General features: G+C 38.3%; 3 protein-coding genes and 4 long non-coding RNA genes across 8 annotated transcripts; 3 read left to right on the top strand and 4 right to left on the bottom strand.

The window, feature by feature from the left end:
* The first annotated feature begins 23,086 nt into the window (after positions 1-23,086).
* Positions 23,087-24,076, top strand: LOC139432304 (uncharacterized). Its single transcript, XM_071200796.1, has one exon. The coding sequence runs from the start codon at positions 23,087-23,089 to the stop codon at positions 24,074-24,076; it is 990 nt and encodes a 329-aa protein (XP_071056897.1).
* Positions 24,077-28,260: 4,184 nt separating this feature from the next.
* On the bottom strand, positions 28,261-31,813 carry LOC139432303 (uncharacterized). The gene is made up of 3 exons (XM_071200795.1): positions 30,560-31,813; positions 28,399-30,479; positions 28,261-28,321 (listed from the first exon to the last, which is right to left on the bottom strand). Exons 1-3 carry the CDS (start codon positions 31,811-31,813, stop codon positions 28,261-28,263), a joined length of 3,396 nt encoding a protein of 1,131 aa, XP_071056896.1.
* Positions 31,814-47,283: 15,470 nt separating this feature from the next.
* On the bottom strand, positions 47,284-47,813 carry LOC139432326 (uncharacterized). The gene is made up of 3 exons (XR_011642166.1): positions 47,655-47,813; positions 47,429-47,601; positions 47,284-47,347 (listed from the first exon to the last, which is right to left on the bottom strand). It is a non-coding gene; the product is annotated as an uncharacterized lncRNA (long non-coding RNA).
* Positions 47,814-47,823: 10 nt separating this feature from the next.
* LOC111416707 (uncharacterized) lies at positions 47,824-48,230 on the bottom strand. Its single transcript, XR_011642164.1, has 3 exons — positions 48,125-48,230; positions 47,939-48,071; positions 47,824-47,879 (listed from the first exon to the last, which is right to left on the bottom strand). It is a non-coding gene; the product is annotated as an uncharacterized lncRNA (long non-coding RNA).
* Positions 48,231-50,065: 1,835 nt separating this feature from the next.
* On the top strand, positions 50,066-50,778 carry LOC139432291 (uncharacterized). 2 transcript variants are annotated; one of them, XR_011642140.1, is made up of 4 exons: positions 50,066-50,124; positions 50,184-50,299; positions 50,360-50,408; positions 50,462-50,778. It is a non-coding gene; the product is annotated as an uncharacterized lncRNA (long non-coding RNA). The 2 variants fall into 2 exon arrangements; XR_011642139.1 differs by having other exon boundaries at positions 50,074-50,299.
* Positions 50,779-52,525: 1,747 nt separating this feature from the next.
* On the bottom strand, positions 52,526-59,223 carry LOC139432280 (uncharacterized). The gene is made up of 3 exons (XR_011642131.1): positions 56,683-59,223; positions 53,281-56,602; positions 52,526-53,200 (listed from the first exon to the last, which is right to left on the bottom strand). It is a non-coding gene; the product is annotated as an uncharacterized lncRNA (long non-coding RNA).
* Positions 59,224-66,774: 7,551 nt separating this feature from the next.
* LOC139432302 (uncharacterized) lies at positions 66,775-67,335 on the top strand. Its single transcript, XM_071200794.1, has one exon. It carries the CDS (start codon positions 66,775-66,777, stop codon positions 67,333-67,335), a length of 561 nt encoding a protein of 186 aa, XP_071056895.1.
* The last annotated feature ends 4,754 nt before the right edge of the window (positions 67,336-72,089 follow it).

The raw sequence follows: 72,089 nt of genomic DNA, 5'->3' as shown, positions 1-72,089 counted from the left end.
TTATCTCCAACATGCTCCAACATGTCATTTGGCGCCTGAATATCACAAATATGGTCAACAGAATTATCGGAACCAAAAGTGATAGAAAGTTCAAACATGTCTCAGAACGGCGTATAACGTCATAATATCACGTTTTGGGCACATTTTGTTTTTTATCTCCAACAGGCTCCAACATATCATTTGGCGCCTGAATATCACATATATGGTCAACAGAATTATCGGAACCAAAAGTGATAGAAAGTTCAAACATGGCTCAGAACGGCGTATAACGTCATAATATCACGTTTTGGGCGCATGTTGTTTTTTATCTCCAATATGCTCCAATATGACATTTGGCCTCTGAATATCACATATATGGTCGACAGAATTACCGGAACCGAAAGTGATAGAAAGTTCAAACATATCTCAAAACGGTGTATAACGTCATAATATCACGTTTTGGGCACATTTTTTTTTCTATCTCCAACATGTCATTTGGCGCCTGAATATCACAAATATGGTCAACAAAATTATCGGAACCAAAAGTGATAGAAAGTTCAAACATGGCTCAGAACGGCGTATAACGTCATAATATCACGTTTTGGGCACATTTTGTTTTTTATCTCCAACATGCTCCAACATGTCACTTGGCGCCTGAATATCACAAATATGGTCAACAGAATTATCGGAACCAAAAGTGATAGAAAGTTCAAACATGGCTCAGAACGGCGTATAACGTCATAATATGACGTTTTGGGCACATTTTGTTTTTTATCTCCAACATGCTCCAACATGTCATTTGGCGACTGAATATCACAAATATGGTCAACAGAATTATCGGAACCAAAAGTGATAGAAAGTTCAAACATGGCTCAGAACGGCGTATAACGTCATAATATCACGTTTTGGGCACATTTTGTTTTTTATCTCCAACAGGCTCCAACATATCATTTGGCGCCTGAATATCACATATATGGTCAACAGAATTATCGGAACCAAAAGTGATAGAAAGTTCAAACATGGCTCAGAACGGCGTATAACGTCATAATATCACGTTTTGGGCGCATGTTGTTTTTTATCTCCAATATGCTCCAATATGACATTTGGCCTCTGAATATCACATATATGGTCGACAGAATTACCGGAACCGAAAGTGATAGAAAGTTCAAACATATCTCAGAACGGTGTATAACGTCATAATATCACGTTTTGGGCACATTTTGTTTTTTATCTCCAACATGTCATTTGGCGCCTGAATATCACAAATATGGTCAACAGAATTATCGGAACCAAAAGTGATAGAAAGTTCAAACATGGCTCAGAACGGCGTGTAACGTCATAATATCACGTTTTGGGCACATTTTGTTTTTTATCTCCAACATGCTCCAACATGTCATTTGGCGCCTGAATATCACAAATATGGTCAACAGAATTATCGGAACCAAAAGTGATAGAAAGTTCAAACATGGCTCAGAACGGCGTATAACGTCATAATATGACGTTTTGGGCACATTTTGTTTTTTATCTCCAACATGCTCCAACATGTCATTTGGCGCCTGAATATCACAAATATGGTCAACAGAATTATCGGAACCAAAAGTGATTGAAAGTTCAAACATGGCTCAGAACGACGTATAACGTCATAATATCACGTTTTGGGCACATTTTGTTTTTTATCTCCAACATGCTCCAATGTGTCATTTGGCCCCTGCATATCACAAATATAGTCAACAGAATTATCGGAACCAAAAGTGATAGAAAGTTCAAACATGGCTCAGAACGGCGTATAACATCATAATATCACGTTTTGTTCACATTTTGTTTTTTATCTCCAACATGCTCCAACATATCATTTGGCGCCTGAATATCACATATATGGTCAACAGAATTATCGGAACCAAAAGTGATAGAAAGTTCAAACATGGCTCAGAACGGCGTATAACGTCATAATATCACGTTTTGGGCGCATGTTGTTTTTTATCTCCAATATGCTCCAATATGACATTTGGCCTCTGAATATCACATATATGGTCGACAGAATTACCGGAACCGAAAGTGATAGAAAGTTCAAACATATCTCAGAACGGTGTATAACGTCATAATATCACGTTTTGGGCACATTTTTTTTTTATCTCCAACATGTCATTTGGCGCCTGAATATCACAAATATGGTCAACAGAATTATCGGAACCAAAAGTGATTGAAAGTTCAAACATGGCTCAGAACGGCGTATAACGTCATAATATCACGTTTTGGGCACATTTTGTTTTTTATCTCCAACATGCTCCAATGTGTCATTTGGCCCCTGAATATCACAAATATAGTCAACAGAATTATCGGAACCAAAAGTGATAGAAAGTTCAAACATGGCTCAGAACGGCGTATAACATCATAATATCACGTTTTGGGCACATTTTGTTTTTTATCTCCAACATGCTCCAAGATGTCATTTGGCGCCTGAATATCACAAATATGGTCAACAGAATTATCGGAACCAAAAGTGATAGAAAGTTCAAACATGTCTCAGAACGGCGTATAACGTCATAATATCACGTTTTGGGCACATTTTGTTTTTTATCTCCAACAGGCTCCAACATATCATTTGGCGCCTGAATATCACATATATGGTCAACAGAATTATCGGAACCAAAAGTGATAGAAAGTTCAAACATGGCTCAGAACGGCGTATAACGTCATAATATCACGTTTTGGGCGCATGTTGTTTTTTATCTCCAATATGCTCCAATATGACATTTGGCCTCTGAATATCACATATATGGTCGACAGAATTACCGGAACCGAAAGTGATAGAAAGTTCAAACATATCTCAGAACGGTGTATAACGTCATAATATCACGTTTTGGGCACATTTTGTTTTTTATCTCCAACATGTCATTTGGCGCCTGAATATCACAAATATGGTCAACAGAATTATCGGAACCAAAAGTGATAGAAAGTTCAAACATGGCTCAGAACGGCGTGTAACGTCATAATATCACGTTTTGGGCACATTTTGTTTTTTATCTCTAACATGCTCCAACATGTCATTTGGCGCCTGAATATCACAAATATGGTCAACAGAATTATCGGAACCAAAAGTGATAGAAAGTTCAAACATGGCTCAGAACGGCGTATAACGTCATAATATGACGTTTTGGGCACATTTTGTTTTTTATCTCCAACATGCTCCAACATGTCATTTGGCGCCTGAATATCACAAATATGGTCAACAGAATTATCGGAACCAAAAGTGATTGAAAGTTCAAACATGGCTCAGAACGGCGTATAAAGTCATAATATCACGTTTTGGGCACATTTTGTTTTTTATCTCCAACATGCTCCAATGTGTCATTTGGCCCCTGAATATCACAAATATAGTCAACAGAATTATCGGAACCAAAAGTGATAGAAAGTTCAAACATGGCTCAGAACGGCGTATAACATCATAATATCACGTTTTGGGCACATTTTGTTTTTTATCTCCAACATGCTCCAAGATGTCATTTGGCGCCTGAATATCACAAATATGGTCAACAGAATTATCGGAACCAAAAGTGATAGAAAGTTCAAACATGTCTCAGAACGGCGTATAACGTCATAATATCACGTTTTGGGCACATTTTGTTTTTTATCTCCAACAGGCTCCAACATATCATTTGGCGCCTGAATATCACATATATGGTCAACAGAATTATCGGAACCAAAAGTGATAGAAAGTTCAAACATGGCTCAGAACGGCGTATAACGTCATAATATCACGTTTTGGGCGCATGTTGTTTTTTATCTCCAATATACTCCAATATGACATTTGGCCTCTGAATATCACATATATGGTCGACAGAATTACCGGAACCGAAAGTGATAGAAAGTTCAAACATATCTCAGAACGGTGTATAACGTCATAATATCACGTTTTGGGCACATTTTGTTTTTTATCTCCAACATGTCATTTGGCGCCTGAATATCACAAATATGGTCAACAGAATTATCGGAACCAAAAGTGATAGAAAGTTCAAACATGGCTCAGAACGGCGTATAACGTCATAATATCACGTTTTGGGCGCATGTTGTTTTTTATCTCCAATATGCTCCAATATGACATTTGGCCTCTGAATATCACATATATGGTCGACAGAATTACCGGAACCGAAAGTGATAGAAAGTTCAAACATATCTCAGAACGGTGTATAACGTCATAATATCACGTTTTGGGCACATTTTTTTTTTATCTCCAACATGTCATTTGGCGCCTGAATATCACAAATATGGTCAACAGAATTATCGGAACCAAAAGTGATTGAAAGTTCAAACATGGCTCAGAACGGCGTATAACGTCATAATATCACGTTTTGGGCACATTTTGTTTTTTATCTCCAACATGCTCCAATGTGTCATTTGGCCCCTGAATATCACAAATATAGTCAACAGAATTATCGGAACCAAAAGTGATAGAAAGTTCAAACATGGCTCAGAACGGCGTATAACATCATAATATCACGTTTTGGGCACATTTTGTTTTTTATCTCCAACATGCTCCAAGATGTCATTTGGCGCCTGAATATCACAAATATGGTCAACAGAATTATCGGAACCAAAAGTGATAGAAAGTTCAAACATGTCTCAGAACGGCGTATAACGTCATAATATCACGTTTTGGGCACATTTTGTTTTTTATCTCCAACAGGCTCCAACATATCATTTGGCGCCTGAATATCACATATATGGTCAACAGAATTATCGGAACCAAAAGTGATAGAAAGTTCAAACATGGCTCAGAACGGCGTATAACGTCATAATATCACGTTTTGGGCGCATGTTGTTTTTTATCTCCAATATGCTCCAATATGACATTTGGCCTCTGAATATCACATATATGGTCGACAGAATTACCGGAACCGAAAGTGATAGAAAGTTCAAACATATCTCAGAACGGTGTATAACGTCATAATATCACGTTTTGGGCACATTTTGTTTTTTATCTCCAACATGCTCCAACATGTCATTTGGCGCCTGAATATCACAAATATGGTCAACAGAATTATCGGAACCAAAAGTGATTGAAAGTTCAAACATGGCTCAGAACGGCGTATAAAGTCATAATATCACGTTTTGGGCACATTTTGTTTTTTATCTCCAACATGCTCCAATGTGTCATTTGGCCCCTGAATATCACAAATATAGTCAACAGAATTATCGGAACCAAAAGTGATAGAAAGTTCAAACATGGCTCAGAACGGCGTATAACATCATAATATCACGTTTTGGGCACATTTTGTTTTTTATCTCCAACATGCTCCAAGATGTCATTTGGCGCCTGAATATCACAAATATGGTCAACAGAATTATCGGAACCAAAAGTGATAGAAAGTTCAAACATGTCTCAGAACGGCGTATAACGTCATAATATCACGTTTTGGGCACATTTTGTTTTTTATCTCCAACAGGCTCCAACATATCATTTGGCGCCTGAATATCACATATATGGTCAACAGAATTATCGGAACCAAAAGTGATAGAAAGTTCAAACATGGCTCAGAACGGCGTATAACGTCATAATATCACGTTTTGGGCGCATGTTGTTTTTTATCTCCAATATACTCCAATATGTCATTTGGCGCCTGAATATCACAAATATGGTCAACAGAATTATCGGAACCAAAAGTGATAGAAAGTTCAAACATGGCTCAGAACGGCGTATAACGTCATAATATCACGTTTTGGGCACATTTTGTTTTTTATCTCCAACATGCTCCAACATGTCATTTGGCGCCTGAATATCACAAATATGGTCAACAGAATTATCGGAACCAAAAGTGATAGAAAGTTCAAACATGGCTCAGAACGGCGTATAACATCATAATATGACGTTTTGGGCACATTTTCTTTTTTATCTCCAACATGCCCCAACATGTCATTTGGCGCCTGAATATCACAAATATGGTCAACAGAATTATCGGAACCAAAAGTGATAGAAAGTTCAAACATGGCTCAGAACGGCGTATAACGTCATAATATCACGTTTTGGGCACATTTTGTTTTTTATCTCCAACATGCTCCAACATGTCATTTGGCGCCTGAATATCACAAATATGGTCAACAGAATTATCGGAACCAAAAGTGATAGAAAGTTCAAACATGGCTCAGAACGGCGTATAACGTCATAATATGACGTTTTGGGCACATTTTGTTTTTTATCTCCAACATGCTCCAATGTGACATTTGGCCCCGGAATATCACAAATATGGTCAACAGAATTATCGGAACCAAAAGTGATAGAAAGTTCAAACATGGCTGAGAACGGCGTATAACGTCATAATATCACGTTTTGGGCACATTTTGTTTTTTATCTCCAACATGCTCCAATGTGACATTTGGCCCCGGAATATCACAAATATGGTCAACAGAATTATCGGAACCAAAAGTGATAGAAAGTTCAAACATGGCTCAGAACGGCGTATAACATCATAATATCACGTTTTGGGCACATTTTGTTTTTTATCTCCAACATGCTCCAATGTGACATTTGGCATCTGAATATCACATATATGGTCGACAGAATTATCGGAACCAAAAGTGATAGAAAGTTCAAACATGGCTCAGAACGGCGTATAACATCATAATATCACGTTTTGGGCACATTTTGTTTTTTATCTCCAACATGCTCCAAGATGTCATTTGGCGCCTGAATATCACAAATATGGTCAACAGAATTATCGGAACCAAAAGTGATAGAAAGTTCAAACATGTCTCAGAACGGCGTATAACGTCATAATATCACGTTTTGGGCACATTTTGTTTTTTATCTCCAACAGGCTCCAACATATCATTTGGCGCCTGAATATCACAAATATGGTCAACAGAATTATCGGAACCAAAAGTGATAGAAAGTTCAAACATGGCTCAGAACGGCGTATAACGTCATAATATCACGTTTTGGGCGCATGTTGTTTTTTATCTCCAATATGCTCCAATATGACATTTGGCCTCTGAATATCACATATATGGTCGACAGAATTACCGGAACCGAAAGTGATAGAAAGTTCAAACATATCTCAGAACGGCGTATAACGTCATAATATCACGTTTTGGGCACATTTTGTTTCTTATCTCCAACATGCTCCAAGATGTCATTTGGCGCCTGAATATCACAAATATGGTCAACAGAATTATCGGAACCAAAAGTGATACAAAGTTCAAACATGTCTCAGAACGGCGTATAACGTCATAATATAACGTTTTGGGCACATTTTGTTTTTTATCTCCAACATGCTCCAATGTGACATTCGGAATCTGAATATCACATATATGGTCGACAGAATTACCGGAACCAAAAGTGATAGAAAGTTCAAACATGTCTCAGAACGACGTATAACGTCATAATATCACGTTTTGGGCACATTTTGTTTTTTATCTCCAACATGCTCCAAGATGTCATTTGGCGCCTGAATATCACAAATATGGTCAACAGAATTATCGGAACCAAAAGTGATACAAAGTTCAAACATGTCTCAGAACGGCGTATAACGTCATAATATCACGTTTTGGGCACATTTTGCTGTTTATCTCCAACATGCTCAAAGATGTCATTTGGCGTCTGAATATCACAAATATGGTCAACAGAATTATCGGAACCAAAAGTGATAGAAAGTTCAAACATGTCTCAGAACGGCGTATAACGTCATAATATAACGTTTTGGGCACATTTTGTTTTTTATCTCCAACATGCTCCAATATGTCATTCCCTGAATATCACAAATATGATCAGCAGAATTACCGGAACCAAAAGTGATAGAAAGTTCAAACATGTCTCAGAACGGCGTATAACGTCATAATATCACGTTTTGGGCACATTTTGTTTTTTATCTCCAACATGCTCCAAGATGTCATTTGGCGCCTGAATATCACAAATATGGTCTACAGAATTACCGGAACCAAAAGTGATAGAAATTTCAAACATGGCTCAGAACGGCGTATAACGTCATAATATCACGTTTTGGGCGCATTTTGTTTTTTATATCCAACATGCTCCATCATATCATTTGGCGCCTGAATATCACAAATATGGTCAACAGAATTATCGGAACTAAAACTGATAGAAAGTTCAAACATGGCTCAGAACGGCGTATAACGTCATAATATGACGTTTTGGGCACATTTTGTTTTTTATCTCCAACATGCTCCAACATGTCATTTGGCGCCTGAATATCACAAATATGGTCAACAGAATTATCGGAACCAAAAGTGATAGAGAGTTCAAACATGGCTGAGAACGGCGTATAACGTCATAATATCACGTTTTGGGCACATTTTGTTTTTTATCTCCAACATGCTCCAATGTGTCATTTGGCCCCTGAATATCACAAATATAGTCAACAGAATTATCGGAACCAAAAGTGATAGAAAGTTCAAACATGGCTCAGAACGGCGTATAACATCATAATATCACGTTTTGGGCACATTTTGTTTTTTATCTCCAACATGCTCCAAGATGTCATTTGGCGCCTGAATATCACAAATATAGTCAACAGAATTATCGGAACCAAAAGTGATAGAAAGTTCAAACATGTCTCAGAACGGCGTATAACGTCATAATATCACGTTTTGGGCACATTTTGTTTTTTATCTCCAACAGGCTCCAACATATCATTTGGCGCCTGAATATCACATATATGGTCAACAGAATTATCGGAACCAAAAGTGATAGAAAGTTCAAACATGGCTCAGAACGGCGTATAACGTCATAATATCACGTTTTGGGCGCATGTTGTTTTTTATCTCCAACATGCTCCAACATGTCATTTGGCGCCTGAATATCGCAAATATGGTCAACAGAATTATCGGAACCAAAAGTGATAGAAAGTTCAAACATGGCTCAGAACGGCGTATAACGTCATAATATCACGTTTTGGGCACATTTTGTTTTTTATCTCCAACAGGCTCCAACATATCATTTGGCGCCTGAATATCACATATATGGTCAACAGAATTATCGGAACCAAAAGTGATAGAAAGTTCAAACATGGCTCAGAACGGCGTATAACGTCATAATATCACGTTTTGGGCGCATGTTGTTTTTTATCTCCAATATGCTCCAATATGACATTTGGCCTCTGAATATCACATATATGGTCGACAGAATTACCGGAACCGAAAGTGATAGAAAGTTCAAACATATCTCAGAACGGTGTATAACGTCATAATATCACGTTTTGGGCACATTTTTTTTTTTATCTCCAACATGTCATTTGGCGCCTGAATATCACAAATATGGTCAACAGAATTATCGGAACCAAAAGTGATTGAAAGTTCAAACATTGCTCAGAACGGCGTATAACGTCATAATATCACGTTTTGGGCACATTTTGTTTTTTATCTCCAACATGTCATTTGGCGCCTAAATATCACAAATATGGTCAACAGAATTATCGGAACCAAAAGTGATAGAAAGTTCAAACATGGCTCAGAACGGCGTATAACGTCATAATATGACGTTTTGGGCACATTTTGTTTTTTATCTCCAACATGCTCCAACATGTCATTTGGCGCCTGAATATCACAAATATGGTCAACAGAATTATCGGAACCAAAAGTGATAGAAAGTTCAAACATGGCTCAGAACGGCGTATAACGTCATAATATGACGTTTTGGGCACATTTTGTTTTTTATCTCCAACATGCTCCAACATGTCATTTGGCGCCTGAATATCACAAATATGGTCAACAGAATTATCGGAACCAAAAGTGATAGAAAGTTCAAACATGGCTCAGAACGGCGTATAACGTCATAATATGACGTTTTGGGCACATTTTGTTTTTTATCTCCAACATGCTCCAACATGTCATTTGGCGCCTCAATATCACAAATATGGTCAACAGAATTATCGGAACCAAAAGTGATAGAAAGTTCAAACATGGCTGATAACGGCGTATAACGTCATAATATCACGTTTTGGGCACATTTTGTTTTTTATCTCCAACATGCTCCAATGTGACATTTGGCCCCGGAATATCACAAATATGGTCAACAGAATTATCGGAACCAAAAGTGATAGAAAGTTCAAACATGGCTCAGAACGGCGTATAACATCATAATATCACGTTTTGGGCACATTTTGTTTTTTATCTCCAACATGCTCCAATGTGACATTTGGCATCTGAATATCACATATATGGTCGACAGAATTATCGGAACCAAAAGTGATAGAAAGTTCAAACATGGCTCAGAACGGCGTGTAACGTCATAATATCACGTTTTGCGCGCATTTTCTTTTTTTTCTCCAACATGCTCCAATATGTCATTTGGCGCCTGAATATCAAAAATATGGTCCACAGAATTACCGGAACCAAAAGTGATAGAAAGTTCAAACATGGCTCAGAACGGAGTATAACGTCATAATATCACGTTTTGGGCGCATTTTGTTTTTTATATCCAACATGCTCCATCATATCATTTGGCGCCTGAATATCACAAATATGGTCAACAGAATTATCGGAACCAAAAGTGATAGAAAGTTCAAACATGGCTGAGAACGGCGTATAACGTCATAATATCACGTTTTGGGCACATTTTGTTTTTTATCTCCAACATGCTCCAATGTGACATTTGGCCCCTGAATATCACAAATATGGTCAACAGAATTATCGGAACCAAAAGTGATAGAAAGTTCAAACATGTCTCAGAACGGCGTATAACGTCATAATATCAGGTTTTGGGCACATTTTGTTTTTTATCTCCAACAGGCTCCAACATATCATTTGGCGCCTGAATATCACATATATGGTCAACAGAATTATCGGAACCGAAAGTGATAGAAAGTTCAAACATATCTCAGAACGGCGTATAACGTCATAATATCACGTTTTGGGCACATTTTGTTTCTTATCTCCAACATGCTCCAACATATCATTTGGCGCCTGAATATCACATATATGGTCAACAGAATTATCGGAACCAAAAGTGATAGAAAGTTCAAACATGGCTCAGAACGGCGTATAACGTCATAATATCACGTTTTGGGCGCATTTTGTTTTTTATCTCCAATATGCTCCAATATGACATTTGGCCTCTGAATATCACATATATGGTCGACAGAATTACCGGAACCGAAAGTGATAGAAAGTTCAAACATATCTCAGAACGGTGTATAACGTCATAATATCACGTTTTGGGCACATTTTGTTTTTTATCTCCAACATGTCATTTGGCGCCTGAATATCACAAATATGATCAACAGAATTATCGGAACCAAAAGTGATAGAAAGTTCAAACATGGCTCAGAACGGCGTATAACGTCATAATATGACGTTTTGGGCACATTTTGTTTTTTATCTCCAACATGCTCCAACATGTCATTTGGCGCCTCAATATCACAAATATGGTCAACAGAATTATCGGAACCAAAAGTGATAGAAAGTTCAAACATGGCTGAGAACGGCGTATAACGTCATAATATCACGTTTTGGGCACATTTTGTTTTTTATCTCCAACATGCTCCAATGTGACATTTGGCCCCGGAATATCACAAATATGGTCAACAGAATTATCGGAACCAAAAGTGATAGAAAGTTCAAACATGGCTCAGAACGGCGTATAACATCATAATATCACGTTTTGGGTACATTTTGTTTTTTATCTCCAACATGCTCCAATGTGACATTTGGAATCTGAATATCACATATATGGTCGACAGAATTACCGGAACCAAAAGTGATAGAAAGTTCAAACATGTCTCAGAACGACGTATAACGTCATAATATCACGTTTTGGGCACATTTTGTTTTTTATCTTCAACATGCTCCAAGATGTCATTTGGCGCCTGAATATCACAAATATGGTCAACAGAATTATCGGAACCAAAAGTGATACAAAGTTCAAACATGTCTCAGAACGGCGTATAACGTCATAATATCACGTTTTGGGCACATTTTGCTGTTTATCTCCAACATGCTCAAAGATGTCATTTGGCGTCTGAATATCACAAATATGGTCAACAGAATTATCGGAACCAAAAGTGATAGAAAGTTCAAACATGTCTCAGAACGGCGTATAACGTCATAATATCACGTTTTGGGCACATTTTGTTTTTTATCTCCAACAGGCTCCAACATATCATTTGGCGCCTGAATATCACATATATGGTCAACAGAATTATCGGAACCAAAAGTGATAGAAAGTTCAAACATGGCTCAGAACGGCGTATAACGTCATAATATCACGTTTTGGGCGCATGTTGTTTTTTATCTCCAATATGCTCCAATATGACATTTGGCCTCTGAATATCACATATATGGTCGACAGAATTACCGGAACCGAAAGTGATAGAAAGTTCAAACATATCTCAGAACGGCGTATAACGTCATAATATCACGTTTTGGGCACATTTTGTTTTTTATCTCCAACATGTCATTTGGCGCCTGAATATCACAAATATGGTCAACAGAATTATCGGAACCAAAAGTGATAGAAAGTTCAAACATGGCTCAGAACGGCGTATAACATCATAATATGACGTTTTGGGCACATTTTGTTTTTTATCTCCAACATGCTCCAATGTGACATTTGGCCCCGGAATATCACAAATATGGTCAACAGAATTATCGGAACCAAAAGTGATAGAAAGTTCAAACATGGCTCAGAACGGCGTATAACATCATAATATCACGTTTTGGGCACATTTTGTTTTTTATCTCCAACATGCTCCAATGTGACATTTGGAATCTGAATATCACATATATGGTCGACAGAATTACTGGAACCAAAAGTGATAGAAAGTTCAAACATGTCTCAGAACGACGTATAACGTCATAACATCACGTTTTGGGCACATTTTGTTTTTTATCTCCAACATGCTCCAAGATGTCATTTGGCGTCTGAATATCACAAATATGGTCAACAGAATTATCGGAACCAAAAGTGATAGAAAGTTCAAACATGTCTCAGAACGGCGTATAACGTCATAATATCACGTTTTGGGCACATTTTGCTGTTTATCTCCAACATGCTCAAAGATGTCATTTGGCGTCTGAATATCACAAATATGGTCAACAGAATTATCGGAACCAAAAGTGATAGAAAGTTCAAACATGTCTCAGAACGGCGTATAACGTCATAATATCACGTTTTGGGCACATTTTGTTTTTTTTCTCCAACAGGCTCCAACATATCATTTGGCGCCTGAATATCACATATATGGTCAACAGAATTATCGGAACCAAAAGTGATGGAAAGTTCAAACATGGCTCAGAACGGCGTATAACGTCATAATATCACGTTTTGGGCGCATGTTGTTTTTTATCTCCAATATGCTCCAATATGACATTTGGCCTCTGAATATCACATATATGGTCGACAGAATTACCGGAACCGAAAGTGATAGAAAGTTCAAACATATCTCAGAACGGCGTATAACGTCATAATATCACGTTTTGGGCACATTTTGTTTCTTATCTCCAACATGCTCCAACATATCATTTGGTGCCTGAATATCACATATATGGTCAACAGAATTATCGGAACCAAAAGTGATAGAAAGTTCAAACATGGCTCAGAACGGCGTATAACGTCATAATATCACGTTTTGGGCGCATTTTGTTTTTTATCTCCAATATGCTCCAATATGACATTTGGCCTCTGAATATCACATATATGGTCGACAGAATTACCGGAACCGAAAGTGATAGAAAGTTCAAACATATCTCAGAACGGTGTATAACGTCATAATATCACGTTTTGGGCACATTTTGTTTTTTATCTCCAACATGTCATTTGGCGCCTGAATATCACAAATATGGTCAACAGAATTATCGGAACCAAAAGTGATTGAAAGTTCAAACATGGCTCAGAACGGCGTATAACGTCATAATATCACGTTTTGGGCACATTTTGTTTTTTATCTCCAACATGCTCCAACATGTCATTTGGCGCCTGAATATCACAAATATGGTCAACAGAATTATCGGAACCAAAAGTGATAGAAAGTTCAAACATGGCTCAGAACGGCGTATAACATCATAATATCACGTTTTGGGCACATTTTGTTTTTTATCTCCAACATGCTCCAATGTGACATTTGGAATCTGAATATCACATATATGGTCGACAGAATTACCGGAACCAAAAGTGATAGAAAGTTCAAACATGTCTCAGAACGACGTATAACGTCATAATATCACGTTTTGGGCACATTTTGTTTTTTATCTCCAACATGCTCCAAGATGTCATTTGGCGCCTGAATATCACAAATATGGTCAACAGAATTATCGGAACCAAAAGTGATACAAAGTTCAAACATGTCTCAGAACGGCGTATAACGTCATAATATCACGTTTTGGGCACATTTTGCTGTTTATCTCCAACATGCTCAAAGATGTCATTTGGCGTCTGAATATCACAAATATGGTCAACAGAATTATCGGAACCAAAAGTGATAGAAAGTTCAAACATGTCTCAGAACGGCGTATAACGTCATAATATAACGTTTTGGGCACATTTCGTTTTTTATCTCCAACATGCTCCAATGTGACATTTGGCATCTGAATATCACATATATGGTCGACAGAATTACCGGAACCAAAAGTGATAGAAAGTTCAAACATGTCTCAGAACGGCGTATAACGTCATAATATCACGTTTTGGGCACATTTTGTTTTTTATCTCCAACATGCTCCATCATGTCATTTGGCGCCTGAATATCACAAATATGGTCAACAGAATTATCGGAACCAAAAGTGATAGAAAGTTCAAACATGGCTCAGAACGGCGTATAACGTCATAATATGACGTTTTGGGCACATTTTGTTTTTTATCTCCAACATGCTCCAACATGTCATTTGGCGCCTCAATATCACAAATATGGTCAACAGAATTATCGGAACCAAAAGTGATAGAAAGTTCAAACATGGCTGAGAACGGCGTATAACGTCATAATATCACGTTTTGGGCACATTTTGTTTTTTATCTCCAACATGCTCCAATGTGACATTTGGCCCCGGAATATCACAAATATGGTCAACAGAATTATCGGAACCAAAAGTGATAGAAAGTTCAAACATGGCTCAGAACGGCGTATAACGTCATAATATCACGTTTTGGGCGCGTTTTCTTTTTTTTCTCCAACATGCTCCAATATGTCATTTGGCGCCTGAATATCACAAATATGGTCCACAGAATTACCGGAACCAAAAGTGATAGAAAGTTCAAACATGGCTCAGAACGGAGTATAACGTCATAATATCACGTTTTGGGCGCATTTTGTTTTTTATATCCAACATGCTCCATCATATCATTTGGCGCCTGAATATCACAAATATGGTCAACAGAATTATCGGAACCAAAAGTGATAGAAAGTTCAAACATGGCTCAGAACGGCGTATAACGTCATAATATCACGTTTTGGGCACATTTTGTTTTTTATCTCCAACATTCTCCAACATGTCATTTGGCGCCTGAATATCACAAATATGGTCAACAGAATTATCGGAACCAAAAGTGATAGAAAGTTCAAATATGGCTCAGAACGGCGTATAACGTCATAATATGACGTTTTTTGCACATTTTGTTTTTTATCTCCAACATGCTCCAACATGTCATTTGGCGCCTGAATATCACAAATATGGTCAACAGAATTATCGGAACCAAAAGTGATAGAAAGTTCAAACATGGCTGAGAACGGCGTATAACGTCATAATATCACGTTTTGGGCACATTTTGTTTTTTATCTCCAACATGCTCCAATGTGACATTTGGCCCCTGAATATCACAAATATGGTCAACAGAATTATCGGAACCAAAAGTGATAGAAAGTTCAAACATGGCTCCGAACGGCGTATAACATCATAATATCACGTTTTGGGCACATTTTGTTTTTTATCTCCAACATGCTCCAAGATGTCATTTGGCGCCTGAATATCACAAATATGGTCAACAGAATTATCGGAACCAAAAGTGATAGAAAGTTCAAACATGTCTCAGAACGGCGTATAACGTCATAATATCACGTTTTGGGCACATTTTGTTTTTTATCTCCAACAGGCTCCAACTTATCATTTGGCGCCTGAATATCACATATATGGTCAACAGAATTATCGGAACCAAAAGTGATAGAAAGTTCAAACATGGCTCAGAACGGCGTATAATGTCATAATATCACGTTTTGGGCACATTTTGTTTTTTATCTCCAATATACTCCAATATGACATTTGGCCTCTGAATATCACATATATGGTCGACAGAATTACCGGAACCGAAAGTGATAGAAAGTTTAAACATATCTCAGAACGGCGTATAACGTCATAATATCACGTTTTGGGCACATTTTGTTTTTTATCTCCAATATACTCCAATATGACATTTGGCCTCTGAATATCACATATATGGTCGACAGAATTACCGGAACCGAAAGTGATAGAAAGTTTAAACATATCTCAGAACGGCGTATAACGTCATAATATCACGTTTTGGGCACATTTTGTTTTTTATCTCCAACATGCTCCAACATATCATTTGGCGCCTGAATATCACATATATGGTCAACAGAATTATCGGAACCAAAAGTGATAGAAAGTTCAAACATGGCTCAGAACGGCGTATAACGTCATAATATCACGTTTTGGGCGCATTTTGTTTTTTATCTCCAATATGCTCCAATATGACATTTGGCCTCTGAATATCACATATATGGTCGACAGAATTACCGGAACCGAAAGTGATAGAAAGTTCAAACATATCTCAGAACGGTGTATAACGTCATAATATCACGTTTTGGGCACATTTTGTTTTTTATCTCCAACATGTCATTTGGCGCCTGAATATCACAAATATGGTCAACAGAATTATCGGAACCAAAAGTGATAGAAAGTTCAAACATTGCTCAGAACGGCGTATAACGTCATAATATGACGTTTTGGGCACATTTTGTTTTTTATCTCCAACATGCTCCAACATGTCATTTGGCGCCTCAATATCACAAATATGGTCAACAGAATTATCGGAACCAAAAGTGATAGAAAGTTCAAACATGGCTGAGAACGGCGTATAACGTCATAATATCACGTTTTGGGCACATTTTGTTTTTTATCTCCAACATGCTCCAATGTGACATTTGGCCCCGGAATATCACAAATATGGTCAACAGAATTATCGGAACCAAAAGTGATAGAAAGTTCAAACATGGCTCAGAACGGCGTATAACATCATAATATCACGTTTTGGGTACATTTTGTTTTTTATCTCCAACATGCTCCAATGTGACATTTGGAATCTGAATATCACATATATGGTCGACAGAATTACCGGAACCAAAAGTGATAGAAAGTTCAAACATGTCTCAGAACGACGTATAACGTCATAATATCACGTTTTGGGCACATTTTGTTTTTTATCTCCAACATGCTCCAAGATGTCATTTGGCGCCTGAATATCACAAATATGGTCAACAGAATTATCGGAACCAAAAGTGATACAAAGTTCAAACATGTCTCAGAACGGCGTATAACGTCATAATATCACGTTTTGGGCACATTTTGCTGTTTATCTCCAACATGCTCAAAGATGTCATTTGGCGTCTGAATATCACAAATATGGTCAACAGAATTATCGGAACCAAAAGTGATAGAAAGTTCAAACATGTCTCAGAACGGCGTATAACGTCATAATATCACGTTTTGGGCACATTTTGTTTTTTATCTCCAACAGGCTCCAACATATCATTTGGCGCCTGAATATCACATATATGGTCAACAGAATTATCGGAACCAAAAGTGATAGAAAGTTCAAACATGGCTCAGAACGGCGTATAACGTCATAATATCACGTTTTGGGCGCATGTTGTTTTTTATCTCCAATATGCTCCAATATGACATTTGGCCTCTGAATATCACATATATGGTCGACAGAATTACCGGAACCGAAAGTGATAGAAAGTTCAAACATATCTCAGAACGGCGTATAACGTCATAATATCACGTTTTGGGCACATTTTGTTTTTTATCTCCAACATGTCATTTGGCGCCTGAATATCACAAATATGGTCAACAGAATTATCGGAACCAAAAGTGATAGAAAGTTCAAACATGGCTCAGAACGGCGTATAACATCATAATATGACGTTTTGGGCACATTTTGTTTTTTATCTCCAACATGCTCCAATGTGACATTTGGCCCCGGAATATCACAAATATGGTCAACAGAATTATCGGAACCAAAAGTGATAGAAAGTTCAAACATGGCTCAGAACGGCGTATAACATCATAATATCACGTTTTGGGCACATTTTGTTTTTTATCTCCAACATGCTCCAATGTGACATTTGGAATCTGAATATCACATATATGGTCGACAGAATTACCGGAACCAAAAGTGATAGAAAGTTCAAACATGTCTCAGAACGACGTATAACGTCATAATATCACGTTTTGGGCACATTTTGTTTTTTATCTCCAACATGCTCCAAGATGTCATTTGGCGTCTGAATATCACAAATATGGTCAACAGAATTATCGGAACCAAAAGTGATAGAAAGTTCAAACATGGCTCAGAACGGCGTATAACGTCATAATATGACGTTTTGGGCACATTTTGTTTTTTATCTCCAACATGCTCCAACATGTCATTTGGCGCCTCAATATCACAAATATGGTCAACAGAATTATCGGAACCAAAAGTGATAGAAAGTTCAAACATGGCTGAGAACGGCGTATAACGTCATAATATCACGTTTTGGGCACATTTTGTTTTTTATCTCCAACATGCTCCAATGTGACATTTGGCCCCGGAATATCACAAATATGGTCAACAGAATTATCGGAACCAAAAGTGATAGAAAGTTCAAACATGGCTCAGAACGGCGTATAACGTCATAATATCACGTTTTGGGCGCGTTTTCTTTTTTTTCTCCAACATGCTCCAATATGTCATTTGGCGCCTGAATATCACAAATATGGTCCACAGAATTACCGGAACCAAAAGTGATAGAAAGTTCAAACATGGCTCAGAACGGAGTATAACGTCATAATATCACGTTATGGGCGCATTTTGTTTTTTATATCCAACATGCTCCATCATATCATTTGGCGCCTGAATATCACAAATATGGTCAACAGAATTATCGGAACCAAAAGTGATAGAAAGTTCAAACATGGCTCAGAACGGCGTATAACGTCATAATATCACGTTTTGGGCACATTTTGTTTTTTATCTCCAACATTCTCCAACATGTCATTTGGCGCCTGAATATCACAAATATGGTCAACAGAATTATCGGAACCAAAAGTGATAGAAAGTTCAAATATGGCTCAGAACGGCGTATAACGTCATAATATGACGTTTTTTGCACATTTTGTTTTTTATCTCCAACATGCTCCAACATGTCATTTGGCGCCTGAATATCACAAATATGGTCAACAGAATTATCGGAACCAAAAGTGATAGAAAGTTCAAACATGGCTGAGAACGGCGTATAACGTCATAATATCACGTTTTGGGCACATTTTGTTTTTTATCTCCAACATGCTCCAATGTGACATTTGGCCCCTGAATATCACAAATATGGTCAACAGAATTATCGGAACCAAAAGTGATAGAAAGTTCAAACATGGCTCCGAACGGCGTATAACATCATAATATCACGTTTTGGGCACATTTTGTTTTTTATCTCCAACATGCTCTAAGATGTCATTTGGCGCCTGAATATCACAAATATGGTCAACAGAATTATCGGAACCAAAAGTGATAGAAAGTTCAAACATGTCTCAGAACGGCGTATAACGTCATAATATCACGTTTTGGGCACATTTTGTTTTTTATCTCCAACAGGCTCCAACTTATCATTTGGCGCCTGAATATCACATATATGGTCAACAGAATTATCGGAACCAAAAGTGATAGAAAGTTCAAACATGGCTCAGAACGGCGTATAACGTCATAATATCACGTTTTGGGCACATTTTGTTTTTTATCTCCAATATACTCCAATATGACATTTGGCCTCTGAATATCACATATATGGTCGACAGAATTACCGGAACCGAAAGTGATAGAAAGTTTAAACATATCTCAGAACGGCGTATAACGTCATAATATCACGTTTTGGGCACATTTTGTTTTTTATCTCCAACATGCTCCAACATATCATTTGGCGCCTGAATATCACATATATGGTCAACAGAATTATCGGAACCAAAAGTGATAGAAAGTTCAAACATGGCTCAGAACGGCGTATAACGTCATAATATCACGTTTTGGGCGCATTTTGTTTTTTTATCTCCAATATGCTCCAATATGACATTTGGCCTCTGAATATCACATATATTGTCGACAGAATTACCGGAACCGAAAGTGATAGAAAGTTCAAACATATCTCAGAACGGCGTATAACGTCATAATATCACGTTTTGGGCACATTTTGTTTTTTATCTCCAACATGTCATTTGGCGCCTGAATATCACAAATATGGTCAACAGAATTATCGGAACCAAAAGTGATAGAAAGTTCAAACATGGCTCAGAACGGCGTATAACGTCATAATATAACGTTTTGGGAACAGTTTGTTTTTTATCTCCAACATGCTCCAATATGTCATTTGGCGCCTGAATATTACAAATATGGTCAACAGAATTATCGGAACCAAAAGTGATAGAAAGTTCAAACATGGTGTTAGATTTTATATTATATTGGTTAATTTATATTAGATTTGATAGATTTATATTATATTAGTTCGTTCATATTAGATTTATTTGTATCGCCTCATTTGTTTAGTCTAGATTTGAAGTGTCTCGAGTCGCAAGATTAGGGTTTTTTATCGCATTATTTATTGGGTTGAGTGAAGTGTGGGAATGCGTTGGGGTGATATTTCGGTGTTTAGGTAAGGGTTTTTAGTTATGACCTAAAATAAAGAAGGAGCCTTCGAGCTCAACTCGTATCAGTTATTCAGTCTTCGATTTAACACCCACCGAAACAGTACCCCTTCAATACACGCGGAGCAAGGCTCCCTATATAACTAATCGCAATTTATATGTATAGTTTAAGTGTAATTAATAATAAAGTTTATGGAAACGTAAAACCAAGATTTTGTTGTTAACCAGCGCCCACCAGATAAAAATAAATAATCATAAATGGTCCTTCGAGCCGGATAGGGAAAATATAAGAAGATTTAAGTGTCTTCGGTTCCTTGATGCGGCGTGTAAAATTAAATTAAATTCGACAACGTTGGCCCGCCAGTTACGCAGCTTTTTGGAGAACATTCGCCAGGAGTGTTCGAAGACCGAATTTCTACTTCATGCAACTCCCAACAAATTCGAGATAGAAGAAATTCGTCCATCACGTACTGGAAGCGACCAACGCCATTGAAACAAGTACCGTAAGTCCCTTTGCTTTCTCCTTTATCATTCTCAATCTGAAACTTGTCAATCGCGATCATGAGTCAGTCAGAAAATTTAACTAAAAAAGGAGGTATTGTCAAGGGCAAACTCACGAATTTTGCGAAATTTGTAATAAAATTTGAATCAAACATCAGAGAAAGCGATATTAATCAGGAACTTTCGTTAGAGTTAGAACAAAGATACAATCGGGCAATTAATCTTATCGATGAGTTCGAGGAAATTCAGGGTGAAATAGATTTGTTAAGCGTTGATGGCGAGTCACAAAACGCGGAGAGGGAGACATTCGAGGCGAGTTTTTACGCAAATACGGCTAAAGCTAAGCGAATTTTGACAAATAGAAATATATGCGCCGATTCGTCGTTCATTGTAGGACCTTCAACATCAACATGTAAAACTACCGGTTATAGATTTACCAAAGTTTGACGGTGGTTACGACGCATGGCTAGGATTTAGAGACATTTTCGAATCGTTAATTCATAACAACCCAATGATCAACGACATTCAAAAATTTCATTACTTACTGTCGGCATTGACCGGTAATGCTCGTCAGGTTATAGCAAGCTTAGAATTGACAAATTGTAACTATGAAGTCGCTTGGGGGTTGATTCGCGAGCGTTATAATAACCCGCGGATATTAATTCATAATGACGTTAAGGCATTGTTCGAAATTGAAGGGGTTTCGGGTGATAATCCACAGCAGATTCGAAGTTTTATTGACGACTTTCGTAAACATCTGCGCGCGTTAGCTGCACTAAATGAACCTACGGATAATTGGGACACGCTACTTATTTATTTAGCCGTGTCGAAATTGGACGCTGATTCCAATCGGGAGTGGGAAAGAAAAAAGTCCGGTTTAAAGAGAGCGAATTTAGAAAATTTGTTGGGGTTTTTGAAAGAACGCGCTGATTTATTGGAAACTTTGGAAAACGGTTCGGGTAAGCGGATAATCGATAAATCAAAACCGAAATCAAAAACGTTTTTGGTTGCTAATTCGGGTGTTAAGCGTTGTGTAAACTGTAATGGGGAACATTACATACAGGAATGTTCAAATTTCACTAAACTTACGGTTCAGGGCCGTATAGACCGGGTCAAACAATTAAAGGTGTGTATGAATTGTCTACGGTCGGGACATTTTGTTAAACAATGCCGTTCGAGCTCTTGTAAACGGTGCAATTCTCGTCATCATACCTTACTTCATTTGACGCACGATCGCTCAGATTCACCACCACAACCAACGACATCCACCCAAGCACACAGTCTAAATTTCGCACAGCATGCAAATCATTCAAACATCTTACTCTCCACCGTAACTGTTCACGCATTCGTTAGACATAACAAAAAACATTCATTACGCGCACTCTTGGATCCGGGCAGTCAAAGTAGTTTTCTTTCGGTAGAAGCTTGCAAGCGGTTAAGGTTGGCTAGAACAGCAACAAACGTTAATGTAGCAACAATAAATCAAACACAGTCAACAATAACGAGTTCTTGTTCATTGCGAATACATTCACACTGCACGGATTTTTCACTTAAGGTTAATTGTTTGGTTATAACAAAAATCGCGAATGATTTACCCAATTTTAAAATAAACGCAAACACTTTAAAAATACCTACACACATTCGCTAGGCGGATTCATTGTTCAATAAATCTGATAAAATAGATATGCTTATCGGGGCTGATTATTTTTGAAATTTGTTGTGCGTCGGGCAAATCAAACTTGCAAAAGGGCCTATCATGCAGAACACCCGTTTGGGGTGGATCGTTTCGGGGCCGATACAAGCGAGCGCGGCACATTCGGTGCAGTGCAATTTAATTTGTAAGGATGACAATTCCGTAATAAACAAGCAGTTGGCGCGATTTTGGGAAATCGAGGAGATTGAAGGGTTAGTTCACTCATCCAAAAATGAAACATTTTGCGAAAATCATTTTAACAAAACCACTAAACGTGCAGAAGACGGACGATTCATTGTTTCGATACCGCTAAAGGAAAGTTTACATCGGTTGGGCGAATCGTATAAAACCGCTGAAAATCGTTTAATGGGTATCGAGCGAAAATGCAAACGAAATCGCGAATTCGGTGAGCGATACCATGCATTTATGCGAGAGTATTTGGAGTTAGGTCATATGAAAAAGGTTGTCGACACGCGCGAGGGTTATTATATACCACACCACGGAGTATTAAATGAAAATAGTGCCACTACAAAGTTAAGGGTCGTCTTCGATGCATCATGTCCCACATCAACGGGATATTCACTTAATGATTGTCAGGTGGGACCCATATTACAGCCTGACCTGTTTAGCGCCTTAATACGTTTTCGGAAGTACGCGTACGAGGTTACCGCGGATATTCAAAAAATGTACCGTGCCTGTCTAATCAATCCTGAGCAGACGAAATTTCAGCGCATATTATGGCGCGAATCGGAAGATTCACCCGTCGATACGTACGAGTTATTAACGATAACATATGGAACGTCTTCGGCTAGTTATCTAGCGACTCGGTGTTTAAAACAAGTAAGTTCAGAATGCGCGGACCCGGTCATCGCTGATGTTATTAATTCACATTTTTACGTAGATGATTTGTTGACGGGAGCAAATTCGTTGACCGAAGTTACTCGTTTGGCGAAAAATGTAAAAATTGTGTTGAACGGCGGAGGATTTAACTTACACAAGTGGATTTCGAACGATCCAGAGATATTACGCGATGTTCAGGGTACTCAGTTGTGACGACTTATGAACACAAAAAAAAGGAACGATACAGTCGATTAGCAATTTAATAACTAACGCAGGTCCTCGGCCGGCCCAGTGAAGACGGGTAGGGTTATTTATAAGGCGCCACACAGTTAACCCTGCGTTGTCCACGAACTGTGACGTGAGGTGGTAAAATGATGCTATCGACACAAGTGGACACAAACACAAAAAAAATAACAAAACACAAAAAAAAGTTCGAGATATTTTAAGTTGCAAAAAAAAAAAAAATATTTATTCGGTAAAAAAAAAAATAATAATGTAAATAAAAAAATATTATTATGATATACGTAAGTAAAAAAAAATGTTGTTGTCCAACGAGCGTGAAGCAACAAAAAAAAAGAAAAGAATTGTTGGCGTACCAAAAAAAAAAATTGTAATAAATGGCCAAAACAAGTACGCAAAAAGAAAATAGTAAATTTGAATTGAATTACGCGTACGACCCGTACCCCTGATATCAGTGTGGCGTCGAGAAAGAAAATAAAAAAACTAATTCGTGAAACAAAAAAAAGTACGCCAAAATTTTACAATAAAAATTATTTTGTTTGAATTAACAGACAACAATACTGAATATTCTCAATCTATGATAATTTAATAATATAATAAAATATATTTAATTAATTTAATTGATTTAGATTTTAATGAATTTAATTTAAATTGTACTAATTAATTGAACAAAAGCTCACCGGGAAGCGGTATATAACAAAAAAAAAAACAAACGTTTAGGTCTGACCTTGTCTTGACCACGTGTAGACGATCCAAGCAAATTCTTCCAGCTCCAGCGACAATCTCCTCCGATTCAGGGAAAGGAAAACTTAATAGGTGGTGGCAATGCAACCTCGACCAAAATCCTCAAGGAAGAACCCCTCCGAAAAGGTAGAACTTCGAAAATGGATTGAAAATCTCACAAAATAACCAAACTTCTGTCTCGAAAATGTTACAGAAAGGTTGCCAAAATTTATGCTCTTCAATTAAAACCTTAAATGAACACGAGGAAATTAGAAAAGAGAAAAAAAAGTAGAAAGGATGGAAAAATAAGATAAAAAAAAAAGAAAAAAATGATGATAATAGTTTAGTTAATTCGGTGGTAAAAGGATGTATGTTTGAATAAATGAAGGTATGAATGTGTAAGGGAAAATATAAAATGTATTCAATAAAAATATCTTACCTCAGATCTTCGAGGTTTAGTCAGAAAAACTTAGAAAAGTTTCAAAATACGGTTTAATCCGGAGTAATCCGATAATTGGACGTGCAAAAACGTTACCAATAAGTTGCACAACACGTAGATGAATCCCAAAAATTTGGATTAGGAACCAATCACCACGCGAAAAATTCAAAATGGCTTTACCAAAAATCCTAACTCTACGTGCGTACACGTACTGATCTAACTTGAAAAGAGGAAGAGAAAATCTTACACAGACGATAAATATCCTCAAAAATTCACAAAAAATTGATACTTGCGCACAAGCAAGAATAACGAAGGAATTAACACCATCTTTTAGGAGAAACGAAGAAGTAAAATAAGTTTAGGGGAAAATAAATTGAAAAGGAAAAAGGAAAATTACGAAAGGAGATCTTCGGAGAATTGTCGCTGAAAAAGAAAAATTAATTAAACAAAAATTCAACAAAATAAACAAAAATAAACAAAATAAATCATCGCGAAATTTATGCAACTCAAAATACTCGATAACAAAATAAAATATCTAACCCAAAATAAAATTAAAACGAAGAATTAGGAAAGTAAAGGTTAAACACTCAAATGAAACATTAAGGAAAAATACAACCGTAACATTCCCTTCAACTTCAAGAAAGTTTACCCAGTAAACTTTTATCAACCTAGGAGCTATCTAGTTCCTCCTCATCAATCAAACTACAAACGGCTGTCTCCAAATTAGGGATAAAGAGAGGAAATCAAAACAAACAACCCAACCCCCAAATATAACAACAAGATTTCGGAACCATCCACCTGGTCCACCACTTGCCCAAAGCCACCAGGTCTTCGGCAAATCGGCCGGAAGGATAAGAATGAAAATAATAAGAAAAAAAATAATAAACAAAAGATTAGGGAGATTAATGTGGATTTGGCTACGTACGCGCAACGGCTACTCAAATCTCTTGCGTCCATAAACAAAAAAAAAATGGAAATCATAAGATAGTATAAAAAGAGAAGATTAGAAAAAGAACAATTAACAGGCCTACCCGGATTTACAATTGACCGCAGTCTTCAAGACCGGTAAAGGCGAAGAGATACCTAGAGAAGGTAGAAATGAAAAAGAAAATTATACAAAACAATACGGCTTACAAGAGATCGACCCACGGTCACACAACGCTCCAAACCACACACCGCAAACCAAAATCCGTAAAACAGAACTCTTCGTGAAGCGAAGATATTCCAAAAACAAAAAAAAAACGACTCTAAAAGGACAACAAAAAAAGGTTTATTACTACAATTAAGGATACAAAGTGGAAAAGGATTGGGAAAACAAAGAAGGGTTGATGGTCCGAACCCACCCCTTACAAAAATAAGGCACCCCCACAATAGTAAACATAAATCCACCAAGTGGATTAACCAATGACAAACTACCAAATCAGAAAACGAGGATAAAGATGGATAAGGAAACCAAACTGTACTCGTAAGTACCAAAAAGCTGAAGGCTACAATAATTTTCGTCCCAAACAAAAACTCAACGGGGACTACGAGGTTACAAACGTGCTGTACGTGCATGGGGACAAGGCGTAAAATTTTTTAAAAGTTATAATAAGCAAACACGGAGGGTTATAAAAGGGGAATACTTAGGGCTGCACAAAACCCTTTACAAGTCTGAGTTGAAAATCAAACGAAAATAAAGAAATCTCAAAAGAAACTTCTTTAAATGACCCAAAATTCCTAAGAATAGCTTACAAACGGGAATGGAAACATCCGGTCTTCTGGCGTATTATAAGGCCCCAACCAGGTGAGCCAAATCATACAGAAAAACATACAAAAGTCTAACACCTAATACAATAAAAGAAAAGAAGGAATCTACCAAACTAATCCCGTAAGGCATAAAGTTATACAAAAAACTTCAACAAAAGATTGACCGCAGAATCCCCGAAAGAAATACTAATAAAAAAAAAAGAATCCAAAATAACTCCAAAAGAATCAAAACCAACGCGAATCAACCTAAAAGTGGTAACCTTCCTACTCAACAGGACAATCACAACCTACATAACCATCAAACAAAACAATTCAATCCTCATTTTCTGGGACGTTGGGAGAAGGTTTCAAATCCTTAGCATGCCAAACACCCTTGACAACACCACGTTCATCCCTCAACTCATACGTCCATGGAGACACTCTACGATGAATATAAAATGGTCCTACAAACTTAGGTGCAAGTTTCGCGCTATAAAACTTAGCGGCATCGGAAAGGACAAAGTTTCTACGCCAAACAGGTTGGTTTAACCAGTATTCAACATTACGTCGTCTAAGATTATAACTATTTTTCGATCTTTCAGCAGCTCTCCGAATCCTGACCTGAACATCCTTAAATAATTCCTGAAATTGATGAGCACGGGCATTAACATCCAACACACCCTGATTTGTATCTACCAACTGCTGAAAATCAGAACCACACAACACCATCTCACGACCATGGTTGACAAAATACGGAGTTACACCAGTGACCTCATGACGAGCGGTCCTAAGAGCACAAGCTATATGAGCAAGACGATCATCCCATACACGATGATTATCGGATACATAGGAAGCAAGCATTGTTTTAATAACACGATTCGTCCGTTCTATGGGATTAGCCTGAGGATGATAATGAGCATTAAACCGAATACGCACACCATAACGCTTCATCAGCTGACCAAATTCCCTGCTACGCATCTGAACACCGTTGTCACATATGAGAACCTGCGGAGCACCATATAAAAGAAATACATTCTCCTCGATAAGTCGACAGATCGCCGGGGCAGTAGCACGTCGAAGGGGAAAACACAAAGTGAATTTACTAAAATAATCGCCTATGACCAAAATAAAGGCATGTCCACGATTTGACCTGGGGAGGGGACCTACTAAGTCTAAAGAAATCATCCTCCAGGGACGGTCTACCTCGGGCTGAGTCGCAAACAACCCTGCCGGCCGTTTCTGCTCGGGTTTAACAGCCAGACAAGTTTCACATCGCCGAACATAAGAGGCAACATCCGAGCGCATTTTCGGCCAATAACACTTCTGAGCTAAACGAAAATAGGTTTTGTAAATCCCCAAATGACCAGAAGTAGGGGCATCATGAACCGCTCGCAGTTTCTCTAACCTGTGTTCCTTAGGTATAACTAACTTCCAACTATCCCCACCATCCAAACCAGGAAACTTAGACTCAACATACTTATAGAGCTGACCGTCGGACACTCTCCAATTAGGAAATTTCAAAGGCTCACCTAAAACCGACTCATACACTCTTTTCCACCATTTGTCCTGAATCTGCTCAACCTGCACACAATCAACAATCGGAACTGCACGTGAAAGAGCATCGGGAACTACGTTATCCTTCCCCCTACGATGAATTATACGGAAGTCATACTGCTGTAATCTTACTGCCCAACGCGCTAAACGACCTACCGGATCCCTGAGATTCTGAAGCCAAGCAAGGGAAGCGTGATCAGTGATAACCTGAAACTGAACACCTTCGAGATAAGGACGCAACTTTTCGATAGCCCAAAGGACAGCGAGACACTCCCGTTCAGTCGTGGAATAATTACGCTCTGTACGCAAAAGGGACCGACTCAAATAACACACAACATGTTCCTCACCATTGACAACCTGCGACAGAACCGCGCCAATACCGTAACCTGAAGCGTCAGTCTGAAGAATGAACGGCCGATCAAAGTCGGGGCAAGACAAAATAGGAGCAGAAATAAGTTTCTCCTTCAGAACTCGAAAAGAATCCTCACATCCCGGAGACCAGACAAATTTCCGGTTTTTCCTCAATAAATCCGTGATGGGAGCTGTATAGGTGGAAAACTGGGGAACAAACTTCCGATACCAAGACATCATACCAAGGATTCGACGCACTTCTCTGACATTTTTAGGAACAGGAAGCTCTATAATGGACTTAATCTTTTCCGGATCAACCTGAAGACCTCTACTGCTCACAACATAACCTAAGTACTTCAGTTCCGGGCGAACCCATTGACATTTCTCACGACTCACCGTGAGCCCAGCAACCCGAAGTCGTCTCAAAACCTCCCGCAACGTTTCGACATGTTCCTGGAACGTCGACGTAACCACCACAATATCGTCAAGATACACAAAAGCTCTCGGCTCCAAATCCGCTCCAATCACCTGATCAATAAGACGCTGCCAAGTAGCCGGCGCATTGTGGAGCCCAAACGGCATCCTCGTAAATTGGAAAAGACCCCTATTCGGAACAGTAAAAGCTGTAAATTTTTTGGAATTCTCGTCGACCGGAATTTGCCAGTAAGCAGACTTAATGTCCAGAGTGGATAGGTATTTCGCGTTTCTCAATTTATTTAGGGTGTCGGACACATATGGTATAGGGTAAGCATCACGCTCAGTGACGCCGTTGAGTCTACGGAAATCAACACAAAAACGAAAACTACCATCTTTTTTTTTAACTAACAGGATTGGACTACTCCAGGGACTATCTGATGGCTCTACAACACCTAAATCCAACATATTCTGAAGTTCCTCGTCAATGTGTCTCTGAACAATAGGATTTACAGGGTAGTAACGTTGTTTTATAGGTTCCGCGGAAGTACGAATCACATGTTTAACCAAGCTGGTACATCCCAAACCATTCCTTTGGCCCTTAAAATGATCATTAAGCATGTCGTCGAGTTGTCGTCTCTGCTCGTCGCTAAGACTCGATAAAGAATCAGTACTTTGCGCTTCGATGGAATCACAAAACGTCCACTCTCCGCTACGCAAATCAGGAACTATACCCATGGCTCGCCAGAAATCAACACCTAACACCAACTCATGTTCCACTCCAGGAACCACCAAGACATTCAAGATCCTCACTCTTCCACGGAGTACAATCGGTAAAGAACAACTTCCCAACGACTCACATTTCTGACCATTCGCAACAGTACAGCAACCCCTTGCAGTATGCATCACTACTCCCACAGACTGTAAACGACTCCAACCAGATCTTCCCAAAATAGTACGCGATGCTCCACTATCCAACAATCCCTTAAACCCCTGACCCAAAATAACGACATCAAGATAAGGTCGCTCATCACCCCTTGCACTATCGACAATAAAACTCAAAACACTCTGCATACGGATATCAAGATCGGTCGATTTTGATGACTCATAGGAAGGACGACCATTCACTTCCGCCGATTCCCGTTTCCCGAACACGATGGACAACTCCTAATAGTAAAATCTAATTTTCCACACCCATAACACCTTTTCTGGAACCGTTCTGGACAAGAATTTTTCATATGACCCGCCTTACGACAGTTAAAACAAATAATGGATGAACCTGTTCTAACAGGCGATTGAATTGTTTCGCAGACCTTGTCGACCACTACAGTCGCCGAAGAACAACCCGGTGAAGAAATCACCTCCATACAGGCCAAATCAGTCTCCATCACCTTGGATCTCGCCGGAGGGGGATGATAGGTTTCCACAACCGCACGCTTATACTCTAATTGTCTACAAACACGGCGAAGTTCGTCTAATGATTTCACCTCCACCATAGCCAAATGATGTTGATAATACGGAGCAAGGTTTTTCAGGATTAACTTCAGTTTCACGGACTCACGCAACTCATGACCAGCCTGTTCCAACCGCTCGAAAAACACATTCATGACGGCTAAATACATGCCAATCGACTCACTCACACCTTGTGTACGTTGCCTAATTTCCTCGAAAAGTCGTTCCTCGTAATCGAAGGGCTGAAATTCCTCACGCAAAAACTCGACCAATTCTTTCCAGTCGGAAACGCGCTTACGTGTAGACTGATACCACACCAAGGCCCTGCCACTAAATAAATCATACGCAGAAGCGAACAATTCACCCGCACTAACATTCCTAGCCACTCGAAGCTCCTCCACCTGAGATAAAAATGCACTGAGGGACAACCCCGAAGAAGAACCATCAAAAGTTAAACCCCATTTGGCCACCGGTATTGATTTCCTAGCTGGCGTAACCATCACACCAGAAGCACCACCTGAAACGTTTCGAGAATCAGTATCGTCGTCGTCGGAACCAGAACCTTCAGAACTCGTTGGCAATTCAATCAACGATAGATCCAAGACCCCACCAACTGCTGACGTACTACGTACGGAAACCGCTTTCGCTCGAGAATCCAGATCCGCTCGAAGCTTATGAAATTTAACCAATAATTGAGTTCGAGATGTTTTCTCGGTGTTCAAGGCCGGACGTGATCGCTCAATCCGCCCAATGTAATGCACCAACTGAGCAGCTAACCTCCTGTAAGACGGCGAAGACTTAAGATCAGCGAAGTCAGCCACCAACGGTCTAATTTCATCGTAACCCTCATTAAGAGCCTGTAAATCAACATCAAAAGAAAACGGGTGAGCGGGGTAATCCATTTTCCGTCCAGTTTTCTCCAAGGAAATCATACTTCTCAGCACACCACGCATCTCTTTCACCGTGGCGACATCACTCACACCCCTTACAGCAAGCTCGTACGTTAACATAGACTGAGTCAAACGGGAAATATCTAAGGGCTTTGCCATGGCTCCTGTGTGAAAATGTTATTACAAACAGAAAAAATAACAAAACCTCTACAAAGGAAAATCAACAAATAGATTTCCGGTGCTTTCCCCGAAATACCAAAAGAACAATCGTCCACCTGAAAGAACGCTATCAAAAAAAAAATTGTGCCTGCAAAAGTGGCCCAAATGGCCCCCAAAAAAAAATGATATGGCCCCACGTTGGGCGCCAAAAATTGTGACGACTTATGAACACAAAAAAAAGGAACGATACAGTCGATTAGCAATTTAATAACTAACGCAGGTCCTCGGCCGGCAGAGTGAAGACGGGTAGGGTTATTTATAAGGCGCCACACAGTTAACCCTGCGTTGTCCACGAACTGTGACGTGAGGTGGTAAAATGATGCTATCGACACAAGTGGACACAAACACAAAAAAAATAACAAAACACAAAAAAAAGTTCGAGATATTTTAAGTTGCAAAAAAAAAAAAAATATTTATTCGGTAAAAAAAAAAAATAATAATGTAAATAAAAAAATATTATTATGATATACGTAAGTAAAAAAAAATGTTGTTGTCCAACGAGCGTGAAGCAACAAAAAAAAAGAAAAGAATTGTTGGCGTACCAAAAAAAAAATTGTAATAAATGACCAAAACAAGTACGCAAAAAGAAAATAGTAAATTTGAATTGAATTACGCGTACGACCCGTACCCCTGATATCAGTGTGGCGTCGAGAAAGAAAATAAAAAAACTAATTCGTGAAACAAAAAAAAGTACGCCAAAATTTTACAATAAAAATTATTTTGTTTGAATTAACAGACAACAATACTGAATATTCTCAATCTATGATAATTTAATAATATAATAAAATATATTTAATTAATTTAATTGATTTAGATTTTAATGAATTTAATTTAAATTGTACTAATTAATTGAACGAAAGCTCACCGGGAAGCGGTATATAACAAAAAAAAAAACAAACGTTTAGGTCTGACCTTGTCTTGACCACGTGTAGACGATCCAAGCAAATTCTTCCAGCTTCAGCGACAATCTCCTCCGATTCAGGGAAAGGAAAACTTAATAGGTGGTGGCAATGCAACCTCGACCAAAATCCTCAAGGAAGAACCCCTCCGAAAAGGTAGAACTTCGAAAATGGATTGAAAATCTCACAAAATAACCAAACTTCTGTCTCGAAAATGTTACAGAAAGGTTGCCAAAATTTATGCTCTTCAATTAAAACCTTAAATGAACACGAGGAAATTAGAAAAGAGAAAAAAAAGTAGAAAGGATGGAAAAATAAGATAAAAAAAAAAGAAAAAAATGATGATAATAGTTTAGTTAATTCGGTGGTAAAAGGATGTATGTTTGAATAAATGAAGGTATGAATGTGTAAGGGAAAATATAAAATGTATTCAATAAAAATATCTTGCCTCAGATCTTCGAGGTTTAGTCAGAAAAACTTAGAAAAGTTTCAAAATACGGTTTAATCCGGAGTAATCCGATAATTGGACGTGCAAAAACGTTACCAATAAGTTGCACAACACGTAGATGAATCCCAAAAATTTGGATTAGGAACCAATCACCACGCGAAAAATTCAAAATGGCTTTACCAAAAATCCTAACTCTACGTGCGTACACGTACTGATCTAACTTGAAAAGAGGAAGAGAAAATCTTACACAGACGATAAATATCCTCAAAAATTCACAAAAAATTGATACTTGCGCACAAGCAAGAATAACGAAGGAATTAACACCATCTTTTAGGGGAAACGAAGAAGTAAAATAAGTTTAGGGGAAAATAAATTGAAAAGGAAAAAGGAAAATTACGAAAGGAGATCTTCGGAGAATTGTCGCTGAAAAAGAAAAATTAATTAAACAAAAATTCAACAAAATAAACAAAAATAAACAAAATAAATCATCGCGAAATTTATGCAACTCAAAATACTCGATAACAAAATAAAATATCTAACCCAAAATAAAATTAAAACGAAGAATTAGGAAAGTAAAGGTTAAACACTCAAATGAAACATTAAGGAAAAATACAACCGTAACACAGTCTACAGAGCTTTCAGAAGTGCTTGATTTGGGAAAAAATGAAAACACTCGGACGTTAGGTTTATTATGGGACCCCACTAAAGATTGTTTTCGTTATAAAATGAACGAAAATTCAACCAGTCATATTACTAAGCGCACGGTTCTTTCGAAAATAGCCCAAATATTCGATCCGCTTTATTAAGCCCTGTGATTATTACGGCGAAAATAATCTTACAGGAAATTTGGGAGTCCGGGTTGGGGTGGGACGAAGCACTTCCCAATCACATTTACACAAGTTGGCTTCGGTTTAGCAACAGTTTGAAGGATTTACATTTAATCAATTGTCCGCGCCATATATCGCTGAAAAATCCCTCCACATTCGAAATGCACGGTTTCTCAGATTCGTCAACAAAGGCTTATGGAGCGTGCGTGTACCTTCGGACTATCGGAAACGACGGAGAGGTTTTGATAAGATTGACTTGTGCCAAATCCAGAGTGGCGCTGCTAAAACGGGTTACGGTTCCGCGTTTGGAATTAATGGGTGCATTGCTACTTACCGAATTGGTAGCTAAGGTAAAGACGGCATTGGGTATTGATATTACGAGAACAGTTTATTGGACCGACTCCAGTGTGGTCCTGGGGTGGTTGTCGACCGATTTATCCAAATTACAAATGTTCGTGGGTAACCGAATTTCGCGAATATTGGAGAAATCGCGAATTGGTGATTGGAGGTATGTACCCACGCGTGATAATCCCGCTGATCCGGTCTCGAGAAGGGTGAACGTCTCGGAATTTTCCGGTTTAGAATTGTATTGGACTGGGCCCCAATGGCTAAGAGAAACAGACAACGCGTGGCCTGTTAGAAATTTTCGTAACGAATCGCTACCAGAAATGAGAAAACTGTTCTCAGCGGTTACGACGACGGATGATCATCTTTTATCCTTATATCGATTTTCATCATTTATGATTATTTATTTTTATCTGGTGGGCGCTGGTTAACAACAAAATCTTGGTTTTACGTTTCCATAAACTTTATTATTAATTTCACTTAAACTATACATATAAATTGCGATTAGTTATATAGGGAGCCTTGCTCCGCGTGTATTGAAGGGGTACTGTTTCGGTGGGTGTTAAATCGAAGACTGAATAACTGATACGAGTTGAGCTCGCAGGCTCCTTCTTTATTTTAGGTCATAACTAAAAACCCTTACCTAAACACCGAAATATCACCCCAACGCATTCCCACACTTCACTCAACCCAATAAATAATGCGATAAAAAACCCTAATCTTGCGACTCGAGACACTTCAAATCTAGACTAAACAAATGAGGCGATACAAATAAATCTAATATGAACGAACTAATATAATATAAATCTATCAAATCTAATATAAATTAACCAATATAATATAAAATCTAACATATGGCTCGGAACGGCGTATAACATCATAATATCACGTTTTGAGCACATTTTGTTTTCTATCTCCAACATGCTCCAAGATGTCATTTGGCGCCTGAATATCACAAATATGGTCAACAGAATTATCGGAACCAAAAGTGATAGAAAGTTCAAACATGTCTCAGAACGGCGTATAACGTCATAATATAACGTCTTGGGCACATTTTGTTTTTTATCACCAACATGCTCCAATATGTCATTTGGCCCCTGAATATCACAAATATGGTCAACAGAATTATCGGAACCAAAAGTGATAGAAAGTTCAAACATGGCTCAGAACGGCGTATAACGTCATAATATCACGTTTTGGGCACATTTTGTTTTTTATCTCCAACATGCTCCAATGTGACATTTGGCCCCCGAATATCACAAATATGGTCAACAGAATTATCGGAACCAAAAGTGATAGAAAGTTCAAACATGGCTCAGAACGGCGTATAACGTCATAATATCACGTTTTGGGCACATTTTGTTTTTTATCTCCAACATGCTCCAATGTGACATTTGGCCCCTGAATATCACAAATATGGTCAACAGAATCATCGGAACCAAAAGTGATAGAAAGTTCAAACATGGCTCAAAACGGCGTATAATGTCATAATATCACGTTTTGGGCACATTTTGTTTTTTATCTCCAACATGCTCCAACCTGTCATTTGGCGCCTGAATATCACATATATGGTCAACAGAATTATCGGAACCAAAAGTGATAGAAAGTTCAAACATGGCTCAGAACGGCGTATAACGTCATAATATCACGTTTTGGGCGCATTTTGTTTTTTATCTCCAACATGCTCCAATATGTCATTTGGCCCCTGAATATCACAAATATGGTCCACAGAATTACCGGAACCAAAAGTGATAGAAAGTTCAAACATGGCTCAGAACGGCGTATAACGTCATAATATCACGTTTTGGGCGCATTTTGTTTTTTATATCCAACATGCTTCAACATATCATTTGGCGCCTGAATATCACAAATATGGTCCACAGAATTACCGGAACCAAAAGTGATAGAAAGTTCAAACATGTCTCAGAACGGCGTATAACGTCATAATACAACGTTTTGGGCACATTTTGTTTTTTATCTCCAACATGCTCCAATATGACATTTGGCGCCTGAATATCACAAATATGGTCCACAGAATTACCGGAACCAAAAGTGATAGAAAGTTCAAACATGGCTCAAAACGGCGTATAACATCATAATATCACGTTTTGGGCACATTTTGTCTTTTATCTCCAACATGCTCCAATATGACATTTGGCCCCTGAATATCACAAATATGGTCCACAGAATTACCGGAACCAAAAGTGATAGAAAGTTCAAACATGGCTCAAAACGGCGTATAACGTCATAATATCACGTTTTGGGCGCATTTTGTTTTTTATCTCCAACATGCTCCAATATGACATTTGGCGCCTGAATATCACAAATATGGTCCACAGAATTATCGGAACCAAAAGTGATAGAAAGTTCAAACATGGCTCAGAACGGCGTATAACGTCATAATATCACGTTTTGGGCGCATTTTGTTTTTTATCTCCAACATGCTCCAACATGTGATGTGGCGCCTGAATATCACATATATGGTCAACAGAATTATCGGAACCAAAAGTGATAGAAAGTTCAAACATGGCTTAGAACGGCGTATAACGTCATAATATCACGTTTTGGGCGCATTTTGTTTTTTATCTCCAACATGCTCCAATATGACATTTGGCGCCTGAATATCACAAATATGGTGCACAGAATTACCGGAACCAAAAGTGATAGAAAGTTCAAACATGGCTCAAAACGGCGTATAACGTCATGATATCACGTTTTGGGCGCATTTTGTTTTTTATCTCCAACATGCTCCAATGTGACATTTGGCCCCTGAATATGACATATATGGTCGACAGAATTACCGGAACCAAAAGTGATAGAAAGTTCAAACATGTCTCAGAACGGCGTATAACGTCATAATATCACGTTTTCGGCGGATTTTGTTTTTTATCGCCAACATGCTCCAATGTGACATTTGGCCCCTGAATATCACAAATATGGTCCACAGAATTATCGGAACCAAAAGTGATAGAAAGTTCAAACATGGCTCAAAACGGCGTATAACATCATAATATCACGTTGGGCGCATTTTGTTTTTTATCTCCAACATGCTCCAATGTGACATTTGGCATCTGAATATCACATATATGGTCGACAGAATTACCGGAACCAAAAGTGAAAGAAAGTTCAAACATGTCTCAGAACGGCGTATAACGTCATAATATCACGTTTTGGGCACATTTTGTTTTTTATCTCCAACATGCTCCAACATGTCATGGTGCGCCTGAATATCACATATATGGTCAACAGAATTATCGGAACCAAAATTGATAGAAAGTTCAAACATGGCTCAGAACGGCGTATAACGTCATAATATCACGTTTTGGACGCATTTTGTTTTTTATCTCCAACATGCTCCAATGTGACATTTGGCATCTGAATATCAAATATATGGTCGGCAGAATTACCGGAACCAAAAGTGATAGAAAGTTCAAACATGTCTCAGAACGGCGTATAACGTCGTAATATAACGTTTTGGGCACATTTTGTTTTTTATCTCCAACATGCTCCAATATGTCATTCCCTGAATATCACAAATATGATCAGCAGAATTATCGGAACCAAAAGTGATAGAAAGTTCAAACATGGCTCAGAACGGCGTATAACATCATAATATCACGTTTTGGGCACATTTTGTTTTTTATATCCAACATGCTTCAACATATCATTTGGCGCCTGAATATCACAAATATGGTCCACAGAATTACCGGAACCAAAAGTGATAGAAAGTTCAAACATGTCTCAGAACGGCGTATAACGTCATAATACAACGTTTTGGGCACATTTTGTTTTTTATCTCCAACATGCTCCAATATGACATTTGGCGCCTGAATATCACAAATATGGTCCACAGAATTACCGGAACCAAAAGTGATAGAAAGTTCAAACATGGCTCAAAACGGCGTATAACATCATAATATCACGTTTTGGGCACATTTTGTCTTTTATCTCCAACATGCTCCAATATGACATTTGGCCCCTGAATATCACAAATATGGTCCACAGAATTACCGGAACCAAAAGTGATAGAAAGTTCAAACATGGCTCAAAACGGCGTATAACGTCATAATATCACGTTTTGGGCGCATTTTGTTTTTTATCTCCAACATGCTCCAATATAACATTTGGCCTCTGAATATCACATATATGGTCGACAAAATTGCCGGAACCAAAAGTGATAGAAAGTTCAAACATGGTTCAAAACGGCGTATAACGTCATAATATCACGTTTTGGGCGCATTTTGTTTTTTATCTCCAACATGCTCCAATATGACATTTGGCGCCTGAATATCACAAATATGGTCCACAGAATTATCGGAACCAAAAGTGATAGAAAGTTCAAACATGGCTCAGAACGGCGTATAACGTCATAATATCACGTTTTGGGCGCATTTTGTTTTTTATCTCCAACATGCTCCAACATGTGATGTGGCGCCTGAATATCACATATATGGTCAACAGAATTATCGGAACCAAAAGTGATAGAAAGTTCAAACATGGCTTAGAACGGCGTATAACGTCATAATATCACGTTTTGGGCGCATTTTGTTTTTTATCTCCAACATGCTCCAATATGACATTTGGCCTCTGAATATCACATATATGGTCGACAAAATTGCCGGAACCAAAAGTGATAGAAAGTTCAAACATGGTTCAAAACGGCGTATAACGTCATAATATCACGTTTTGGGCGCATTTTGTTTTTTATCTCCAACATGCTCCAATATGACATTTGGCGCCTGAATATCACAAATATGGTCCACAGAATTATCGGAACCAAAAGTGATAGAAAGTTCAAACATGGCTTAGAACGGCGTATAACGTCATAATATCACGTTTTGGGCGCATTTTGTTTTTTATCTCCAACATGCTCCAACATGTGATGTGGCGCCTGAATATCACATATATGGTCAACAGAATTATCGGAACCAAAAGTGATAGAAAGTTCAAACATGGCTTAGAACGGCGTATAACGTCATAATATCACGTTTTGGGCGCATTTTGTTTTTTATCTCCAACATGCTCCAATATGACATTTGGCGCCTGAATATCACAAATATGGTGCACAGAATTACCGGAACCAAAAGTGATAGAAAGTTCAAACATGGCTCAAAACGGCGTATAACGTCATGATATCACGTTTTGGGCGCATTTTGTTTTTTATCTCCAACATGCTCCAATGTGACATTTGGCCCCTGAATATCACATATATGGTCGACAGAATTACCGGAACCAAAAGTGATAGAAAGTTCAAACATGTCTCAGAACGGCGTATAACGTCATAATATCACGTTTTCGGCGGATTTTGTTTTTTATCGCCAACATGCTCCAATGTGACATTTGGCCCCTGAATATCACAAATATGGTCCACAGAATTATCGGAACCAAAAGTGATAGAAAGTTCAAACATGGCTCAAAACGGCGTATAACATCATAATATCACGTTGGGCGCATTTTGTTTTTTATCTCCAACATGCTCCAATGTGACATTTGGCATCTGAATATCACATATATGGTCGACAGAATTACCGGAACCAAAAGTGAAAGAAAGTTCAAACATGTCTCAGAACGGCGTATAACGTCATAATATCACGTTTTGGGCACATTTTGTTTTTTATCTCCAACATGCTCCAACATGTCATGGTGCGCCTGAATATCACATATATGGTCAACAGAATTATCGGAACCAAAATTGATAGAAAGTTCAAACATGGCTCAGAACGGCGTATAACGTCATAATATCACGTTTTGGACGCATTTTGTTTTTTATCTCCAACATGCTCCAATGTGACATTTGGCATCTGAATATCAAATATATGGTCGGCAGAATTACCGGAACCAAAAGTGATAGAAAGTTCAAACATGTCTCAGAACGGCGTATAACGTCGTAATATAACGTTTTGGGCACATTTTGTTTTTTATCTCCAACATGCTCCAATATGTCATTCCCTGAATATCACAAATATGATCAGCAGAATTATCGGAACCAAAAGTGATAGAAAGTTCAAACATGGCTCAGAACGGCGTATAACATCATAATATCACGTTTTGGGCACATTTTGTTTTTTATATCCAACATGCTTCAACATATCATTTGGCGCCTGAATATCACAAATATGGTCCACAGAATTACCGGAACCAAAAGTGATAGAAAGTTCAAACATGTCTCAGAACGGCGTATAACGTCATAATACAACGTTTTGGGCACATTTTGTTTTTTATCTCCAACATGCTCCAATATGACATTTGGCGCCTGAATATCACAAATATGGTCCACAGAATTACCGGAACCAAAAGTGAAAGAAAGTTCAAACATGTCTCAGAACGGCGTATAACGTCATAATATCACGTTTTGGGCACATTTTGTTTTTTATCTCCAACATGCTCCAACATGTCATGGTGCGCCTGAATATCACATATATGGTCAACAGAATTATCGGAACCAAAATTGATAGAAAGTTCAAACATGGCTCAGAACGGCGTATAACGTCATAATATCACGTTTTGGACGCATTTTGTTTTTTATCTCCAACATGCTCCAATGTGACATTTGGCATCTGAATATCAAATATATGGTCGGCAGAATTACCGGAACCAAAAGTGATAGAAAGTTCAAACATGTCTCAGAACGGCGTATAACGTCGTAATATAACGTTTTGGGCACATTTTGTTTTTTATCTCCAACATGCTCCAATATGTCATTCCCTGAATATCACAAATATGATCAGCAGAATTATCGGAACCAAAAGTGATAGAAAGTTCAAACATGGCTCAGAACGGCGTATAACATCATAATATCACGTTTTGGGCACATTTTGTTTTTTATATCCAACATGCTTCAACATATCATTTGGCGCCTGAATATCACAAATATGGTCCACAGAATTACCGGAACCAAAAGTGATAGAAAGTTCAAACATGTCTCAGAACGGCGTATAACGTCATAATACAACGTTTTGGGCACATTTTGTTTTTTATCTCCAACATGCTCCAATATGACATTTGGCGCCTGAATATCACAAATATGGTCCACAGAATTACCGGAACCAAAAGTGATAGAAAGTTCAAACATGGCTCAAAACGGCGTATAACATCATAATATCACGTTTTGGGCACATTTTGTCTTTTATCTCCAACATGCTCCAATATGACATTTGGCCCCTGAATATCACAAATATGGTCCACAGAATTACCGGAACCAAAAGTGATAGAAAGTTCAAACATGGCTCAAAACGGCGTATAACGTCATAATATCACGTTTTGGGCGCATTTTGTTTTTTATCTCCAACATGCTCCAATATAACATTTGGCCTCTGAATATCACATATATGGTCGACAAAATTGCCGGAACCAAAAGTGATAGAAAGTTCAAACATGGTTCAAAACGGCGTATAACGTCATAATATCACGTTTTGGGCGCATTTTGTTTTTTATCTCCAACATGCTCCAATATGACATTTGGCGCCTGAATATCACAAATATGGTCCACAGAATTATCGGAACCAAAAGTGATAGAAAGTTCAAACATGGCTCAGAACGGCGTATAACGTCATAATATCACGTTTTGGGCGCATTTTGTTTTTTATCTCCAACATGCTCCAACATGTGATGTGGCGCCTGAATATCACATATATGGTCAACAGAATTATCGGAACCAAAAGTGATAGAAAGTTCAAACATGGCTTAGAACGGCGTATAACGTCATAATATCACGTTTTGGGCGCATTTTGTTTTTTATCTCCAACATGCTCCAATATGACATTTGGCCTCTGAATATCACATATATGGTCGACAAAATTGCCGGAACCAAAAGTGATAGAAAGTTCAAACATGGTTCAAAACGGCGTATAACGTCATAATATCACGTTTTGGGCGCATTTTGTTTTTTATCTCCAACATGCTCCAATATGACATTTGGCGCCTGAATATCACAAATATGGTCCACAGAATTATCGGAACCAAAAGTGATAGAAAGTTCAAACATGGCTTAGAACGGCGTATAACGTCATAATATCACGTTTTGGGCGCATTTTGTTTTTTATCTCCAACATGCTCCAATATGACATTTGGCGCCTGAATATCACAAATATGGTGCACAGAATTACCGGAACCAAAAGTGATAGAAAGTTCAAACATGGCTCAAAACGGCGTATAACGTCATGATATCACGTTTTGGGCGCATTTTGTTTTTTATCTCCAACATGCTCCAATGTGTCATTTGGCCCCTGAATATCACATATATGGTCGACAGAATTACCGGAACCAAAAGTGATAGAAAGTTCAAACATGTCTCAGAACGGCGTATAACGTCATAATATCACGTTTTCGGCGGATTTTGTTTTTTATCGCCAACATGCTCCAATGTGACATTTGGCCCCTGAATATCACAAATATGGTCCACAGAATTATCGGAACCAAAAGTGATAGAAAGTTCAAACATGGCTCAAAACGGCGTATAACATCATAATATCACGTTGGGCGCATTTTGTTTTTTATCTCCAACATGCTCCAATGTGACATTTGGCATCTGAATATCACATATATGGTCGACAGAATTACCGGAACCAAAAGTGAAAGAAAGTTCAAACATGTCTCAGAACGGCGTATAACGTCATAATATCACGTTTTGGGCACATTTTGTTTTTTATCTCCAACATGCTCCAACATGTCATGGTGCGCCTGAATATCACATATATGGTCAACAGAATTATCGGGACCAAAATTGATAGAAAGTTCAAACATGGCTCAGAACGGCGTATAACGTCATAATATCACGTTTTGGACGCATTTTGTTTTTTATCTCCAACATGCTCCAATGTGACATTTGGCATCTGAATATCAAATATATGGTCGGCAGAATTACCGGAACCAAAAGTGATAGAAAGTTCAAACATGTCTCAGAACGGCGTATAACGTCATAATATAACGTTTTGGGCACATTTTGTTTTTTATCTCCAACATGCTCCAATATGTCATTCCCTGAATATCACAAATATGATCAGCAGAATTATCGGAACCAAAAGTGATAGAAAGTTCAAACATGGCTCAGAACGGCGTATAACATCATAATATCACGTTTTGGGCACATTTTGTTTTTTATCTCCAACATGCTCCAAGATGTCATTTGGCGCCTGAATATCACAAATATGGTCAACAGAATTATCGGAACCAAAAGTGATAGAAAGTTCAAACATGTCTCAGAACGGCGTATAACGTTATAATATCACGTTTTGGGCACATTTTGTTTTTTATCTCCAACATGCTCCAAGATGTCATTTGGCGCCTGAATATCACAAATATGGTCAACAGAATTATCGGAACCAAAAGTGATAGAAAGTTCAAACATGTCTCAGAACGGCGTATAACGTCATAATATCACGTTTTGGGCACATTTTGTTTTTTATCTCCAACATGCTCAAAGATGTCATTTGGCGTCTGAATATCACAAATATGGTCAACAGAATTATCGGAACCAAAAGTGATAGAAAGTTCAAACATGGCTCAGAACAGCGTGTAACGTCATAATATCACGTTTTGTTCACATTTTGTTTTTTATCTCCAACATGCTCCAACATGTCATGTGGCGTCTGAATGTCACATATATGGTCGACAGAATTACCGGAACCAAAGGTGATAGAAAGTTCAAACATGGCTCAGAGCGGCGTATAACGTCATAATATCACGTTTTGGGCACATTTTGTTTTTTATCTCCGTTTACATGTCATTTGGCGCCTGAATATCACAAATATGGTCAACAGAATTATTGGAACCAAAAGTGATAGAAAGTTCAAACATGGCTCAAAACGGCGTATAACATCATAATATCACGTTGGGCGCATTTTGTTTTTTATCGCCAACATGCTCCAATGTGACATTTGGCCCCTGAATATCACAAATATGGTCCACAGAATTATCGGAACCAAAAGTGATAGAAAGTTCAAACATGGCTCAAAACGGCGTATAACATCATAATATCACGTTGGGCGCATTTTGTTTTTTATCTCCAACATGCTCCAATGTGACATTTGGCATCTGAATATCACATATATGGTCGACAGAATTACCGGAACCAAAAGTGAAAGAAAGTTCAAACATGTCTCAGAACGGCGTATAACGTCATAATATCACGTTTTGGGCACATTTTGTTTTTTATCTCCAACATGCTCCAACATGTCATGGTGCGCCTGAATATCACATATATGGTCAACAGAATTATCGGAACCAAAATTGATAGAAAGTTCAAACATGGCTCAGAACGGCGTATAACGTCATAATATCACGTTTTGGACGCATTTTGTTTTTTATCTCCAACATGCTCCAAGATGTCATTTGGCGCCTGAATATCACAAATATGGTCAACAGAATTATCGGAACCAAAAGTGATAGAAAGTTCAAACATGTCTCAGAACGGCGTATAATGTTATAATATCACGTTTTGGGCACATTTTGTTTTTTATCTCCAACATGCTCCAAGATGTCATTTGGCGCCTGAATATCACAAATATGGTCAACAGAATTATCGGAACCAAAAGTGATAGAAAGTTCAAACATGTCTCAGAACGGCGTATAACGTCATAATATCACGTTTTGGGCACATTTTGTTTTTTATCTCCAACATGCTCAAAGATGTCATTTGGCGTCTGAATATCACAAATATGGTCAACAGAATTATCGGAACCGAAAGTGATAGAAAGTTCAAACATGGCTCAGAACAGCGTGTAACGTCATAATATCACGTTTTGTTCACATTTTGTTTTTTATCTCCAACATGCTGTAACATGTCATGTGGCGTCTGAATGTCACATATATGGTCGACAGAATTACCGGAACCAAAGGTGATAGAAAGTTCAAACATGGCTCAGAGCGGCGTATAACGTCATAATATCACGTTTTGGGCACATTTTGTTTTTTATCTCCGTTTACATGTCATTTGGCGCCTGAATATCACAAATATGGTCAACAGAATTATTGGAACCAAAAGTGATAGAAAGTTCAAACATGGCTCAAAGCGGCGTATAACATCATAATATCACGTTGGGCGCATTTTGTTTTTTATCTCCAACATGCTCCAATATGACATTTGGCCTCTCAATATCACATATATGTTCGACAGAATTACCGGAACCAAAAGTGATAGAAAGTTCAAACACGTCTCAGAACGGCGTATAACGTCATAATATCACGTTTTGGGCACATTTTGTTTTTTATCTCTAACATACTCCAACATGTCATTTGGCGCCTGAATATCACAAATATGGTCAACAGAATTATCGGAACCAAAAGTGATAGAAAGTTCAAACATGGCTCAGAACGGCGTATAACGTCATAATATCACGTTTTGGGCACATTTTGTTTTTTATCTCTAACATACTCCAACATGTCATTTGGCGCCTGAATATCACAAATATGGTCAACAGAATTATCGGAACCAAAAGTGATAGAAAGTTCAAGCATGGCTCCGAACGGCGTATAACGTCATTGTGGCAACCATCACAATTAAAATTAAATCATAAATGAATTCATCAAAATATAAATCATAGTAATAAGTTCTTGTTTAACAAAAATTGTAAATCCATAGAGATACAAAAAGTGTTGTTTATTATTATTATTACAAAATAAAAAGTCAAGTCACGTTGTAACGCAAATTGGTTTTACTCTCTTTTTAAATTGTCCCACAAATTGGTGACCCCGAACAAGAACTAACCCGACATCGAAAAAGAAGTAACCCAACGTTAAGTTATAAGAACCAATAAGAACCCGACGTTTTGGAGAAGGAAGTGAAAGATTTGACGTAAATTAGAATTGTCGTCGTCGTTTTCTTCATCCAATTCTCCCCAACCTCGCACCAGTGACCGAGCCTGCTATTTTTCCACATCCACAACGACTTGGTGATACCTATCCAGCGGCCATCCACGAGTCTACATTCGGATTTTTAGAGACGAAACCTACATTGCAGGTATTTCGATTTCTGGTAAGGGTTAATAAGTGTTGATCAGCAATATAATTATTTGAACCTAAATAAGTATCCTACCGCAATCATGAATACTTCTAGTGATCAAAGCGTTGACATTGTCACCAACATTAGATTGCCTCCCTTCTGGAATGCAAATCCTGCTGCATGGTTTCATCAAATTGAAGCGCAATTCAACCTGTCAAGAATAACTAATGATAAAACAAAATATAATTTGGTTATTACGCATTTGCCTACCCAGATAGTGTCGATTGTTTACGACGTCGTAGATGCTCCACCGGATATCGATTCATACTTATATTTAAAAAACACTTTGATCAATAGGTTTTCTCTAAGTGAAGAGAAACGTCGTGATGATCTCCTTTCCGGCTCTCAGATGGGAGATCAAAAACCATCTGATTTCTATAGGAGTATGTTATCGACAGTCGGTGGATCGCAAGTCGTAAGTCCAAATTTATTGCTAAAACTTTGGCAGAGAAGATTACCCCAAACTATCTCGGTAGCGTTATTGTCTTCAGGTAAAGATGACATCAATGATTTGCTTAACATAGCCGATAAAATCTGGGATTCATTATCTTTTTCAACGATTCGTTTTCCTAAAATTGAAGTCAACAAAATTAACGACGAGTCCTCTTCCAATGTGCATACAACTACTCAATTTTTACAAGCCTTAAATAACCTTTCAGTTTCTATTGATAAAAACTCACAACAACTTCATCAATGGCAATCAAATATCCAGACGAGCATTAACTCTCTTGCTGCTCGACTTAACGAACCTGACATACCAACAAATCTTTGCTATAATTGTAAGATGTTAAGGTATCGATCACCTCGTCCAAGAAGTTCTTCCAGGCAACGTCAAAACCATATCTGTTATTATCATTCCCAGTATGGCGATAAAGCACGAAACTGCAAAAAAGAATGTATGTTTTATAATTCCTTTAAAGACACAAATCTTTCATCATCTTCACAGAACCAAAAAAACTGAAACAAGTTTCGCTAGAGAACAACAATTCAATAAATTCAAAACTTGATTCAAAACAATTCAATGAACGACGAACGCACCCGATAATTAATCAAATCAGTTCTCGTCTTTATGTTTACGATAACCAATCCAATTTAAATTTTCTGATTGATACAGGAGCAGACATCTCTGTGCTGCCTTATAAATTCTTTCGTAAACATAAGAGAGATACCATTTCTACATTAACGGCTGCAAATGGTACGCCAATAATTACCTATGGAGAAAAATTGTTAATATTAACATTGCAATTAAGAAGAAATTTTCCACATGTTTTCACAATTGCTGATGTCAACAAACCAATTATTGGCGCTGATTTCTTAAACAAATTCGACATTATCGTCGACATCAAAAATCGTCGTTTAATTGATAATACTACCAAATTATCTTCAATAGGTAGCATCAAAAAATCTTTTATACCAATACCCAAACTCTTCTTTATCGAAACTAAATTCACTTCTCTCGTTAAATCTTTCCCAAAATTAACTTCATCACCTAATTTTTTATCTCCAATTAAACACACAACGCAACATCGAATCATTACAAACACTCACTTGCCGTTTTGTCGTCCAAGACGTTTAGACCCCATAAAATTTTCTATCGCTAAAAAAGAATTTGAACACATGGTATCACTTGGAATCTGTCGGCCATCTTCTTCACAAGTTTCTTCCCCATTGCACATGGTGCCTAAAAAAGATTCGAATGATTGGCGGCCATGTGGCGACTATCGTCAATTGAACCTTGCCACAATACCTGATCGCTATCCATTACCTCATATCCATGACTTCAATCTGCATCTTCATGGTTGTACAATATTTTCTAAAGTCGATCTTGTACGTGCATACCATCAGGTACTTGTGGCTGAAGAGGATATTCCCAAAACAGCGATTTCAACACCATTTGGCTTATTCGAATTTTTGAGAATGCCCTTTGGCCTCAAAAATGCCGCCCAAACGTTCCAACGCTTCATGAACGAAGTACTTTCTGGTCTAGATTTCATATTTGTCTATTTGGATGATATCCTTGTCGCAAGTAAAAACGAAGAAGACCATTTACTTCACTTATCAACACTCTTTGAGAGGTTAAGCGCTTACGGTATCAATATCCAACCATCAAAATGTCTTTTTGGAGTTTCCTCTTTAGATTTCCTTGGGCATGAAATCTCTTCAGAAGGAATCCGCCCTTCTCAATTGAAAGTAAAATCTATTAATGATTTTCCAAAACCTACAAATTTAAAGGAACTTCAAAGATTTTTAGGGATGATAAACTACTTTCACAGGTTCGTACCAAATTTTTCAGAGATATTACGACCTCTTTATAATTTGGCAACTTCCCTTCGTTCCAAAACACAACTTATACTTTGGTCTCAAGAAAATTCCAATTCTTTTGTTTCGGCCAAAAGTGATTTCGGCCATTTTGTATTTGCAACCGTTTGAAGAGATAATTGGTATGGAGTATTGTTCGAAAATTGATTGCGTAGAAGATGATTTAACTCCTCATCTTTGACTTGGACTGCTCGTATGTCCTCAGGCAATGGATAATTAGATGAAAGGGATTCAATAGTGATTCGTGACAAAGCATCGGCTACAATATTAGAGTTACCTTTAATAAATTTGATATCTGAGGTAAATTGTGTTATATAATTTAGGTAAAGGGTTTGGCCAGGAGTTTTATCTGAAAGGCTAAAAAAGGAATTTATTAACGGTTTGTGATCAGTAAAAATTGTAAAATGATTTCCATGTAGGTAATGCGTAAAAAATTTAATGGCGGAATAAATTGCCAATAATTCACGATCAAAAGTGGAATATTTCGATTGAGTAGAAGTGAGCTTTTTTGAATAAAAAGCAAGTGGTGCTGTAAAATTATCAACTGCTTGCGAAAGAACGGCTCCCATAGCAGTGTCGGAAGCGTCTGTGGTTAAATGTAAAGCAGCACCAGGGCAAGGATGAGCTAAAGCGATCGAATTTGCTAAAGCACTTTTGGCCGAAACAAAAGAATTGGAATTTTCTTGAGACCAAAGTATAAGTTGTGTTTTGGAACGAAGGGAAGTTGCCAAATTATAAAGAGGTCGTAATATCTCTGAAAAATTTGGTACGAACCTGTGAAAGTAGTTTATCATCCCTAAAAATCTTTGAAGTTCCTTTAAATTTGTAGGTTTTGGAAAATCATTAATAGATTTTACTTTCAATTGAGAAGGGCGGATTCCTTCTGAAGAGATTTCATGCGCAAGGAAATCTAAAGAGGAAACTCCAAAAAGACATTTTGATGGTTGGATATTGATACCGTAAGCGCTTAACCTCTCAAAGAGTGTTGATAAGTGAAGTAAATGGTCTTCTTCGTTTTTACTTGCGACAAGGATATCATCCAAATAGGCAAATATGAAATCTAGACCAGAAAGTACTTCGTTCATGAAGCGTTGGAACGTTTGGGTGGCATTTTTGAGGGCAAAGGGCATTCTCAGAAATTCGAATAAGCCAAATGGTGTTGAAATCACTGTTTTGGGAATATCTTCTTCAGCCACAGGTACCTGATGGTATGCACGTACAAGATCGACTTTAGAAAATATTGTACAACCATGAAGATGCAGATTGAAGTCATAGATATGAGGTAATGGATAGCGATCAGGTATTGTGGGAAGGTTCAATTGACGATAGTCGCCACATGGCCGCCAATCATTCGAATCTTTTTTAGCGATAGAAAATTTTATGGGGTCTAAACGTCTTGGACGACAAAACGGCAAGTGAGTGTTTGTAATGATTCGATGTTGCGTTGTGTGTTTAATTGGAGATAAAAAATTAGGTGATGAAGTTAATTTTGGGAAAGATTTAACGAGAGAAGTGAATTTAGTTTCGATAGAGAAGAGTTTGGGTATTGGTATAAAAGATTTTTTGATGCTACCTATTGAAGATAATTTGGTAGTATTATCAATTAAACGACGATTTTTGATGTCGACGATAATGTCGAAATTGTTTAAGAAATCAGCGCCAATAATTGGTTTGTTGACATCAGCAATTGTGAAAACATGTGGAAAATTTCTTCTTAATTGCAATGTTAATGTTAACAATTTTTCTCCATAGGTAATTATTGGCGTACCATTTGCAGCCGTTAATGTAGAAATGGTATCTCTCTTATGTTTACGAAAGAATTTATAAGGCAGCACAGAGATGTCTGCTCCTGTATCAATCAGAAAATTTAAATTGGATTGGTTATCGTAAACATAAAGACGAGAACTGATTTGATTAATTATCGGGTGCGTTCGTCGTTCATTGAATTGTTTTGAATCAAGTTTTGAATTTATTGAATTGTTGTTCTCTAGCGAAACTTGTTTCAGTTTTTTTGGTTCTGTGAAGATGATGAAAGATTTGTGTCTTTAAAGGAATTATAAAACATACATTCTTTTTTGCAGTTTCGTGCTTTATCGCCATACTTGGAATGATAATAACAGATATGGTTTTGACGTTGCCTGGAAGAACTTCTTGGACGAGGTGATCGATACCTTAACATCTTACAATTATAGCAAAGATTTGTTGCTATGTCAGGTTCGTTAAGTCGAGCAGCAAGAGAGTTAATGCTCGTCTGGATATTTGATTGCCATTGATGAAGTTGTTGTGAGTTTTTATCAATAGAAACTGAAAGGTTATTTATGGCTTGTAAAAATTGAGTAGTTGTATGCACATTGGAAGAGGACTCGTCGTTAATTTTGTTGACTTCAATTTTAGGAAAACGAGTCGTTGAAAAAGATAATGAATCCCAGATTTTATCGGCTATGTTAAGCAAATCATTGATGTCATCTTTACCTGAAGACAATAACGCTACCGAGATAGTTTGGGGTAATCTTCTCTGCCAAAGTTTTAGCAATAAATTTGGACTTACGACTTGCGATCCACCGACTGTCGATAACATACTCCTATAGAAATCAGATGGTTTTTGATCTCCCATCTGAGAGCCGGAAAGGAGATCATCAAGACGTTTCTCTTCACTTAGAGAAAGCCTATTGATCAAAGTGTTTTTTAAATATAAGTATGAATCGATATCCGGTGGAGCATCTACGACGTCGTAAACAATCGAAACTATCTCGGTAGGCAAATGCGTAATTACCAAATTATATTTTGTTTTATCATTAGTTATTCTTGACAGGTTGAATTGCGCTTCAATTTGATGAAACCATGCAGCAGGATTTGCATTCCAGAAGGGAGGCAATCTAATGTTGGTGACAATGTCAACGCTTTGATCACTAGAAGTATTCATGATTAGGTAGGTTACTTATTTAGGTTCAAATAATTATATTGCTGATCAACACTTATTAACCCTTACCAGAAATCGAAATACCTGCAATGTAGGTTTCGTCTCTAAAAATCCGGATGTAGACTCGTGGATGGCCGCTGGATAGGTAACACCAAGTCGTTGTGGTTGTGGAAAAATAGCAAGCTCGGTCACTGGTGCGAGGTTGGGGAGAATTGGATGAAGAAAACGACGAAGACAATTCTAATTTACGTCAAATCTTTCACTTCTTTCTCCAAAACGTCGGGTTCTTATTGGTTCTTATAATTTAACGTTGGGTTACTTCTTTTTCGATGTCGGGTTAGTTCTTGTTCGGGGTCACCAATTTGTGGGACAATTTAAAAAGAGAGTAAAACCAATTTGCGTTACAACGTGACTTGACTTTTTATTTCCGTTCGCACATTTGCTACATCCTGACTGGGTCCTTCGACTGGTGGTTCAAGGTGTTCTTCGCCGGTATTCATTTTTAATTATCGGTTTAATTTTTTTTTTCTAATATTCGGAAAAACGGTCCCTACTCTTCTTCCGTATGTTCGGAAAAACGGTCCCTGCTCGGGCACCAAAATTTGCGACGTCCTTTCCTGGTTCGGTCCTCGGAAAGGGGTCTTGGTGCCTCTTTTTTTTTATGTTCGGGATGTTATCGGTCTCGGGCGCCACCTTATGTTTAGAGAGTTAAGGAACTCTTTCTCCTTCAAGTAGCTTTTGGGGGTTACAGTCGGAGATTCAGGGTGTTTGAGAGAGGGTTAAAAAAAAAATGTGGTTCATAAATTAAGAAATAAAATCAACGTTTATTAATAATTAAAAAAAAATCAACATAGGAGTTTACGGAGGAAGGTAAAAAAAATCTTTATTTAAATATATATAACCGGTAAATGTCTGGTCCCACAATTGCAAGACCGAAAACAAACTTACGATGAAACTCGGTTATTTCCAAAATTCGGAGATTTTTCGGTGAAGTCTGGCGAACTTCTTGAAGACGGTTGATGACGGCTGAAGACTCTTGAAGAATGTCGAAGACTAATCTAGAACGGTCGAAGACTGATCGAGACAGTTGAAGACTCGTTGAGACAGTTGAAGACTGATCGAGACAGTTGAAGACTGATCGAGACAGTTGAAGACTGATTTAAAATGAAATTTTGACCGGCTATTTATACTTGTTCGGGGTGAAAACTGGATTTTTCCGAGTGGGGGATCGTATTAAAACAAGTTATCAAAACTAAATTATAATGTGGGGGGCTAATTAATGACAATAGCAAAATTTTATCGGCGCTATCGGATGCGGGGTACAAAATTAACTAAATCCCTTTTTTGAGCGGATTAAATTGATTAAGGAATAGCGGAGTAATTAACAATTAATTAAAAATAATTATCGGAAAAATTTATAACATAATTCAAAAGTGGGTGGAAGTACTGGTTGTACTACGTTAGGAATCAAGTGAAGATATTGGGACTGCAACCAATTTTGGGGGAAATTAAAAAACCTCCTTTAATCAATCCAAGCTTTCGATTGTAATTTCAATCATCATCAGGGAGTACTACAAACAATAAACGGAACAAAACGGTCAAAAATAAACCAAAAGGGGACGAAAGGCTCACACGAGCAATCGCTACTTACATTGAGAGGCTAAGAACGTCTAAAGAACGTTGATGTTAATGAAACCCCATATAAAAACATAACTTATCTAACAGCGGCAGTTGTTACTCAAAAGCGACGACGAAGAACACAAGAAACCTTAACAACGACGCCAAAACGCTACGACCATTTTTGTGATCGATATTCGGCGAGAACGATCGATGAAGTACAAGGCGCCACCGTCTCTGGGGGAAAACGTGACAACACAAAAGTCACCACGTGAAATTAATACCAACTCCGGATCATAGGTGGCGTTGATCACTTAGAGCAAAATTGAAAAAGAGGCGGGAAAGGAGTTAGGAAACAGAGACTCACAAAAGATCTTAAAACGAGAAAAATAAGCGCTCTACCCTAATTTGGTACATACCAAAATCTTAAAAGTAAGGACCCTCAGGCCAAAATTAACAAACGGCAGAAGGCCGACGCAACAATAGATGTTGGCTCAAAGAGCTCACCCACGGAAGGGGATGAAAGAAACAAAATTAAAGGGGCAAGTTATAAGCGCCAGAAAACTGCCCTGTGTTAAAATTTCGTAAACAAACAGAAAAATACCAGTCAAAGAACAAGGTAACGACTACCAACCAATGTTGGAGTCACTAAAACCATATTGCACCCAAAGAAGAATCACTCGAGGTACCATTGGAACCATCACCCTTAGATGCCAAAATCAACCCACAATAAATATCGCTCAACCCCTGTGAGTCCGTTCTAAAATTAACTGTGTCTGAGGAAGACGCAATGTGAAACATCTCTAAAAACATCCTTTTGTAATAGACAGGCTCCCTCGTTATAACCTTAGCATTGTCAAAATCGAACCTGTGTCCAGTGGAAAGATGGTGCTCAATCAACGCTGTTCCTCCCGACTTCTTCATATCACAATCTCTACGATGTTGAGAAACCCTATTCTTGAAATATTGGGAAGTCGTGCCTATATAGCACTTCTCACAGCCCCCACAATCGATCCTATAGACCAAATTCGACTGTAATAGAGGGGGTGTAGGGTCTTTGAGATTAGAAAAGAACCTTTTTAACGGATTACACGTATATTTTGCCACTTTAATTGGACAATCCTTAAAGATCTTAGCTAGGTTCTCTGTCAAACCGGGAATGTGAGGAAGCTTGACATACTTAGAAGGAGTAGGGGGATCACCCTCGTCGGGTGGGTGAGTCATAGACCAATCTAACTGAGAAGGCGCCCGTCTAGAAGGGGCAGGGGAACCCATAGTTTCGGTGGAAAAAAGAATCTTTCTGACCAGGGTACGGGGGAAACCATTGTTACAAAAGATATCTGATAAAATCTTAAGATTCTTATCCCTGAACTCCGGATCGGAGATACGTAGAACCCTATTCTTCATACCCTTAAGAGTGTTTATCTTCATTTGTGTAGGGTGGCAAGAGAAAAAGTTGATAAATCTCCCAGAATAAGTTGGCTTTCTATACCAGTCCAAAATAACTCGTTGGTCTGATCTTCTAACCACAAGAGAATCCAAAAAGGGAACGCTATTATCAGACTCAGTCTCAATTGTAAATTGAATGTGGGGGTTGATAGAATTGAAGATCCTTAAACATTCACCCGCGCCATCCTCAGGAACTGCACAAATGATATCATCCACATATTTATAGATGAAAGGTAGTTGGAAGGGAAGAGAAGGGATACACGCATCAAGGACGAAGTCCATGACGATGTTAGCCAATATGGGACTCAGAGGGCTACCCATAGGGGTGCCAAACTTCTGCTTATACAGGGTACCCTTAAAAGAGAAGACCGAAGAGTTGAACAAAAATTCTATGATCCTGAGAAACAACTCCTGGGGAATGTCACAACAAGAAGACACCAAACTCCAATCTGTGACTAACCTCTCAGACACAAGTTCTAGAGGGACGTTGGTAAACAAAGAGACCACATCTAAAGAAATCAGCACGTAGCCGGGGGGCAGGACTAGGTCCTTCATCTTGTCCGAAAATGCGAAAGAGTCGCTGATGTTATAAGTCGATCTGTTAAAGAACACTTCTGTGAGAATGGTGGCCAAATAACTTGACAGACGGTAAGTAGGCGAACCCACAAACGACATGATGGGACGCAGAGGCACCTCAGCCTTATGAATTTTTGGAAGGCCATAGAACTTGGGGGCAACACCATTATGGCACACTAAAGACCTATAGACTTCTTTGGTGATAAATTCACCATCCAAAAGGTCTTTACAAAGTTTATTTTGTTTTCTTTGTATAGTGAAAGTGGGATCTGACTTCAGGCGCTCATAAGTGGACGTATCACCTAGTAAAGCAAGAGCTTTAAGGTCATACTCAGTCTGATTGAGGACCACAGTAACCTGACCTTTATCGGCCGGCAAAACTAAAAGTGGATCAGCTCTCTCCTCTTTCAAAAACTTGGCTGTCGTAGTTTGAAGGTGAGAAATTAAACCCTCAATAGGAGAATTCCCAGATGTATTATAAAAGCCATTAGTGATGATGTTAGTGGCTCTAGCTCTACGGACATTGATGGTGTCACTAGGAACCCTCTTAAGGGAAGACTCAAGATCACTAAGCAATTGGGGGACAAGCAAGTTGTTAAACGTAACAGGTAACCCAAATTTGGGTCCCAAGGACAGAAAGTTGGACACATCTGCAGGGAACTGAACATTGGACTTATTCACGAACCATTTGTTATTGTTCGAGACTAATTTGTTAAACTTAAAGTCATCTACCAACTTTTCAAACTTTTTAACGTTACGATTTCTAATATTGTTAAAAGACTTTTTATAAGAGGCGATAAGGCGGTTTTTTAACTCATAATATACATCATTGGGGATTGTAGCCTTAACTGACTTATGCAAACTATTGTTTTCTAATGATAATCTTTTTAGGGTGGTAAAAACATTTGAAATCTCTAAATTAACAAACTTAATTCCCAACCTATGTAAAAAGGAGTGGATCCGCTCCGTTGTCTTCATCGAAGAACCATCTACCATGTTGAAAAGATGCCTGGAATTGTCCTTGACATGATTTGGGACGATCCCGGCACGTCTGCATCGCAAAAGGAAATGTTTTCTGTTATTGAAACTCGCCAATTTCTTGTTCACCCTCATCATCCTCTTGATGTCAGAGGCCGTCTGTTGTCCGTATGTAGTCACGATGTTAGATAAGAAGCCCATCTGGGAGTAGTAAAGTGGGTGGAAGTACTGGTTGTACTACGTTAGGAATCAAGTGAAGATATTGGGACTGCAACCAATTTTGGGGGAAATTAAAAAACCTCCTTTAATCAATCCAAGCTTTCGATTGTAATTTCAATCATCATCAGGGAGTACTACAAACAATAAACGGAACAAAACGGTCAAAAATAAACCAAAAGGGGACGAAAGGCTCACACGAGCAATCGCTACTTACATTGAGAGGCTAAGAACGTCTAAAGAACGTTGATGTTAATGAAACCCCATATAAAAACATAACTTATCTAACAGCGGCAGTTGTTACTCAAAAGCGACGACGAAGAACACAAGAAACCTTAACAACGACGCCAAAACGCTACGACCATTTTTGTGATCGATATTCGGCGAGAACGATCGATGAAGTACAAGGCGCCACCGTCTCTGGGGGAAAACGTGACAACACAAAAGTCACCACGTGAAATTAATACCAACTCCGGATCATAGGTGGCGTTGATCACTTAGAGCAAAATTGAAAAAGAGGCGGGAAAGGAGTTAGGAAACAGAGACTCACAAAAGATCTTAAAACGAGAAAAATAAGCGCTCTACCCTAATTTGGTACATACCAAAATCTTAAAAGTAAGGACCCTCAGGCCAAAATTAACAAACGGCAGAAGGCCGACGCAACAATAGATGTTGGCTCAAAGAGCTCACCCACGGAAGGGGATGAAAGAAACAAAATTAAAGGGGCAAGTTATAAGGGCCAGAAAACTGCCCTGTGTTAAAATTTCGTAAACAAACAGAAAAATACCAGTCAAAGAACAAGGTAACGACTACCAACCAATGTTGGAGTCACTAAAACCATATTGCACCCAAAGAAGAATCACTCGAGGTACCATTGGAACCATCACCCTTAGATGCCAAAATCAACCCACAATAAATATCGCTCAACCCCTGTGAGTCCGTTCTAAAATTAACTGTGTCTGAGGAAGACGCAATGTGAAACATCTCTAAAAACATCCTTTTGTAATAGACAGGCTCCCTCGTTATAACCTTAGCATTGTCAAAATCGAACCTGTGTCCAGTGGAAAGATGGTGCTCAATCAACGCTGTTCCTCCCGACTTCTTCATATCACAATCTCTACGATGTTGAGAAACCCTATTCTTGAAATATTGGGAAGTCGTGCCTATATAGCACTTCTCACAGCCCCCACAATCGATCCTATAGACCAAATTCGACTGTAATAGAGGGGGTGTAGGGTCTTTGAGATTAGAAAAGAACCTTTTTAACGGATTACACGTATATTTTGCCACTTTAATTGGACAATCCTTAAAGATCTTAGCTAGGTTCTCTGTCAAACCGGGAATGTGAGGAAGCTTGACATACTTAGAAGGAGTAGGGGGATCACCCTCGTCGGGTGGGTGAGTCATAGACCAATCTAACTGAGAAGGCGCCCGTCTAGAAGGGGCAGGGGAACCCATAGTTTCGGTGGAAAAAAGAATCTTTCTGACCAGGGTACGGGGGAAACCATTGTTACAAAAGATATCTGATAAAATCTTAAGATTCTTATCCCTGAACTCCGGATCGGAGATACGTAGAACCCTATTCTTCATACCCTTAAGAGTGTTTATCTTCATTTGTGTAGGGTGGCAAGAGAAAAAGTTGATAAATCTCCCAGAATAAGTTGGCTTTCTATACCAGTCCAAAATAACTCGTTGGTCTGATCTTCTAACCACAAGAGAATCCAAAAAGGGAACGCTATTATCAGACTCAGTCTCAATTGTAAATTGAATGTGGGGGTTGATAGAATTGAAGATCCTTAAACATTCACCCGCGCCATCCTCAGGAACTGCACAAATGATATCATCCACATATTTATAGATGAAAGGTAGTTGGAAGGGAAGAGAAGGGATACACGCATCAAGGACGAAGTCCATGACGATGTTAGCCAATATGGGACTCAGAGGGCTACCCATAGGGGTGCCAAACTTCTGCTTATACAGGGTACCCTTAAAAGAGAAGACCGAAGAGTTGAACAAAAATTCTATGATCCTGAGAAACAACTCCTGGGGAATGTCACAACAAGAAGACACCAAACTCCAATCTGTGACTAACCTCTCAGACACAAGTTCTAGAGGGACGTTGGTAAACAAAGAGACCACATCTAAAGAAATCAGCACGTAGCCGGGGGGCAGGACTAGGTCCTTCATCTTGTCCGAAAACGCGAAAGAGTCGCTGATGTTATAAGTCGATCTGTTAAAGAACACTTCTGTGAGAATGGTGGCCAAATAACTTGACAGACGGTAAGTAGGCGAACCCACAAACGACATGATGGGACGCAGAGGCACCTCAGCCTTATGAATTTTTGGAAGGCCATAGAACTTGGGGGCAACACCATTATGGCACACTAAAGACCCTTAGACTTCTTTGGTGATAAATTCACCATCCAAAAGGTCTTTACAAAGTTTATTTTGTTTTCTTTGTATAGTGAAAGTGGGATCTGACTTCAGGCGCTCATAAGTGGACGTATCACCTAGTAAAGCAAGAGCTTTAAGGTCATACTCAGTCTGATTGAGGACCACAGTAACCTGACCTTTATCGGCCGGCAAAACTAAAAGTGGATCAGCTCTCTCCTCTTTCAAAAACTTGGCTGTCGTAGTTTGAAGGTGAGAAATTAAACCCTCAATAGGAGAATTCCCAGATGTATTATAAAAGCCATTAGTGATGATGTTAGTGGCTCTAGCTCTACGGACATTGATGGTGTCACTAGGAACCCTCTTAAGGGAATTGAGTCTTCCCTTAGATCACTAAGCAATTGGGGGACAAGCAAGTTGTTAAACGTAACAGGTAACCCAAATTTGGGTCCCAAGGACAGAAAGTTGGACACATCTGCAGGGAACTGAACATTGGACTTATTCACGAACCATTTGTTATTGTTCGAGACTAATTTGTTAAACTTAAAGTCATCTACCAACTTTTCAAACTTTTTAACGTTACGATTTCTAATATTGTTAAAAGACTTTTTATAAGAGGCGATAAGGCGGTTTTTTAACTCATAATATACATCATTGGGGATTGTAGCCTTAACTGACTTATGCAAACTATTGTTTTCTAATGATAATCTTTTTAGAGATGTTTCACATTGCGTCTTCCTCAGACACAGTTAATTTTAGAACGGACTCACAGGGGTTGAGCGATATTTATTGTGGGTTGATTTTGGCATCTAAGGGTGATGGTTCCAATGGTACCTCGAGTGATTCTTCTTTGGGTGCAATATGGTTTTAGTGACTCCAACATTGGTTGGTAGTCGTTACCTTGTTCTTTGACTGGTATTTTTCTGTTTGTTTACGAAATTTTAACACAGGGCAGTTTTCTGGCCCTTATAACTTGCCCCTTTAATTTTGTTTCTTTCATCCCCTTCCGTGGGTGAGCTCTTTGAGCCAACATCTATTGTTGCGTCGGCCTTCTGCCGTTTGTTAATTTTGGCCTGAGGGTCCTTACTTTTAAGATTTTGGTATGTACCAAATTAGGGTACAGCGCTTATTTTTCTCGTTTTAAGATCTTTTGTGAGTCTCTGTTTCCTAACTCCTTTCCCGCCTCTTTTTCAATTTTGCTCTAAGTGATCAACGCCACCTATGATCCGGAGTTGGTATTAATTTCACGTGGTGACTTTTGTGTTGTCACGTTTTCCCCCAGAGACGGTGGCGCCTTGTACTTCATCGATCGTTCTCGCCGAATATCGATCACAAAAATGGTCGTAGCGTTTTGGCGTCGTTGTTAAGGTTTCTTGTGTTCTTCGTCGTCGCTTTTGAGTAACAACTGCCGCTGTTAGATAAGTTATGTTTTTATATGGGGTTTCATTAACATCAACGTTCTTTAGACGTTCTTAGCCTCTCAATGTAAGTAGCGATTGCTCGTGTGAGCCTTTCGTCCCCTTTTGGTTTATTTTTGACCGTTTTGTTCCGTTTATTGTTTGTAGTACTCCCTGATGATGATTGAAATTACAATCGAAAGCTTGGATTGATTAAAGGAGGTTTTTTAATTTCCCCCAAAATTGGTTGCAGTCCCAATATCTTCACTTGATTCCTAACGTAGTACAACCAGTACTTCCACCCACTTTACTACTCCCAGATGGGCTTCTTATCTAACATCGTGACTACATACGGACAACAGACGGCCTCTGACATCAAGAGGATGATGAGGGTGAACAAGAAATTGGCGAGTTTCAATAACAGAAAACATTTCCTTTTGCGATGCAGACGTGCCGGGATCGTCCCAAATCATGTCAAGGACAATTCCAGGCATCTTTTCAACATGGTAGATGGTTCTTCGATGAAGACAACGGAGCGGATCCACTCCTTTTTACATAGGTTGGGAATTAAGTTTGTTAATTTAGAGATTTCAAATGTTTTTACCACCCTAAAAAGATTATCATTAGAAAACAATAGTTTGCATAAGTCAGTTAAGGCTACAATCCCCAATGATGTATATTATGAGTTAAAAAACCGCCTTATCGCCTCTTATAAAAAGTCTTTTAACAATATTAGAAATCGTAACGTTAAAAAGTTTGAAAAGTTGGTAGATGACTTTAAGTTTAACAAATTAGTCTCGAACAATAACAAATGGTTCGTGAATAAGTCCAATGTTCAGTTCCCTGCAGATGTGTCCAACTTTCTGTCCTTGGGACCCAAATTTGGGTTACCTGTTACGTTTAACAACTTGCTTGTCCCCCAATTGCTTAGTGATCTTGAGTCTTCCCTTAAGAGGGTTCCTAGTGACACCATCAATGTCCGTAGAGCTAGAGCCACTAACATCATCACTAATGGCTTTTATAATACATCTGGGAATTCTCCTATTGAGGGTTTAATTTCTCACCTTCAAACTACGACAGCCAAGTTTTTGAAAGAGGAGAGAGCTGATCCACTTTTAGTTTTGCCGGCCGATAAAGGTCAGGTTACTGTGGTCCTCAATCAGACTGAGTATGACCTTAAAGCTCTTGCTTTACTAGGTGATACGTCCACTTATGAGCGCCTGAAGTCAGATCCCACTTTCACTATACAAAGAAAACAAAATAAACTTTGTAAAGACCTTTTGGATGGTGAATTTATCACCAAAGAAGTCTAAGGGTCTTTAGTGTGCCATAATGGTGTTGCCCCCAAGTTCTATGGCCTTCCAAAAATTCATAAGGCTGAGGTGCCTCTGCGTCCCATCATGTCGTTTGTGGGTTCGCCTACTTACCGTCTGTCAAGTTATTTGGCCACCATTCTCACAGAAGTGTTCTTTAACAGATCGACTTATAACATCAGCGACTCTTTCGCGTTTTCGGACAAGATGAAGGACCTAGTCCTGCCCCCCGGCTACGTGCTGATTTCTTTAGATGTGGTCTCTTTGTTTACCAACGTCCCTCTAGAACTTGTGTCTGAGAGGTTAGTCACAGATTGGAGTTTGGTGTCTTCTTGTTGTGACATTCCCCAGGAGTTGTTTCTCAGGATCATAGAATTTTTGTTCAACTCTTCGGTCTTCTCTTTTAAGGGTACCCTGTATAAGCAGAAGTTTGGCACCCCTATGGGTAGCCCTCTGAGTCCCATATTGGCTAACATCGTCATGGACTTCGTCCTTGATGCGTGTATCCCTTCTCTTCCCTTCCAACTACCTTTCATCTATAAATATGTGGATGATATCATTTGTGCAGTTCCTGAGGATGGCGCGGGTGAATGTTTAAGGATCTTCAATTCTATCAACCCCCACATTCAATTTACAATTGAGACTGAGTCTGATAATAGCGTTCCCTTTTTGGATTCTCTTGTGGTTAGAAGATCAGACCAACGAGTTATTTTGGACTGGTATAGAAAGCCAACTTATTCTGGGAGATTTATCAACTTTTTCTCTTGCCACCCTACACAAATGAAGATAAACACTCTTAAGGGTATGAAGAATAGGGTTCTACGTATCTCCGATCCGGAGTTCAGGGATAAGAATCTTAAGATTTTATCAGATATCTTTTGTAACAATGGTTTCCCCCGTACCCTGGTCAGAAAGATTCTTTTTTCCACCGAAACTATGGGTTCCCCTGCCCCTTCTAGACGGGCGCCTTCTCAGTTAGATTGGTCTATGACTCACCCACCCGACGAGGGTGATCCCCCTACTCCTTCTAAGTATGTCAAGCTTCCTCACATTCCCGGTTTGACAGAGAACCTAGCTAAGATCTTTAAGGATTGTCCAATTAAAGTGGCAAAATATACGTGTAATCCGTTAAAAAGGTTCTTTTCTAATCTCAAAGACCCTACACCCCCTCTATTACAGTCGAATTTGGTCTATAGGATCGATTGTGGGGGCTGTGAGAAGTGCTATATAGGCACGACTTCCCAATATTTCAAGAATAGGGTTTCTCAACATCGTAGAGATTGTGATATGAAGAAGTCGGGAGGAACAGCGTTGATTGAGCACCATCTTTCCACTGGACACAGGTTCGATTTTGACAATGCTAAGGTTATAACGAGGGAGCCTGTCTATTACAAAAGGATGTTTTTAGAGATGTTTCACATTGCGTCTTCCTCAGACACAGTTAATTTTAGAACGGACTCACAGGGGTTGAGCGATATTTATTGTGGGTTGATTTTGGCATCTAAGGGTGATGGTTCCAATGGTACCTTGAGTGATTCTTCTTTGGGTGCAATATGGTTTTAGTGACTCCAACATTGGTTGGTAGTCGTTACCTTGTTCTTTGACTGGTATTTTTCTGTTTGTTTACGAAATTTTAACACAGGGCAGTTTTCTGGCCCTTATAACTTGCCCCTTTAATTTTGTTTCTTTCATCCCCTTCCGTGGGTGAGCTCTTTGAGCCAACATCTATTGTTGCGTCGGCCTTCTGCCGTTTGTTAATTTTGGCCTGAGGGTCCTTACTTTTAAGATTTTGGTATGTACCAAATTAGGGTAGAGCGCTTATTTTTCTCGTTTTAAGATCTTTTGTGAGTCTCTGTTTCCTAACTCCTTTCCCGCCTCTTTTTCAATTTTGCTCTAAGTGATCAACGCCACCTATGATCCGGAGTTGGTATTAATTTCACGTGGTGACTTTTGTGTTGTCACGTTTTCCCCCAGAGACGGTGGCGCCTTGTACTTCATCGATCGTTCTCGCCGAATATCGATCACAAAAATGGTCGTAGCGTTTTGGCGTCGTTGTTAAGGTTTCTTGTGTTCTTCGTCGTCGCTTTTGAGTAACAACTGCCGCTGTTAGATAAGTTATGTTTTTATATGGGGTTTCATTAACATCAACGTTCTTTAGACGTTCTTAGCCTCTCAATGTAAGTAGCGATTGCTCGTGTGAGCCTTTCGTCCCCTTTTGGTTTATTTTTGACCGTTTTGTTCCGTTTATTGTTTGTAGTACTCCCTGATGATGATTGAAATTACAATCGAAAGCTTGGATTGATTAAAGGAGGTTTTTTAATTTCCCCCAAAATTGGTTGCAGTCCCAATATCTTCACTTGATTCATAATTCAAAAGATACCCTTATTTATGTGGAAAATTACAAAAATATAATTATCAAAATTTGTTAGCGTTTACGGCACTTACATACATAAACATTTTCCCGACCGCGTGTTTCACGTTAACTTCGATTAATCAGTATTAATTAACGCGCACTTCAACACAAAGTAGCTTCGGCAGTTGGGCGGTGTCCGGGGCAATCCTATACGGGTAGTATTTTACATGGATGACCATCAGGAATGAAGTAAATTAATTAATTAAGATGCGGGATAATTTTGGTTAATAATCATGTTAATCATAATCGGATCGTCTTTAGAATCATTCAACTGTTATTTCATGATACTAGTAATTGTTTGAAATCGGTTTGATTGTTCTACGATTTCTAATTCCGCATCATAAAAAAAATAGTCGCTGTACGGTAGCTCGCTGGCTGCTGAAACTCACTCGGGACGGTCGGCCTTGTTTACAGTAACACACTGATTACTGATACTTCTTCGTATTTTACTTCGTTGTGGTGTTATTTAATTATTTTAAATAATAATTTTCAGAAACCATGTGCTTTCGGTAATTACGTCGTTCGGCGATTTCCACTAATTGCTTTTGTTTATTTGAAATTCGGTCAGGAAACGTTTTCGGAAAAAGGTTTAACGGTTTTAAATGGATTAACATGAAAATTTGAAGTTTAATTAAGGAAATTAAGGAATTAAGGAAAATGCGAATAAAGTTGCATAAGTGGGTGGTGATAGGGTATCAATTTTTGGATTTTTCTAAATCGGGCGGAAACTGTAGGAGGTCGGGGTAATGTGGGAAGTATATTCGGATGTTATAAATTTTTCCAGAAAGAAAGAAAAAATTTAACTTCGTTACACTACTCTTGGAGAAAAAGTGGCATCGTCCGCAGTTGCCGCCTTAATGAAAGCAAAAGTAGCGGTCGGTATGGGCGTAGGTAGAAAAAGAAATCGTACGGGTCGACGACCTTTAAAAAAAGTTCAAACGCGTGTGAAGCGTGGTGGAGCTATATCTTTTGTAGATGCACTTCGGTTCGCTCGCAACGCAATATCGAGATCAGGTACTAAGAATTTGTTGACAAACGTTAAAGCGGCGTACGGAGCTTTGAAAAAGATAAGAAAAAGAATTTCCGGACCTAGAGGTCGAATTATTCGAATTCCGAAAACGGGAGGTTTTTTACCTTTAATTCCCCTGTTTGCAGCTTTAGGTGCCCTAGGTAGTATCGGCGGTGGTGCTGCCGCTATTGCAAGAACTATAAACAACGCCAAAACAGCTAGAGAGCAATTAGATGAAGAACGAAGACATAACAAGGCTATGGAAGCAAAGGTCGTAGGTAGCGGATTTTCTATAAAACCATATAAGAAAGGTTGCGGTTTGTTTATTGAAGGAAAGGGGAATAATGTTGCCGGCACAGGTTACTTCAATAAACCCTATAAGAAAGGTTGCGGTGTTGTAACCACTAGTTCAAAAAACTAGTTCGAATACCTCGTCGTGCGTTAACTAACGTCGAGTTGGAAAAGTTTGCGAAAGTATTAAAAATTCCACATTTCCGGGGTATATTTATGAGAGACAATCTCCCGAGTAAGATTAAAAAGAAGGACAGAGGTATCGTTAACTTGGACAACTTGAAAGGACGAGGAACGCATTGGGTCGCATATAAGAAAGACGACAAGGACATATACTATTTCGACAGTTACGGTGATTTAAGACCGCCATAAGAAATCGAACAATATTTGCTGTCAGACGGTAGGGGTGGTAGAATAAAGTATAATTACTGTCGATATCAAAGAGAAATAGATCAAAATTGCGGGCAGTTGTGTCTGCAGTTTCTAAGTAATAAAAGGACCTATTAGAGTGTAGAGACGTTTAGTTTCAGAAGTAATGGAGAAAGAAGCAATACACACGACATATACATATACGTTGACCGGAAAGTCATCCGAATTGACTTGTAATTTTAATCCTCCGATCTATTTGAACGAATTTGGTAGTTACGAGTTGGCTCTTTTAAATTTCGAAACGTTTAATAGTTTAGCAAACGTTGATAAAAGCAACAACGTAATCCAATACGAAGATAAGACAGGACATTTTAAAAATAATATAATAGTACCTGTTGGAACGTACGATATTGATGATATTGCCGAGTTCGTGAATGAACAGCTAGAGATAAGACACGCTAAAGGAGTCGTAATAAGGATTAAGGGGAATAATAACACACAACATTCTTTAATAAAAAGTACGCGTCGAATTAATTTTGCATGCGATAATTCTATAGGGCCGTTACTTGGCTTCAAGCCTCAAATATTACCTAGAGATACGGAAGTGGAATCCGATTTCGTAGTAAACATAAATAAAACGAACGCCTTACAAATTTATTGTAATTTAGTGACGGGATCGTATAATAACGGAGTTCCCGTGCACGTTTTATATCATTTTTTCCCAAACGTTCCTTCAGGTTTTAAAATAATCGAATCACCACAACTGCCTATTTATTTACCGGTTTTACCGAACGTGATTAGTAGCTTAACAGTACGTATACTTGATCAGGACGGAAACTTGGTAGACTTCAGAGAAGAAGAAATAACAGTGAGAGTTCACCTGAGATCGATAAATTGAATTATTTAAATTGAAATATTTAAATTTGACTAACGTTATGACAGTGTTATATCAAAACAAAAGAATGCGGTGGTCAAGAAGAGACAGAGTGAGAAAATTGTTTAATGGAGAAAACTATAAAGCGCGCGTCATCAGTTAACGTAGCGGCAGTAGAAGACGATCCATTCATCGATTATCACCAGTCAATCGAAGGTATTTAGTTCAGTTAGGATACGAAGTGTTAAAGTAATGGACATTTTAAAAGTATCCGATAATATAAAAACAGATCACTCTATCGTAAGTTATGAATTCCATTCGCATCAACCGCTTGGATCGACCACGTTCGATAACAATGACGAAATTAGAATTTCAATTCCGGAAATAGATAATTATACTTTACCGAGCGAGAGTTATCTATACGTCGAGGGTAGCGTTCGTAAGTTAGCCGCGGACGGAAGTATAACAAAAGATGCCAGCGCAACGGGGCAATTGGTTAACAATCCCGTTGCATTTATGTTTAGCGATATTCGATATCTTATTAACGGAGTACATGTTGATGGTGTGCGGAACGTCGGTATAAGCTCATGCATGAAGGGTTATTTCTCATCTACACAGAACGAGGTGGTGAAATTAGAGAACGCCGGTTGGCACATAAAACCTTGGAAAGATGACGTAGCGGGTGTTTCAAAGGCTTTAGACAAAAATGGAAATTTCGGTCTTAGCGTTCCGCTAAAAACGTTGCTAGGATTCGCAGAAGATTTCAGAAAGATCATGATGAACGTTCGACGGGAACTTGTGCTAATTCGCTGACACGATGATACAGACGTCATCTTTCAACCGGCAGCCGCTCCGAACGACGAAAAATTGAAATTGATCATTAATAAAATTATATGGAGAGTTCCTCACGTGGCGGTTGGATTACGCGAACAGTTGGCATTAACAAAACTATCGGAAAGAAACGTAGACATTCACGTTCCTTTTCGATCGTGGGAAATACACGAGTACCCTCAACTACCTCAAACTACGAAGCAATCTTGGGCCGTCAAAACTGCTCCACAATTGGAAACGCCTAGATTTATAATCATCGGATTTCAAACAAATCGAAAGGGCATATTTAAGGGAAACATGGCATTATTTGATAATATAAACTTAACGAACGTAACCGTTTTCTTGAACGGAGAACGTTTTCCGTACGATAATTTGAATGTGGATTTTGATAACAATCACTATGCGATTTTGTATGATATGTATTCAAGATTTCAGCAAGCATACTACTATCAAGAAAGCGAACCTTTCTTTTCACCGGAAGAATTTAAAACTTACGCGCCGTTAATTGCACGTATCAACAGGAAGCAATACATAAAAGCGGAGTAGAAATAAAAATCGAGTATTCGACGAAAAATCCAATTCCGGAGGGTACGACAGCTTACGCATTAATTCTGCATGACAGAGCATTTGTGTATTCGCCTCTTACGAAAATGGTTAAGCAATTAATATAGTGGTACTGTTGAAGCAACGTCATTTAATGTATCTCTAAACATCGAAGGAAACGTTTGCATACAGTGGTATATAATGGTTTTTCAAAGGGATTTTATTGGTTTGGACATTCAATGTTTCACGATAAACGATGAAGAATTTATCCCAAAGGAACTGGCTTCTTACGACAGTAATCATTGTATAAGTCATTACGTGTTTCAACCTAGTCGAAGCTTTTCTTCACTATCTACCAAATTTTGCAATACGGCGAATTGGTTAATGAGTCATCATCATTGTATTGATTGGAACGACGGGTTTGTTCCTGCGTCTCGTTTCGATGAGATCGTTTGTTATTTGTGTCGTTCGACAAAAGTAGGGTACGTAAAAGGACGTGAGAAAGCTACATTTTTAAGAAGAATTTTAACAATACCGGTAAAAGAATTGCCGGAAAATGAATGCAAATTGGAGGTTGGTACGCCGATGTGTCCCTATCATAAAACACTGCACCGAAAACCGGACATACCTTAAAGCTATTAATGCAGCTTTTGTTTCTAAGGCTTCTTTTTCTAAAGCTTCGTCGATTCCCACTCCCCCTACTAACATAAACATTCCTACCATCGAAATTCCCTCATTAAGCCCGAAAGTAGAAACAACCAAAGAGGAAATTTTGACCGAAATTAATATTTTGTATCAAAATTTTTATAAAGACCTTCATGCAAAGGTACTTCAATTGCAGACCTCTTTGAGAGAACTTTCACAGTTTAGGGAAGGGCTGGCGTCGAGTTCTAACCACTCTTTAACAACGTCACTCGACATCACCGTTGCAACATTAACCGTTGAAATGAAAAAAGGAGAATTCATTTTGTCTTCTTTACATACTAATAACTTCCCTTCCTAGCTAAAAGATGTCCGGTAGCAACAACGTCGGGAGGGCGCTCACGTTGGAGCGAAGAGTTGCTTCATTGGAGGTAAAAGTAGATACCCTGTTTCAGCTGGTAGGCTATATCTATAATCTTTTTTGCACGTTTTTAATTTCATAATCTTCTTAGGTAAACAGTATTGTCTCAGAGTCGGCAGTGGTGAGAGGGCAGGTGCATGTTCAAAACATGCACATACACCATTGTTCGACTGGGATAGAACCTCCGACACCGACACCTGCAGCGCCTCCGCCCCCGTATGAAGTGCGGGATGAGCAGGAAGAGGAGGAGGAGTGGTAACCATTTTTCCTCCTCTTCCTTAGGTTAGGTTAGGTTATGTTAGGTTAAATGGTTAAGGTGTTATAATTATTATTATTATTCTTAAATATATGTATATATAGTTTCTTTTGCTATATTTTCATTCAGTCTTATCCTGTTAATGTTATAATTCATTTAGTACGAGAATCATGATCGACGAGAAATTAAAGTGTTTACCGCAACTTCTAACACTGCCTATAGCAAATTTTAGTAATGGTTCGGTCGAAGAACACTTTACAAGACACAGTAATTTATTTGGTGGAAAATGTAAGCGAGGTTTAATTGTAGGACCCTCAGGTGTCGGAAAAACAAATGCTATGTTATCGCTTTTAGTTGTACGTAATGGGTTGCGCTTCCTAAACTTGTACTTATGCTCTAATTCGTTATACCAAAATAAGTACGATTTTTTAAGACGTTTAATTGAACCTATAAAAGAGTGCGGTTACTATGAATTTTCTAATATAGACGAGTTCATTCGACCGGAAGATGCGAAAGAATATTCGGTAGTCGTATTTGACGATGTTTCCTGTACAGGTCAAAATGTCATTAAGGAATTTTTTTCGTATGGTCGGCATAAAAACATTGATTGCTTTCTAATTTGTCAAAGTTATTGTGCAATTCCAAAACAATTAGTTCGCGATAATTGTAATATAATTTTTGGTGTTATTTAAACAAGACTTAACAAATTTAAAACACGTATTTGAAGATCACATAATGAGCGATATGGAGTTTCATCGGCTAAAGGAAATTAGCGAAGCTTGTTGGGAGAATAGTCACGGCATCCTAGTTATTGATTTAGATTGTAGTGTATCTAAGGGACGTTACCGTAAGGGTTTTGATAAATTCGTTGAAGTTTAAAACTAACGACTTCAGCTGTACAGTTCGTAGTAACTTCACATACATCATACAATGAACAAGACGATAGCTGCAGAACTTATCGCGGCACGAGAAGTCGTGAGAGACAAAATTCGTTCTTTAAAAGAAGACTTAGAGGAGTCAAGGATTCGGTCGGAAACCGCATATGTACCCATCGCGAGGCCATTACAGGATATTGTCGCAAAGCTTGATACAGCGCCTTTACTATCCATTCCAAAACGAAGTCTATCTCCATAAGAAGAAAAGTTGATATCTAAGATGCAACGTTACTCGCCGGATATTTCTGACGTACCAGCTAAAACCGAGACAGAATATTTTATTCGAAAACCGAAAGTTCCAGTAAAAGAACAACGACGAAAATTTACTACATCGACTCCTGAAAAAAGGTTGGTATCTTCTCCCACGTCTTCTCCTCTTGACCCATTAGCTCATGCAGAAGAAGAAGTATATGATGTTATTATAAAAGGTTTAACGGACTTATTTCAAGCTGATTTAGTGGAGATGATACCTTATTCAAAAGCAAATGGTAATTTTAAATATATTCTAACAGTTATTAATGCTTTCTCAAAGTATGGATGGGCTGTACCACTAAAAAACAAAACTGGCAAAGAAGTTACGCGAGCTATGGAAACAATTCTATCGGAAAAGCGGAAACACATACCGAAGAATCTGCAAACGGAAAAGAATTTTACAATGAGGATTTTAAAAAGCTCATGTCACGATATCACATCAATCACTACAGTTCGTAGCGTCGAGCTACAAAATATAAGATGGGTCTTTGGTTTCATCAAATTCCATCATTAATTTATTGTTAGCATTCGCACTGCGTTTAGTGCACATACTTAATCCACCGCGAATACCATTTTTAAAGAAGTGTAACATGTCTATGTCCATTAATAATTCTAATTTTACCCCTGTCATTCGTAATAATGCATCCCAACCGAAGCCCGGCGCTGTGAAGTAACGACATGGATCTAAAGAGTAATACTTCATCGAGATGATTCGGAAATTCTCAAATACGTCCGCCAAAAGTAAAACGTCAGACGTTAAATAAATGTCGCTATATTCGCCTAAAGTGCGACAGTTAAATAAGTTCCACACCGTTTGTGCACGACAATAATTTTCTTCGGTTATACTATCGTCGCATAAAGTATTGTAAAAACTACTTCGATCTGGCAGAGCGGTAAGATTCAGCTTTTCGAATGAATCCACAAAGGAATACGAAAAAACTCCTTTCTGACGTATAAGTCGAAACTGTTCTTCGTTCCTAAAATATTTTCTGATTTGAACGCATTGGTTGTCTTCCAAAAATGAACCCAACTTCTCTAGCGATAAAGCCATAAACCTAAATGAATCCACAAATCTCAATTTCATATGAACCCGCCTTAGCTTTCCCTTGCTGTCAATGTTTTCTCCTACGATAATTTTTTTCGAAAATGATATATACTATTCTTTATTCTGTACTATAAAGTCCACGTCTTCTTCTTTTAATGCCATATCTTTCCGTCCGCGATATATTTCAAACTTCGACAATGATTCGTCATAAGAACATTTTATATAATATGCAAATGCATAAGGTTCGTGTTCGAAACATTTGACGGAGTATGAATTATCATCGTTAAGTTCTGTTGCTTCCGCATCGGCGATCGGTTTCTGTAATGCTTCAAAATCTGCATACACCACGAACGGTATTTTTAATTGTCGTTCAAAATTTTCGAACTGTAGTATATTTTCCTTTTCTTCATTTCCATATTTATTTATTTTCAAATTTGTTGTTGGTAAAATTGCCCTTACCTTGCTACAATCGTCACTTTGATGACGGATAAGTTTATTTTCTGACGTAAAGAATACCAAGCATCCGTCGCAAATATACTATTCATGACCATTCTGCGATGCTTGCGATGATAGTAATCGAGACAGATTTTTTATCCAACAATAATGACTATTCCCGGAATCATTTGTAAGCAATAATAAATT

This window comes from Onthophagus taurus, unplaced genomic scaffold, assembly GCF_036711975.1.
Source record: "Onthophagus taurus isolate NC unplaced genomic scaffold, IU_Otau_3.0 ScKx7SY_14, whole genome shotgun sequence".
NCBI classification, from domain to species: domain Eukaryota; kingdom Metazoa; phylum Arthropoda; class Insecta; order Coleoptera; family Scarabaeidae; genus Onthophagus; species Onthophagus taurus.
Note: the sequence above shows the minus strand (reverse complement) of the source record. Positions and strands in the feature narration are given on the sequence as shown.

What these genes read in the sequence shown, in the direction of transcription:
- LOC139432302 (XM_071200794.1), top strand. Translation starts at nt 66,775, where the DNA reads ATGGACATTTTAAAAGTATCCGATAATATAAAAACAGATCACTCTATC.
- LOC139432303 (XM_071200795.1), bottom strand. Translation starts at nt 31,813, where the DNA reads ATGGCAAAGCCCTTAGATATTTCCCGTTTGACTCAGTCTATGTTAACG. An exon ending in TTTGTTTTAACTGTCGTAAG is followed by an intron (nt 30,480 to 30,559) that starts GCGGGTCATATG and finishes TTTTACTATTAG; the next exon opens with GAGTTGTCCATCGTGTTCGG. An exon ending in GTTATACCTAAGGAACACAG is followed by an intron (nt 28,322 to 28,398) that starts GTTAGAGAAACT and finishes ATTTTCGTTTAG; the next exon opens with CTCAGAAGTGTTATTGGCCG.
- LOC139432304 (XM_071200796.1), top strand. Translation starts at nt 23,087, where the DNA reads ATGCAGAACACCCGTTTGGGGTGGATCGTTTCGGGGCCGATACAAGCG.